General features: G+C 40.2%; 5 protein-coding genes across 5 annotated transcripts; 4 read left to right on the top strand and 1 right to left on the bottom strand.

Moving 5' to 3' along the window:
• Positions 1-7,735: 7,735 nt before the first annotated feature.
• On the top strand, positions 7,736-17,522 carry efhd2 (EF-hand domain family, member D2). The gene is made up of 4 exons (XM_083895171.1): positions 7,736-8,088; positions 14,007-14,154; positions 14,269-14,403; positions 17,207-17,522. The coding sequence occupies exons 1-4, from the start codon at positions 7,796-7,798 to the stop codon at positions 17,336-17,338; spliced, it is 708 nt and encodes a 235-aa protein (XP_083751297.1). The 5' UTR covers positions 7,736-7,795; the 3' UTR covers positions 17,339-17,522.
• Positions 17,523-24,693: 7,171 nt separating this feature from the next.
• LOC310931775 (actin-associated protein FAM107A) lies at positions 24,694-29,002 on the top strand (the record flags this gene model as incomplete). The annotated part of the gene is made up of 4 exons (XM_083895004.1): positions 24,694-24,796; positions 26,218-26,320; positions 28,037-28,175; positions 28,883-29,002. The coding sequence occupies 4 exons, from the start codon at positions 24,694-24,696 to the stop codon at positions 29,000-29,002; spliced, it is 465 nt and encodes a 154-aa protein (XP_083751130.1).
• A 1,471-nt stretch (positions 29,003-30,473) lies between these two features.
• trappc6b (trafficking protein particle complex subunit 6B) lies at positions 30,474-32,880 on the top strand. The gene is made up of 6 exons (XM_083894892.1): positions 30,474-30,603; positions 30,691-30,758; positions 31,216-31,333; positions 31,431-31,514; positions 32,009-32,102; positions 32,784-32,880. Exons 1-6 carry the CDS (start codon positions 30,523-30,525, stop codon positions 32,813-32,815), a joined length of 477 nt encoding a protein of 158 aa, XP_083751018.1. The 5' UTR covers positions 30,474-30,522; the 3' UTR covers positions 32,816-32,880.
• Positions 32,881-37,143: 4,263 nt separating this feature from the next.
• On the bottom strand, positions 37,144-46,170 carry LOC310931774 (putative beta-lactamase-like 1; the record flags this gene model as incomplete). The annotated part of the gene is made up of 6 exons (XM_083895003.1): positions 37,144-38,128; positions 38,813-38,918; positions 42,366-42,574; positions 43,566-43,723; positions 43,807-43,910; positions 46,065-46,170. The coding sequence occupies 6 exons, from the start codon at positions 46,168-46,170 to the stop codon at positions 37,144-37,146; spliced, it is 1,668 nt and encodes a 555-aa protein (XP_083751129.1).
• A 12,152-nt stretch (positions 46,171-58,322) lies between these two features.
• ren (renin) lies at positions 58,323-71,160 on the top strand (the record flags this gene model as incomplete). The annotated part of the gene is made up of 9 exons (XM_083895295.1): positions 58,323-58,399; positions 59,294-59,441; positions 61,428-61,551; positions 64,717-64,835; positions 64,927-65,123; positions 68,839-68,961; positions 69,067-69,208; positions 69,311-69,409; positions 70,999-71,160. 9 exons carry the CDS (start codon positions 58,323-58,325, stop codon positions 71,158-71,160), a joined length of 1,191 nt encoding a protein of 396 aa, XP_083751421.1.
• Positions 71,161-72,089: the final 929 nt, after the last annotated feature.

Raw genomic sequence — 72,089 nt, 5'->3', positions numbered from 1 at the left:
TGAGCCCAAACTTTTGAATGGTAGTGTATGTGTGCTTGTATTTGTTACCTCTTTGGGACGTTTGGAGACCAAAAGCCTGGTTCTAATGAGGCAGAACCTCATTATTGAGGAACTGGTGAAGTTTAGGGCTGAGATTTGAATTGTGGTTGAGTTTAAAGTTAGGGTTTACTCTTTGTTTGGGTCGGTCCAAATGAAAGGATGTTCATGCATCGTACTGAGAAGAACAGCTGTGCAACACTGCGTGTGTGTGTGTGTGTGTGTGTGTGTGTGTGTGTGTGTGTGTGTGTGTGTGTGTGTGTGTGTGTGTGTGTGTGTGTGTGGTGACGTCTCAGAGAGTATTGTGTAATGAGAAAGAAAGTGAACTGAGAGACGATGATGTTTTCTTCCCATCAGCAGCAGGATGATGAGAGTTGAACAGCAGCTGTGCTCTCTCTCTCTCTCTCTCTCTCTCTCTCTCTCTCTCTCTCTCTCTCTCTCTCTCTCTCTCTCTCTCTCTCAGACACACACACACACACACTTCTGAGTTTTCTAAGTCCATTCCAGCATTTTTCCTTGTGGGGACCAGACATAATGTCCCCACAAGGAAAGATGTCCCCACAAAAAAGGTGGTTTGCCAGGGGGTGGTCCTCACAAGCATAGGAAGACAGAAAGACAAGGACACACACACACACACACACACACACACACACACACACACACACACACACACACACACACACACACACACACACAATGGAGGAGTGTTAAGAAACGACCTGTGTGAATGAGGTGTTAAAAAAAGATCCCTGCTCCAGCCAGCAGGGGCACTGCTGAGTATGGGCTTTATCACTCACACACTTTTGCAATTCCCCCCCCCCCCCCAAAAAAAATGTCACCAGAGCGTCTTAGACGTGATTTTAGCTCGATTGAATACATGACAAACACGGGGACTTCAAAAAAAAAATGTCCCCTGTTCAACGCAGAGTCCCCTGTTTGTGGGTGTGTAACGACACCGAGGGCCCCTGTCCTACTGGTTGACAAGTACAAACACACACACACATACATACACACATTTTTCTAAAACCACATCTCTACCTCTGTAAAATCATACGCTTTTATAATTCTAATCTATTAAATGAAAACAACAATTTAAAATATTCTGAGTTATAAACAAAGATTTGATCATTCATGGCAATTTACACCAGTTAATGTGAAACCTTACATTTAAGTTAATATTTGCCTCCACTACATGGAAACCTAATTGAAATGTGAACGTCAAAATCAGTGGGTTTTGATCAAGACATAGACTTTTTTTGTGGTGATTGTGGCGCCCCCTACTGGTCAATGATCAGCCTATTCCTGACTGATGCCTGAAGATTATCGACCAAGACTTATGAAGTTATCAATGACAGGAAGTTTCACAGCTATCTTGGGTAATTAATAATAATTTGACAAACAAACAAACAAACAACAAACAAAATAAAAATAAAAAAAAAAAAACAGGTAGACGTTAAAAGCTGATTTTTTTAAAATAATAATAATTATTATTATTTTTAATCCAGCAATATAATCATGCTGTTAAAACCAGTGTGAAGTACTTCTGACCTGTGTGAGTCACTGAAGCCTTCAGCCTGTGTGTTGTAGTAATGAACAAACGCCACAAGATGGCAGTAGATACATTTTGTTTCTCTGCATTGAATCAAAACAGGATTTTTACTTTGACACAAAAACGATCAAAGGCACATTAAACTTTATTGATGAAACGCCTTCTTTCAAAAATAACAACAACAAATGAAAAATAAAAGTAATTTGGAGATTGTAATGTTTGTAGAATGTTGAGCAAGACCAGGTTACAACCAGGAACATAGAGAGTCAGAAGATGGAAGACATTGTGTAAGATGTAAACAAGCCTTCATGTAAACAACAACATCTTAAAATCAATTATTTTAAACTCTTTTAGTATCTGTAGACGTTTACTTTGATCTCTTTAGTATTTTCATGGACTTATAGATCTGTTGACTTTCTGTTTTGTATTTTGAATTTCCAGTTATTTTGATTTGGCTTTGGACTTAAATTTTGTCTTGTGGTGTTTTAGAGTTTGGGTGAATTTTTATTTTAAAGACAACAATTCTAATATATCACTATGTTTCATCAACGATGACCACACATGATGAAAATAATAATAAAGATGATAGATTTGTGGATAGAAAATGTCTGCTTGTTATTTTCAATGATGTCATATTCTGGTAAGTGCGAAACACATTTTAAAAATGCTGAAACAAATGTACAAACACTTTTACAATTGTTGTAAATTTGTTAACTTACTTAACCCTCAATCTCAAAAATACTCCCTCTAGTGCAAGTGCTGTCCCGATTCTCAGAAAAATTAAGTTATGGGGCAAGTTTAAGGGCTGTATCGCCCTCAATATTGAGATTTTTTCCGAGACCACCCTTGGGAGCAAGGGCTACCCAGAATGCATTGCGTGTTTTGCCATAACAAAGATGGCGGATCGTAATAAATAATCGTGACGTAAATGTGTTCTTCTTCTTCTTCTTTTTTGGAGTTGACAGACTGGACGCAGCTTTTCGCGTTATTCTGCCCCCTACAGTCTGAAGACGTATCTGCATTTAAGGGGTGTCCCATTTCTAAGTGACAAAATAACCCTCAACACTTGGTTTTGAGGGTCAGTTAAGATTAAGGGTTGAGCTTGAGGGTTAAGATAGGAATTGGAATTGGCCCTTTATGTCCCTGTGTAGATTTTCTGGAATTACTTCCTCTTTTCTTTAGTTTGTCGTTGACTTCCTTGCGCGTCACATCTGAATTGACTTTATCTCTCTTTGTCTAGTTATACCGGTGCCTTCATGCATATATTACTATTGTTATTCACCATCATCATCATCATTATTATTATTATTATTATTGATTATATTTATATAGCACTTTTCTATATACCCATATCACAACTAATACATTTGTCATTGCAGCACCTTTTTAAGCCCTAAGAGGCTAAATATTATTTGTATATGGGCGATACAAATAATATTTGATTAAAACAGTTGTGACTGTTATCCAAAATTGTCATTGACCATTAATCAGATTAAAAATATTTTCTTGTACCCTTAAACTGATGAAAATATAGCCACCATCAGCAGCTACTCTAAACTCTATAGAAACCAAAGAACAACAAACCAATTTCCTGGGGGAACAAGTAGCCCTGTCTCTGACCGACAAACACATTCCCACAGTTACCCTCTATCAAACCCCCCCCCCCTGTGGGACTGATCCACTGGCTTTTTCCACGTCCACACAAAGCTCATGCAGATGTGCTGAAGAGTTGAGCCAGTGTTTCAGAGCATTGTTCGCTCACAATCGCCCACAGATAGACTCCAGTTCACTGATGACGATTCAAACGCAACGTCAGGTCTGATCGGCTCAGGAAGTCAAATTATGACGTGAACATTTTACAATCTTAGAATCGTGAACCTACTTTGCACTTTAGCACCGATCGACTTCCTATCTACCTTTGTGACCTTTGTCAGGGAGGGATTTTATCACATTTCTCTTCCCTTTCTGTATGCACTACCGTTCAAAAGTTTTTACTAGATTAGAAATGTCTTTATTTTTGAAGGAAAAGCACTTTTTTCTCAATGAATATAACATTAAATGAATCATAAACACACTCTATACATTGTTAATGTGGTAAACGACTATTCTAGCTGCAAACGTCTGGTTTTTAATGGAATATGTACATAGGTGTATAGAGGCCCATTTCCACTGTTCTAATGGTACATTGTGTTTGCTAATGGCGTTAGAAGACTATTGGATGATTAGAAAACCCTTGTGCAATGATGTTAGCACAGCTGAAAACAGTTTTATTTTAATAAAAATCATTATTTCTAATCTTGTCAATGTCTTGACTATATTTTCTATTCATTTTGCAACTGTTTTGATGAATAAAAGTTTGACTTTTAATGGAAAACACAACAACAATTGAGCCCTACTGTTTGAACTGTAGCGTACAATATATAGATAAACAAATAGTCATCATACCCACAGTGTATGTAACAAAGTACAAATACTATGTTACTGTACTCAAGTACAACATTCATGTATCTGTACTTTACGTTGTAATTTATATTTCTAGCAACTTTTACGTTTCCTCCACTACATTTACTCTAACTACTTAACTATCTGTTACTCGTTACAGCCAAATAAAATCACAAGAAGAAGAGCTGATATTATGGTCTGTATTTATATAGACCATAATATACCCAATGTTTTCACCCATTCACACTCTGCAACATGGGGTTAAGTATCTTGCTCAAGGACACATACAGTATAGTATAGTATAGTATATATAGTACTTCTAAAACTTTTAATATTAAACATTTACTTTTGATACTTAAAGGTGCATTATGTAATAAATCTAAAGCAACTGGCCATAAAATCCTCCTAATATGTCACAGAGACTCAGGAATAATCTTCATATAACAAACTGAACTCACCAACAACAACAGTACAGACAAAATATTTGCATTGAAAAAAACTATTTTGCAGACTGCAAATCATGTTTTGGCATGTGGCGCCACCTACCGCCGTCTACCAATCATTGCAGTCAGTAGAGGCTCAGCTGTCGAGCAACCACGGTTTGCCAGTTACGTCAGAAAACCAAACCTAAAAGAAAGACATCTGTATTTTGAATTTGAGTGTAGTAACTGCTTTTCGCCACATTCTTACATATGGCACCTTTAAGTACAATAAATGTCATATACTTTAAGAATATTACTTAAGTAACATTATAAAAAGTGAGTTCAACTTCTACCAAAGTCATTTTCTGGTGAGATCTGTTAATCTGACAGTCAATCCAGCAGAGATTGACAGCTGTGGTTGTAGCTCGTTGTTGCTGCTCCTGCAGTTGTCTGTTCTTGTCTGTGTGAGCGAGTCGTGGAATGTCTGATCCGCGTGGAGCTGAATGGCCGCCTGTTCCCTCCTGCTCTGAAGAGGTCAGAGATGTGGACCAAGGCTTTGCTCCTCTGAGACTCTGGTTCCTCAACCAAAACGACAACCGACAACAGCACTTCTCCCCAAAACTGACAACCGCTGCATGGTTTTCAAGAATCATCCTCGTCCCTGTGACCTCCCTCAGACATCTCTGACACCACGATGTTGATGTTGCTGACTGACATCTGACATCAGTAAACCACAGGGCCAACCAGGACTTTTTAAAAAAAGCAGTGTTTGAAAAGAGTCAGCAGAACTCAAGTGAATCAGTTCACACTGCTGTGACGGTGTGAAACCACAGCAGGTCAGAGGACATCAGCTGATCATTCTGTCCACACACGCTAAAGAATGTGGCCACAACACAGTCGGTCCCCAAACCACCGCTGATGAATGTGCTCTTTGTGACGCATGTGAAGTCCATTCAGCTCAGAACTTAGAGCTCAACATTAATGTGATGCCAGTGAGTGAGACGTGAAATGCAAACTCAAAATCTGCTGAATAACCATGACTTTAAAGGGACACTGCGTAGTATTTATGGGTTTATATGACCCAAAATCCACTTTTTTATACATATTATGTGCTCCTGCATTGTCTAGTCGCTGTATAATATTTTTTGTTTCATTTTCGTAGTGTTTCAAAAAGTCATGTAAAATAACATGGTCGCAGGCCGCGGTTGCATAGCCACTGTTAGCAGCGAGACGCCATGTTTCTACCGGAGCCTGTAAGGACAAACGCGAGAGAACAAATCAAGCGTCTCTTTACTTGTAGCAGGAAGTCCCGCCTCCACTCTCTCCGCTTCGTCTGCTACGGCCGCGGTAGCTCCGCCCCCTCTCCCTCGCCTCACGAACCTCATCTGCTGACACGGAGAAAGACGACGAGGACGACATTTGACCAGCTGAGGATACCGTAGCGCTCAGGGAAGGGAGGGGGTGAGCAGAGCAGCAGTTCTTTGTTGTAAATTTCAGCCTCTCCTCTAGATGGCACTATAAACTACTTACTTCACCTTTAAGTCCGCTAAGATCAGTCTTGGTACGCTCTTAGAAATAAAAGTGCTAAGTAGAACCAAGGTTCCTCGGCTTGTCCTCATAGGAGAACCCTTTTTGGCTCCTGGTAGAACCCGGAACCCTTGTGGAGGGTTCCACCAAGAACCCTTTTAAAACCCTTTATTCAGGAAAGGGGTTTTAAAGGGTTCTCTGGATCAAAATGGTTCTTACCCGAACCATTAGTGTTACCAAGAACCCTTGAAGCAAGTGGTTCCAGGTAGAACCTCAGCCCTAGTAGAAGGACCTTTTTGGAACCCTTATTTCTAAGCGTGTTGAGCGAGAGAGTGTTTCAACTGAAAGGTTGCGGGTTTGATTCCCAGACCATAACCAACTCTTCTACTGTTTTTATTTGGTAGTAATGAGTAAGAAAGATAGTTAGAGGCAATGTGTTGGAGTAAAACCACATCTTTTACTCAAGAAATGTAGAGTAAAAGTAAGAGTTGCTATAAATGTAAACAACAAAGTAAAGTACACATACATGAATGTTGTACTTAAGTACAGTAGGAAAGTATTTGTACTTCGTTACAGTACAACACTGGTTATCAGCTTTTCTCGTCTTGAGAATTCACATTCACACTCGGCAACATGGGGTTAAGTGACTTGCTCAAGGACACACACATAGTAGCAGGGTCAGAAATTAAACCCACAACCTTCCAGTTGAAAGACAACCCTACCTGCCACTCCTCACTTTTTAATACTTTCACTTTAAAGGTGCCATATGTAAGAATGTGGCCAAAAACGGTTACTACACTCAAATTCAAAATAAACGAGGTCTTTTAGGTTTCGTTTGCTGACGTAACTGGCAACCCGTGGTTGCTCGGCAGCTGAGACTCTACTGACTGCAATGACTGGTAGACGGCGGTAGGTGGCGCCACATGCCAAAACATGATTTCAAAACATAAACATGATTTGCAGTCTGCAAAATATTTTTTTTAATGCAAATATTTTGTCTGTACTGTTGTTGTTGGTGAGTTCAGTTTGTTATATGAACATTATTCCTGAGTCTCTGTGACATATTAAGAGGATTTCATGGCCAGTTGCTTTAGATTTATTACATAATGCACCTTTAATTATCAAAAGTAAATATCTGATATTAAAGGTTTTAGAAGGTTGTGGGTTCACTTCCTGGCTCTGTGAGTCTATACTGTATGTGTCCTTGAGTAAGGCACTTAACCCCATGTTGCAGAGTGTGAATGGGTGAAAAGAATCGGGTAAAAAATATATATTATGGTCTTTATAAATACAGACCATAATATCAACTCTTCTTTGGTTTTAAGGAGTAACAGATAGTTAAATAGTTAGAGGAAATGTATGTATATTTTATATCATTAAAATATCACTTTTGATACTTAAATACAGTAATAGTCATATACTTTAACACTTTTACTTCAGTAATATTATCAAAAAGAACTTTGATGCACCTGTAAACAAAGCTCCGCCACTTGTGACGGAGAGCAGTGAACAGGCTAGGGGGCGGGGCTTATCATGTGCCTGTCTCTTTAAAGGGGCGGGGCGCAGCAGGCGCGAGAGACACGGCTGTTGAGTGCAACGTCGCTAATGAGCCGACACACAACATCCGGTGTGGAGACGCCTATCAGAGCACACGTCTGAGCAAGTAGGTCTAACTAACATTAACAACTCTCCGTGTTTGTGTCGGCTTCTTTTTCACGGCTTCCGTGGAGAGGCAGGCAAGGAAAACTCGCTGCTGCCCGGAACACTAAACTAAAGTTTAGCCCCACACACCGCTGTCTCCAGACCGGGGGTAAAGATAATGGCCTCAGACGAGCTGTCTCAGAAACTCGGCCGCCGGCTCCTGATCGAAGAAGGAGCGGAGGCGCCCGTGGCCGTGGACGTGGACGAGCCCGGAGAACAGGGCGACGGCGAGGGGAAGGAGAGCACGGCCAACGCGGACTCGGAGCTGGGGGCGAAGCTGGCGCGGAGGGGGGCGCTGAACGAGGGTCAGGGCGAGCCGTGCCAGCCCAGCATGAAGGTGTGCAACCCGTACACCGAGTTTAAGGAGTTCTCCCGGAAACAGATCAAAGACATGGAGAAGATGTTCAAAATGTGAGTAAGTTCACGCTGACACTGATGTATATACACTCATACTCATGCTGCTGCTGCTTCAGCTGCCATGTGATCCCAGGAGAGTGGGGAGAAGCATGATTGCTCATATAAGGAAGTAGAGTGTGCATGTTGCTTCTTAATGTAGGTCACTGCTTTAATTTAACATGCATTGTGTTAGAAATGGAGCACAGACATAGAAAAACAATGTCTGCATGTAAACAGGAAGATGCCATTTCTTAGAAGCATTAAAAAAAAACAAAAAAAACTCAAAGATAGCACCAGGAACATCAAAGACATCACAGTGTGTGTGTGTGTGTAAATCAGTGAAAATAATGTTGAATGTGATTTCATGCATGGTAAAGAAAAGAACACGTATTTATAGTCCAAACAGGGCAGCTTGACAGGCTGCAGGGTGGGGACATTGTGCGAGAGACACAATGACAAGGAAGTGAGTGAGATACAGCTTTCGTTTACTGGTGCAGGACCTGGTCGATTTGTGCATAAAAACAAACACTGTAGACTGCACGTGTGTCAAACTCGAGGCCCGGGGGCCAGATGTGGCCCGCCACGTCATTTTATGTGGCCCCGCGAGTGATTAATTGGTCTTAAAAATCTGTGTCTATGCTGCTTTAAGGCATGCGTTGATCATAAACTACATTTCCCACAATGCATGGCGATTGGCAATGCACGTGTTACCCGCAAAGTGACGACGCCGCTACTAGATCGCAGTCTATCGTTGCATACGCGTCATGCGACGAGTGAAATTGAATAAGTAATAAATACAGAAAGTTATTTAGCAATATTTTACGGCCTAGTTACCTTTATTTTACACTATATTTGGTTACATTTATTCTGTATGACAGTTGCATCTGGCCCTTTGAGGGTAACCGTTATGCTGATATTACAGTGTTATTCTCCCCTTTTAATCCAAAAGTGAATTTTGACTAAATGCCGTTGTTTCATGTTTCATTTTCATGTGAAATGTATGCATGCACTGCAAATACCTCCCATTTGAGAGATGCACACATGTTGTGTATCATTAGTCGCTATCAGATGGAAGAAAGGAAATGACTGGCTTCCATACATCTCATATGATCTGCCTTGGCTACACAAAAACCTGTATTGTGAAAGTATTCTGCAGAACTTAGTACTTTTATACTCGATATAATTTAAAATAAACTTTACTTTTACTGAGGAGTTTGCGGTCTCAATCCGTCTCTCCTTCAGTAGCTCCACACAGTGAGTGAGTGCGTTTACATGCACACTAAAAAACTGATTACTGGCAATAATCGGGTAACTGGAATAAACCATTTAAGGTGTAAACATGCCACTAAGAAATCTGATTATTGACAGAAAACAGGTTTTTCAAAAACCAAAAATGGCAATAAAACGATAATGAAATCAGTTTATTGCCGTTTACACGAGCACTTGAATAACCAGATAACTACAAAAACCTGATAATGATAATTTTTTTCATGTGCATGTAAACACACTCACTGTGAAATCTCCTGATCATTTATTATAGATTATGTGCTCATTAAGGGGAAAGTTATAATAAGTAATAAATCACAGCATGTACAATATGAGAGTGGACAACAGTGGGACTGACAGCAGACATTGTCCAACAGCTACAGCTCATGTCTGAACTTCCTGTTTCAAAAGGTTGACATGGTGCCAGTTAAATTACAATTCTTGACAGGGTTTGTTTTTCAAACCGGAAGACGACAGTTGACCTTTCAGTTTTCTTAGAAATCTAAAAAACACTCACTTCCTGGAGTTGGGTGTGAATTTTTAATCTTTCTGATCATTTCTCAGTATAATTTACACCACGTGCACATTCGTTTTTTGACACTTCTGATCATTTTGTCTCCCACGAGATGAGACATTTCGCTCAGTTTAGAGCCGCAACTGACCATTATTTGTGTAATCGATGAATCGTTTGGTCCATAAAATGTCAGAAAACGTTAAAAAGTGTTGATCTGTGTTTGTCAAACCTGGAAATGACGATGTTCTGGAATGTCTCGTGTTGACCAAAGAATATATTCACGTTTAAGAAGCTAAAACAACCAGAAATCTTTTTTTAATCATGAAAAAAGCTTCAAACGGCTCTATTGCAGTTATTAGAAATTAGGCTTGAGTTGATTAAAACTCACGTGAGGGTCAGTTCAGACCTCGACTGTTATGTTTAAGCTACGTTAAGTTTAATTTTGGTTTTAAATTTTGTCTTTTTAATGGAAAACAATGTTCCTCACAGCTGTTGATGTGGTCTATAATCTCAGGGTTATAATCCATCATTTTAAGAGAATTCAACTGCTTTTATTTTCTTTTTAGTCGTAAAAAACCTTTGGAAACGATTGGACCAATGACATTTATAGAATATATAGAACACACAGAACTGGGCCTGACTTAAAGGTGAAGTAAGTAGTTTATAGTGACATCTAGAGGAGAGGCTGACATTTACAACAAAGAACTGCTCCTCTGCTCACCCCCTCCCTTCCCTGAGCGCTACGGTCGTCCTTGTGGTCTTCCTCCGTGGTGCGGGCGTACGGTCAGGTACTGGTGTTCCTTTATCCGCTGTAAAGTACGCGTGGTCCTCCATTCTAAACGCGTAATAAGATCCGCTCTCAGCCTCGTCTCGGCGCTCGATTTGTTCTCTCGGGTTTGTCTATACAGGCTCCCGTAGAAACATGGCGTCGTGGCGATGCAACAGCGGCCCGCGGCCGTGTTATTTTACATGACTGTTTTGAAACAGTACGAAAATGAAACAAAAAATATTATACAGCGACTAATGCAGGAGCACATACTATGTATACAAAAGTGAATTTTGGGTCATATAAACCCATAAATACTACGCAGTGTCCCTTTAAACTGAAGTAATAATTTGGTGATTTCAATGTGTAATAGTGGGTTTTTGTTGCATTAGTAAGTCAGTGCTGCCGATGTGATAAAGGTCTCGCTGTCTTTTCAAGGAGCAATGTGTCAACTTCCTCAGCTCACTGTGGTATTTTAATGTTGGAGTGATGATTCAGAGCGAGAGTGAGCATCGTTACAGGATGTTGCCGGTTAGTCATCATCACCTTGGTGCATGTGGTGTGAGTGTGTTAAATGCAGTGCTTCTGTTTTGTGAAGCTGACCGTGTCGAATTAAAGACTTGGGGAAGTTGAAGCTGCACAACATGTTTTTAGAAACAAACTAGTGATACACACACACGGATATTTAAAGTACAAATGTCAGACAATCACTCAACAAGTAAAACTCACCAAATGTGTTTTTTCACACAAGTATTTAAAGTCATTATGTGTTTTATCTTATTATTATTATTATGTTTTATGTTATATTATTTCACTTTACATTGCACCAATTGTGATTTAATCTGTTCATTCCAACTCTTCCTCGGCTTTCAGCGCCGACACGTTTTCCTCCCCGAGGAGGGGAACGTCGACTCGTAGGGTTTTGTTTTTGCACGTCTGTGAATTCTGCCTCTTTTCTTGGCCGATTCTCTGCACACTCGGATTCTTCAGCTTCCTGTCGTGTTCAGGCCTGTTGAGGCATTTTTTGTAAATGACGCTCCATACTTTTACTGACGCTCGTTTTCTCTACGGCCCTCTACTTTGAAAGGTTCGACCTGAATTGAAACCCTTGCAGTGTTACAGTGTAGTGTGTCCCACAGTAAACCGTGTCATCGAGTGGCAACTCGTCATGACGACGCCCAAAGGAAGAAGAATCTGAACTTCCGTTTTTGAAGCTTCCAGAATTGCGATTTTTGGTTTTGCAACTGGAAAATCAGAGATGTGGCTCATGTTGGGCAATAGAAGCTGTCAATCACTCATATCTGCCTTACATTATTGTCTAATAGAGCTGCAACTAAGGATTATTCTGTGTATTATTTTTCTCGATTAATCGTTTGGTCCATATAATGTCAATGTAAAAAAAGACATTGATCAGTGTTTGTCAAACCTGGAAATGACGATGTTCTCGTCAAGAATCTAAAACAATCAGAAATTGTGTTTTAATCGTGAAACAATCCTCAAACGGATTAATCAAAATAGTTGACGATTAATTTAGTCATTAGTGCTGGGCACTAGGTTAACGCACGACGCGTTTCCATGACGACTGACCGCAAAAACGTGCCGCTACACCAGAGTCCAGGCACCATTTACCAGTTAGCTGCATTAGCTTGTTTAGCACCATTAGCGCACCTACATTCAAACTGGAGCGGTCTGTTTATTAAAGGAAAAGAGCAGCGCTACAAATAACCAGCGTACCTGTGTACTACGTATGTGTGCGTCTGTTTTTAAAATTTAGCGCTACTTTAGAGACTCATTTTAACAATGGGGAGTCGCGTAAACATGACGTCACGTGCGTCTTTTTTTCCGGTCAGTCGTCATGGCAACGTGCACTACGCTGACGTGCGCTAACGTTGACACTGTTAACTGCCGATATCGCGCTATTAGTAACTGATTAATAATCCATTAATTGTTGTCTATTTTCCCCTCATGGGGACACAGTTTACAAAATTGGTGTCATGTTCTATCAAAGATGATCTGGAACTAGGGATTGAGACCGTTGACCTTTTTAGGAAACTGATCACAGACTCTATTGATCAAAGTGAGAAGTCGAGGCTGAGTCACTGAGAACAACAGTGTGTGTTTAATCAAATAAGTGAAGTTTGAAAGTGAGAAACCACATATTCAGTTGCTGCACTCGGGCTAATTCCAGACTTGTTCTGCATTCTGGATTTGACTTTTATTCCGGGTTTGGAGAAGTGAAGGTACACACTTACCTCTGTGGTGACGTGAACGCACGCACACACACACACACACACACACACACACACACACACACACACACACACACACACACACACACACACACACACACACACACACACACACACACACACACACACGTGTGTGTCAGTGTTATCCTCAACCTTTATCGCAACCAGTTAGTGCACAACCCTTACTTAAAGGCGCCATATGTAAGAATGTGGTCAAAAACAGTTACCACATTCAAATTCAAAATACCGAGGTGTTTAAAGGTTTCGTTTTCTGACGTAACTGGCAGCTTGGCAGCTGAGACTCTACTGACTGCAATGATTGGTAGACGGCGGTAGGTGGCGCCACATGCCAAAACATGATTTCAAAACATAAACATGATTTGCAGTTTGCAAAAAAAATGTTAATGCGAATATTTTGGCTGTACTGTTGTTGTTGGTGAGTTCAGTTTGTTATATGAACATTATTCCTGAGTATCTGTGACATATTAGGAGGATTTTATGGCCAGTTGCTTTAGATTTATTACATAACGCAGCTTTAAGTTTAAGCATTAAACTGAACCAGTTCCTTCACAAATGAGGTTCTTAAATGAGTTCTTTTTCTGTCCTGTGAACCTCGTATCTGTCTATTTTCTGCATAAATCTTTTACAAAAATAAATTTTCTCTAAATCAAGTCAAACAGTGAGCAGCAGCTAAGATAACAATCACAAGTTACTACTATTCAACTATTTTTTATCATTTATCAATCGCCTTGAAGCTTTTTTTCATGATTGAAACAAGATTTCTGATTGTTTTAGCTTCTTAAATGTGAATATTTTCTTTGTTTCTCTGCTTCACGTAAACAAAGGAATCATTACAAAACAAGACATTAGAGAACATCGTCATTTCCAGGTTTGACAAACACTGATCAACGTTTTTTTTAACATTTTCTGTTAAAAATCATAGTGGGAGATGACTCCTGGTGCTCCTGGTGTGAGCATGAGCAGATAATGGTCATAATTGTGTGATTATCATCTCAAGCTCCTTCACAGGAAGTTTGACCCTTTCACGACCATCTCTTAAAGGAACAGTTGGATGAAGTCTGTAGCCCCGCTGTAACAAAGCTCTTTGTTATTTTTTCCCCCCTTCTCTCCTGTGAAGGTACGACACCGGGAAAGACAACTTCATCGACCTGATGGAGCTGAAGCTGATGATGGAGAAGCTCAACGCTCCGCAGACGCACCTCGGTTTGAAGAACATGATCAAGGAAGTGGACGAGGACCTGGACAACAAACTCAACTTCAGAGAGGTGAGAAGAAGAATTGTTCAGGAGAGGATTGGATTATTCCTCTCGTTTCTTACACCCGTGTTCCTGTTTTCTTCTTCTTCTTCTTCTTCTTCTTCTTCCTGTGCCCTTTTCCAGTTCCTGCTGATTTTCCGAAAAGCGGCAGCAGGAGAGCTGGCAGAGGACAGCGGCCTCTCTGTCCTCGCTCGCCTCTCTGAGATCGACGTCTCCACAGAGGGAGTAAAGGGAGCCAAGACCTTCTTTGAAGCCAAAGTATGTTCAGTCCACACACACACACAAAACTTTTTAGATTTTTTATTTTATTTTATTTTTTTGGTCCAAAATTTGACAAAAACGTCATACTATACTATGTCATCCAAAATTTGAAGAATTTTTGACAAACAAAAATTTGACAAAAATGTCATACTATTGTATTTTTTTTTTTTTTGACAAATTGAGTATAGCATGTTATAGCAACCTCAGGAAGTGATTTCAATGAATACAAAGTGAGGACCGGCCAAAATGTCCTCACTCTGTAAAAATGACCTTACTTTGTTGCTTAACTGGTCCTTAGTATGCTGCAAGTACAAGAACACACACGCACTGTGTTTCTTATCACAAAGTCACACAGATTAAGCCACACCCACTCTATTATGTGGGCACTGGACTCTAAGGTTATAAAGGTTAAAAAATATCTAGAACCGGATATAGTGAGTTAAACCTCAGAGTGAGAATTGGAGCTTCGATCAGATCGGGCCCAAAAAATCAAAGCCCGAGCACGTCCACGCCCGACACATTATCTGTAATTACAAGCCCGATTTAAAGGTGCATTATGTAATAAATCTAAAGCAACTGGCCATAAAATCCTCCTAATATGTCACAGAGAATAATGTTCATATAACAAACTGAACTCACCAACAACAACAGTACAGCATTAAAAAAATTTTTTTGCAGACTGCAAATCATGTTTATGTTTTGAAATCATGTTTTGGCATGTGGCGCCACCTACCGCCATCTACCGATCATTGCAGTCAGTAGAGTCTCAGCTGCCGAGCAACCACGGGTTGCCAGTTACGTCAGAAAACGAAACCTGAAAGACCTCAGTATTTTGAATTTGAGTGTAGTAACCGTTTTTGGCCACATTCTTACATACGGCACCTTTAAACCCGAAATTTTTTTAATACGTGAGCTGTAAATGTACACGTCCTCCCCACAGCGGGAGCTTGTTGCACCTGCTGCCACAGTCTAATTTACAACAACAACAACAGAGCCACTGAGATCCGCTTCCATGAACGCATACGGTGCTTCCTGGTTTTTAAATGATGCGTTCAAAGCCGCAGGTTTTTACACCTTCCCACATACGACATGCTATAACATACCACGCGAAATGCCCGCGGGTCAGGCTCGGGCTCGGGCGGAGAATCTAAACTCTAGTGAGAATAGCTTTCACGTCTGCACCTGTGATATCACTGAGTCGGTGATGTCCTCATCTCTATCTCAAGCACTGGATTGGAGGTAATCTGGGCAAACACCCTGCTCACCTCTCTCTGAACTTTCACTCCTGCTGCAGAGTTTTCCCACATGCAGAACGGCTGTCGGCGTCTTTAGTGAGCAGGTTCCACTTTAATCAGCTGTGATTGATATAATTGGTTATATTTGATTGTAGAGCTGAAACTACTGATTATTTTCGCAATCGATTGATCTGTCGATTATTTTCTCGATGAATCGTTTGGTTAAAAAACGTTAATCAAACCTGGAAATGACGATGTTCTCGTCCACAAACCAAAATGATTCAGTTTGAATGATTTCTTTGTTCATGTGGAGCAAACACAGAAAATATTCACATTTAAGAAGCTAAAACAATCAGAAAATGTGTTTTGATCATTAAAAAAACCTTCCAAAGGTCATGGCTCTGACTGGACCTCCTTCACTGAGTGTGTTTGTGAAAGTCTGTGTGTTTGAGTTGGTGTTTTGAACAGGAAAAAAGAGCTGAAACTTGAATTGCTTCGCCCTGGACAACGTGAGCTTATGTGCAAATTCCCGGAAATTTCCATGGAAACTTTAGTTTGGGAATTTTGAAAATATTCCAAATAGGAAACTTTTCATGGGAATTAACTGGGAATTTTGGACATATTTTTGGAAATTGAGTCATATACCTAAGCATAAATATGAAATTTTTGGTTGTTTTCATAAGTAAAATTTGCAAAAGCATACATTTAAATCAAAACTAAACATGACAAACAGAATTACACTACCGTTCAAAAGCCTTTTTTATGTGTTTTCCATTAAAAGTCACACTTGTATTCATCAAAAGTGTTGCAAAATGAATAGAAAATATAGTCGAGACATTGACAAGATTAGAAATAATGTTTTTTATTCAAAATAATCATTTTACCCTTTGTCAAACAACCAGCAAAACTGTTTTCAGCTGTGCTAACATCATTGCACAAGGGTTTTCAAGGGTTTTCTAATCATCCAATAGTCTTCTAACGCCATTAGCAAACACAATGTACCATGAGAACAGTGGAAATGGGCCTCTATACACCTATGTACATATTCCATTAAAAACCAGACGTTTGCAGCTAGAATAGTCGTTTACCACATTAACAATGTATAGAGTGTGTTTATGATTCATTTAATGTTAGATTAATTGGGGAAAAAAAGCACTTTTCCTTCAAAAATAACGACATTTCTAAGTGAGCACAAACTTTTGAATTGATTTCCAGTTTATTCTCATTAATTCCCATGGAAATTTGAAAATGCCCTTCCTTTTGCAACTCTTCTCTTAGCTAATCTGAGCCTGAAGCTCAGTCATTTCATAACGACTGAGGTAATGTTCATTAAAACCATGGGAACATTATTGACACATGGCTGCACAAACAGAGCCTGGTCCTCAGGGCAGTCACCTGATCACCTGGGCGTGGTCGGGGGGTTTTGGACGTTTGTTGTGATGTTTGAGTTGACGTTTTCCACTCCTCAGGGTTCCTACGCAGCATGGAAAAGAATGGAAATTTTGAAATTGAAAATGTAGGAACTCTGACTCTCCCTTTCTCTCTGTGTTCTCCTGTCGTCGCAGGTCAAGGCCATCAATGATACCAACAAGTTTGAGGCAGAGATCCGTCAGGAGCAGGAGGAGAAGAAGAAGCAGGCCGAGGAGCAGAAACAGAGACGAGCTGCGTTCAATGACCTCAAGTCGGCTTTTAAATGACCAAACCTTTCTCTCTCTCTCTCATCTCAGGACTTATCCACTCTCTGTGCTGCACTAACGACAGAGACGGTGTCCACGCAAAGTCCCGTACATTTTGACCAATAATCTATGATAAAATCAGCACAGTCTATGCTTCTGCAGGAAAAGAGAAAAAAACCAGCAGTGATTCATTTGTATATTTGTATCTGTAACGCCTTCAAACATCAGTGTGCATCTGAAGCTGCTGAGCTAAGCGCTATCAAAGAGCTAATTTTTTTATACCCAAATATCCACTCTGTGGCTGCTGTGCTGGCACAGTGGGAGGAGCCTAACTGATCTGATCACGTAGAGTTAAAACAAAAACACTTTATATTAAGGAACACATCGTCACCATTAACTAGGTGCTTACTAACACGAGTTGCATGCTAGCCCTTTAATAGTAATCATTAAGCACGTATTAACACCTTATGTAGGAAAAATCTTAATTCATGTCATAATAGAGGTAGAATAAAGTGTTAATATGTGCTTAATGATTGCTAATAAAGGGCTAGTATGCGACTTATATATCGTTAGCCTAATAGCATTGTTGCCGAAGTCATATTTTTTCGGAAAAAAAGAAAAAACAAATTTTTTAGCAAGCACATTGGTAAAGTTGGGCAGATATCACAATGACCAAAAGAAAAATATTATTAGCAATTATGCTATCAGTAGTGCTGTGCAATAGGTTAACGCGCGTCAACGCATGACGCGTTTCCATGACGACTGACCGGAAAAAAGACGCGCGCCATGTCATGTTTACGTGCCGTGGCACCATTTACCAGTTAGCTCTGTTAGCTGCATTGGCTCCTTTTAGCGATGTTAGCGCGCCTACAGTGGAACTGGAGCGGTCTGTTTATTAAACGAAAAGAGCAGCGCTACAAATAACCAACGTACCTGTGTACTGCGTATGTTTTTAAAGTTTAGCGTTACTTTAGAGGGTTGTTTTAACAAACGGGCGTCGCGTAAACTTGACGTCGCGCGCGTCTTTTTCCGGTCAATCGTCATGGAAACGTGTTGTGCGTTAACGTTGACGCCGTAAGCTATTAGGCTAACGATACGTCAGCGAGCACGTAGTTGATGGTGAATATGTGTTACCAACAAAAACAATAGTGTTTTCTCATCTTTCCTTCGCTCTTCACCCTCTTTAAACTGCAAGGTTTATGGAGAGGATTAAGTCCATTCTGCCTTCCTCAATCCTGTTATACCTGAAGGGATAAACACACACACACACACCATCTGTACCTGCAGTGTAGCTATAGTGACTCACCATCTCCTTCTCAGTAACTGCTGATAAATGCACTCGTGTGTCGGATTTCCGTAACTTGTTTTCTATCCACTTAGTCAGTTAAATTTCTTTTTTAATTCTTATTTTTCTACGCTGGGTACGGAGTAGAGTTTTGGTCGTGGTTTTGGGGGATGGTACTGTGGTGGTGGAGGTGGTGGTCGTCCATTTTGTTTTCATTCACAAGCATCGTTGCCGAGATGTTGAGATGTCTGCTCAGCACAAACCACCGGAAAGCTTTTTTAAATCACTTATCCCAAATCACTTTAGCCACTTTCAGACGTGCACTTAACTCCACAGATTGTCCGACTGGGCTTCATTCATTCATTCATTCATTCATTCATTCATTCATTCATTCATTCATTCATGTGTGTTTGTGAGTGCAAATGTTCTCAGGAGAATCTCTGGAGGTTGCCTGGGTGAGATGTTCGCATGCTTGTCCATCACCCTCACTCATTCACTCTAGAGTATCACTTAAGCGCAGCTCACTAAGGGCACTTTCGCACCGATAGTTCGATTGCTTTGGTCTGCACCAGTCAGAAAAATGTTACAATGTAGCAAACGTACGTGGGTACGGTTTGCGTTCACAAAAGCGGAGCTCTAAACCAACCAAAAATAGACCGCCAAGACCATCGGCACCGGGGAAACCGGACTAACCCCAGATTTCCACCGGACGGGTCAGCGCACGTTCCGCGGTCACCGGAGCCGATCGCTGCAAACTATAATCGATGTGAGCATTCCCACCGGGCGCGCCGCGGCTTCTTGTGTGAATACCTTGTTTATACTTGTGTGCGATGTGATCTGGTGGAAATTCGGGGTAATCCCGTATCTCTTCTCATACCCATAATGCACTAAACTAGACCGTTTCGTCCCATTTGGTTTGGTTGCGTTCACACCAGAGGAACCATACCAAAGTAGAGTGGATGAAGTGGTCCGAGAATGTTTACGTGCCGTGCGCCTATAGTCGAACTGGAGCGGTCTGTTTATTAAAGGAAAAGTAGAGTGGATCAAGTGGTCTGAGACCACCCCTTCAGGTTCATTTGGTGCGCACCAAAATACCGAGATCACATTCACAACTACGCAAACGAACCGAACCAAGGGACCAAACACGTTTGGTGCGCACCAAATGCTGTAGGTGTGAAAGAACCCTTAGACACAAACTGGACATTCCAGTAGAAGTAGAAAAATCATGTTTGAAAACTGCTTCAGGTGTCGTTGGTCGAGCGGTGGTTTAATGGTCTGCAAACCAACCACCAGACTCTGCAATGACGTGACAATGCAGATTTTAAAGCCTGCTCTCACTGTACGATCGCTTCTCATGTGCCGTAACAGCAGTTCAGACTCTTGTGTTTAGAAGCTTCCACAGTTCAATCACTGTTCTGTCACCAATGTGAAACCCTTTTCTTTCTCGTTGACCCTCGCTCTCCTTGACTTTTCTGGAATGAGGTGATTTGCACTTTTTTTGCACCTCCAGTGTTAACTCAAGAGCTCGTGTTTCAAACGCTGATGTCACTGTTCACTTTCATTTGACATCATCGTCGCAGTCGTCGTCCTGTTAATCCCGAAGATTGTGCGACGAATCGTTCCCGTGACCATAATTACTTTTAGATTCAAGATTATGCAGATGATGCACTGTCAAATAATGAGATGGAAGATAATCAGAGAGCATGTGGTGTTTTTATAAACTTGTATTGGAGATGTTCATGTTCAATTAAAGAAAAAACGCTTAAAATAACAGATGACAATCGCACAATAACCCACATACGATGACGTCGGTCACACACACGGATGGTTTAACAGTGCATGGTTCACAATTTTTAATAAAGTGATGAACAAATGGCCCTAAGTTTACTGACTGAGAGGCCGTTCAGACCTGATGTTCTATATGTCCACAAAGAGCCTGAAGATGATGTTCTATCGTCTCACTGTGCAGTTGTGAGTCTGTGTTTAAGGCAGAGTGTGTCGGGTCAAGAGAGGCTCGCTCGACTAACGATTCTTTTCCTGATTGATAGAGTTGTTAGAAGAACTTGTTTGGTCCATAAAATGTTGATCAAACCTGGAAAAGATGTTCTCAAATGTTTTTGTTCCACAAACCAAAATGATTTTTTTTGTTATGTGGAGCAAAAAAACCACACAGAAAATATTCACATTTAAGAAGCTGAAAAATCATTTTCTTTTTTCAAAAAATACTGTTTTGAAAAAACTTTTTTTGGAGAAAAAATTTTTTTTGAAAAAAAAAAAGGTATTAGGGATAAACATTTTGGGGGAAAAAAACCCAAAAAATGAAAAAAAAGTAATTTTTTAAAGAAAATACTTTTTGGGGAAAAAAATTATTAAAAAAATGAAAAAAAAAAGTAATTTTTTAAAGAAAATACTTTTTGGGGGAAAAAAATTATTTAAAAAATGCTCTTTTGAAAGAAAAAATGCTTTTCAAAATTTTTTGGGGAAAAAAACCCAAAAAATTAAAAGTAATTTTTGAAGAAAATACTTTTTACATTTTTTGGGGAATTTTTTTTTTCTTCTTAAATGCTGGATACAATCACAATGACCTGTGTGTGCATGGTGATGTACACGGGGTGTTTCTAAATTCAGATGATTCGTTTTTATAGGATCTCTATATATAATCTCAATCAAAGATTCTCTTTTCATGTTTGTAGGACTTTGTAGGGAACATATTTGTTAACATATGAGGGACAAAAGTTTGCTTTTTACTACGTTAAATAATGTATAAGAGCGTAGTTGTTGTTAGTCTGTGTGATGATGTGATGATGCATGTTCTTAATCAATAATCACACAAATGACACGTCATCACAGTTTTGACTGTATTTCAGATTTAGTCTGGACTTAAATGAGTTATTTTTGGTAGGAAGGGTCTCCTTTTTATATATGCAAATGTTCTTTTTTTTGTATTTCCTGGATGGTTCTTTATGAAGCTTGTGCAGGATTGTGTCAACACTGTGTTCAAAAACCAAATAAACAACACAAGGGCAGTTCATTTTAAATCACCATTCCATTAAAAATGACCTCATCACTGATGACAAATAGTGATTTGGAGCGGAGTGCAAACACTGTGGGTTCCATGATTTACTTCTTTCCTTAAAGTCACGACTGTGCCAAATGTTAAAACTACTGTCACAGCATTTCCACTCTACTGCAACACAAATGTAAACGGGAACAATTATATATACAATGATGATGAAATATAGTTATTTACAAAGATGATGTCTGATGTCAGTGTTTTTTTCTGCTGCAGTTCTTATTGTATCCACTTGAGGTCACTAATGTGCTTCCTGGTTATGAAGCTCATAAAAGCCACCGTACACACGGTGACGACTGGCGTTATCACACATGCAATATACACTACTGTTCAAAGGTTTGGGCTCATCTATACATGTTTTGTTGTGTTTTCCATTAAAAGTCACACTTTTAGTCATCAAAAGAGTTGCAACATTTATAGAAAATATAGTCAAGACATTGACAAGATTAGAAATAATGATTTTTATTCCAAATTTTGCCCTTTCGTCAAAGAACCAGCAAAACTGTTTTCAGCTGTGCTAACATCAGGGTTTGCTAATCATCCAATAGCCTTCCTACTGGCGACAAATACTAAGCAATTTTTAGCTAGTTATACAGTTACAATACCGTTAAAAAGTGTGGGCTCACTTAGAAATGTCCTTATTTTTCAAGGAAAAGCACTTTTTTTCAATGAATATAAAATGTTATCATCATATTACATCATATTAAATGAATCAGAAATACACTCTATACATTGTTAATGTGGTAAACGACTATTTTAAAATACTAATAATTATTTCTAATCTTGTCAATGTTTATATATATTTTCTATTCATTTTGCAACTCTTGATGAATAAAAGTGTGACTTTTAATGGAAAACACAAACAAATTGTATAGGTGAGCCCAAACATTATTTTTTAGAAAATATTCTGAGTAAATGGCAGAAAAGAGATAGGAAAAAGAATTTTCACCTCTCATTTGACACTAAAATTGGCCCAGGAAATGAGATTCTGATGGAACAGATGGTTGGAAATGGCGGCATTTTGAAATGTACATATATTTACGAAAAAGTGTGACTTTTAATGGAAAACACACAAAAAAAATGTATACGTGACCCCAAACTTTTGACCGGTACTGTATGTTTTTTTTTATTATCATTTGTTCACTACAAAATCCCTATCTGACGCAAAAGTAAAGTGATTTAATTGTGTTTTAGAGCCATTTAAAGGCGCCATATGTAAGAATGTGGCCAAAAACGGTTACTACATTCAAATTTCAAAATACCAAGGTCTTTTAGGTTTCGTTTTCTGACGTAACTGGCAACCCGTGCTTGCTCGGCAGCTGAGACTCTACTGACTGCAATGATTGGTAGATGGCAGTAGGTGGCGCCACATGAAGCCAAAACATGATTTGCAGTCTGCAAAATATTTTTTTTTAATGCAAATATTTTGTCTGTACTGTTGTTGTTGGTGAGTTCAGTTTGTTATATGAACATTATTCCTGAGTCTCTGTGACATATTAGGAGGATTTTATGGCCAGTTGCTTTAGATTTATTACATAATGCACCTTTAAATTACTTATATTAATATAAGTATTATTTATCTGCTGTGTACAATGTGTGCTTTGACATGTCAGTGGTCAGCGTTGACCAGTGTGATAGAACAGGTCTTTGTCCTACTTATCACACAGACTGAGAGTGAGTGAGACAGCCACAGCTCTCAGGTAACACTACTCTCCATAGTATCAGTGTGTGTGTGTGTGTGTGTGTGTGTGTGAGAGCTCCACACGATGGCTAAAGTTCTCTTGACAACATGAAGGACCAGTACGACTCAGGTAGGACTCGAACCCTGCTCTGGTTTTCCCTTAACATTGTGCTGTGTTGGTCTGAGGCTTCACAGGTTTTACAGCTTGACCTTTTTTGTTGACTTTGTTGTTATATCCACTCTCTCCGTGTCAGGCGGTCGCTTTTGTGTCTGTAATCATCGTACAACGGAGAAACTGGACGTGATGGCTCAAGGTTTCTGAAGCGCGATTGCATACGATAACGTCGTCGACGTCGTCGTGCGCTCACCTGACGGCAGGTTTTATGTACGACGCGTACCCTAAAACCTTCAAGACGCAGACGGGCTCAGTGAAAACGTCACTAAATAGCCACTCTAGCCACAGAAGGAATCTGTCAGCGCACATGTGATCTATCTTAAAAAATATGTTTGGATCTTAAACACTTAAAGGTGCATTATGTAAATAAATCTAAAGCAACTGGCCATAAAATCCTCCTAATATGTCACTCAGGAATAATGTTCATATGACAAACTGAACTCACCAACAGCAACAGTACAGCCTTAAAAAGAATATTTTGCAGACTGCAAATCATGTTTATGTTTTGAAATCATGTTTTGGCATGTGGCGCCACCTACCGCCATATACCAATCGTTGCACAGTCAGTAGAGTCTCAGCTGCTGAGCAACCACGGGTTGCCAGTTACGTTTGAGCTACAATGGCGGAGAAAAAACGAAACCTAAAAGTCCTCTGTGTTTTGAATTTGGGTGTAGTAACCGTTTTTGGCCACATTCTTACATATGGCGCCTTTAAACATCACATTGGCGTCTGCTACGACACGTGAAAAGCTCGGACGTTCAGTTGGACCGCACCGTCGTATCGTCGTCATCGTGATTTTGGATTCATCCGATATTGAAAATGTGTGATTCGCCGACAGCATACGTAAGTAAAACAAGTACTACGTGGCTGCTGCTGTTCCCTTCACCATGCAGCTCAAAGTTTCCCGGACACGTTAATACTATACGTCGATAGACAGATTTGACTGCACTATTTTGGTAATTACTTAGAAGTCCACTAGGGGCAATATAGATCAATATAGATATCTCTTGTGTGTCTTCCTGCAGCAGCAGTGACCCAGCATGACGGAGAACCTGGAGCTCCACATTAGCTCCTCTGGTCCCTCAAGACTCTTCATGCACCGAGAACCAGCTCTGCTGCTCCCGTCCGTCCATCTCCTTCCACGCCGCGCTCTCGGGCGACCATGTCCCTCAACGGTTCACTTCCTAACAGCGGCGCTAATCACGCACAGCCGGCCCCGTCGTACAGGATGATAAACGCAACGCAGAGCAACAGTCACAGAAAAGGTCAGTTCAGTGAAGTCTGAAAGTCAAAATGAAGACGATAAGCATATATTTAGCTAGCTTGTGTTTATCGTGTATGAAATCTTTCACAAGTGCACCAATATTTGACTGAATGTACCTCTTGGTTCATTCTTTTGAAAACATCCCATTAGCCACGTACATTTCAAAATGGCCGCCATTTCCAACCGTCTTTTACATCAGAATTTCATTTCGTGGCCCGATTTCAGTGATGTTGGTGTCAAATGATAGGTTAAATTTCTCATTTGTAAATCAGAAGTCCTTTTGATATGTCGTTCTGTCATTTACTCAGAAAAAATATGCACAAAACGCAACATTATTCCAGCAAATTCTTGCCATTCGATGGGTTTTCTCCAGGTTCTCCGGTTTCCTCCCACAGCACAAAAACATGCAGATTTTGGGGATTAGGACAAATTGGTCACTCTGGATTGACCAGAGGTGTGAGTTAGAGAGCGGATGGTTGTTTGTCTCTATGTCGCCCTGTGACGTACCTGATGATGTAACCCGCCTTTTGCTACCATGTCAGCTGGGATTGGCACCAGCACCCCCACGACACTCTACACTCTTAGAAATAAGGGTTCCATAAGGGTTCTGGGGGGGTCAGTGATGACATGTTTATAGAACTACAGTCATTTATATAAGCAGCAGCAGAGATTGTTGATATAAATTATACTGATATCGACTTCTTATTATAGCATAATAATAATCGTGATGACATGTAAACTCTTAGAAATAAAAGTGCTAAGTAGAACCATATAAGGTTCTTCCGCTTGTTCTCATAGTAGAACCCTTTTGGGCTCCAGGTAGAACCATTTTATAAAGGTTCCGGCTGGAACCCTTTTGGAGGGTTCCACCAAGAACCCCTTTTAAAACCCTTTATTCAGGAAAGGGGTTTTAAAGGATTTTTAAAGGACTCTGGGTCAAAATGGTTCTTACTGGAAACATTAGAGTTACCAAGAACCCATGAAAAACCTTTTCTTTGGGAAAGGCCCTTTTGGAACCCTTATTTAAGAGTGTATGATAATAATAATAATAATAGTAGTAGTAGTAGTAGCCCCGAAAGTGTATCTGGATAGCTAATGGTTCCAGTATGATCCAGAGAACCCTTTAAAACCCCTTTCCCGAATAAAGGGTTTTTAAAGAGTTCTTGGTACAGTACGACTAAGGGTTCTCCTGCGAGGACAAGCCGACGAACCTTATATGGTTCCACTTAGCACTTTTATTTAAGAGTGTGCAGTTTTACTGCAGCTGTAACTGGTCTGTACTGTTAGAAAACCATCGTTCCAACAGTGACGTTTACTCTTGAATTCTAAGGACTATTCTAAGGATTCTAATTTAAAAACGCAGATTTGAAGCAGGATTGTGGACGTGTTTGTAAAATGCTGTTGATGTGATTTCTTTATCAGGCAATGAAGTCCGAGCCGAAGCCCGCTCGGGTCACTCGACCCCCGTCAAGGCTCTGAGAACTCACAACGAGCTTCACAAGGAACTGCTGCTGACGCACAAGAAGTACAACAGTCACGCCCTCTTTCAAAAATATGATTCTTTTATTCCACGTTTGTAGGAAAACAAATGTGTTGATGTGTTGTAAGAACCTCTGGTGCTCTCTCTCTCTCTCTCTCTGTGCCTCTCCAGTAGCTCTCATTAAGAATAGATGAGAGCCTCACAAATGCAATCATACACCCTCTCTGCATGCCGCTGTAGTGCTTTAGTGAACCTGGGAACCTGAGGCAGAGTAAAGTGATATGTTCATAGATAGAGACGGACCTGCTTTGGCCCGAGAGAAAACACCGCACCAGTGAAAGCACTGGATCTTTTGTGCTGCGTCGGTTAATCTGACCTCAAAGTTTACCGACGCCAATCCAGAGACACTTTATCACATCACTCAGTGCTTGAAGTAGGCGAAAAAAAACAACAAGTGCCGGTACTGCTTACTTATGACTAATAATAATAATAATTCTGAGGTTATTGATGGAAAACTCTTAGTTAATGGCGTACTGGTGATATAATCAGTCATTAATAAGTATTTAAAGGTGCATTATGTAATAAATCTAAAGCAACTGGCCATAAAATCCTCCTAATATGTCACAGAGACTCAGGAATAATGTTCATATAACAAACTGAACTCACCAACAACAACAGTACAGACAAAATATTTGCATTAATTTTTTTTTTTGCAGACTGCAAATCATGTTTTGGCATGTGGCGCCACCTACCATTCATTGCAGTCAGTAGAGTCTCAGCTGCCGAGCAACCATGGGTTGCCAGTTACATCAGAAAATGAAACCTAAAATTGAATTGAATTTGAATGTAGTAACCATTTTTGGCCACATTCTTAAATATGGCGTCTTTAATTATAGCATAATAATAATAATCGTGATGACATGTACACTCTTAGAAATAAAAGTGCTAAGTAGAACCATATAAGGTTCTTTGGCTTGTCCTCATAGGAGATCCCTTTTTGGCTCCAGGTAGAACCATTTTATAAAGGTTCCACCTGGAACCCTTTTGGAGGGTTCCACCAAGAACCCTTTTTAAAACCCTTTATTCGGGAACAGGTTTTTAAAGGGTTCTCTGGATCAAAATGGTTCTTACTGGAACCATTAGTGTTACCAAGAACCCTTGAAAAACCCTTTCTTCAGGAAAGGGTTTTTTCAGAAGCAAATGGTTCCAGGTAGAACCTCAGCCCTTGTAGAAGGAATCTTTTGGAACCCTTATTTCTAAGAGTGTATGATAATAATAATAATAATAATAATAATAGTAGTAGCAGTACACGCTTGGAAATAAAAGTGCTAAGTAGAACCATATAAGGTCCTTCGGCTTGTCCTTATAGGAGAACCCTTTTTTAAAAGGTTCCACCTGGAACCCTAAGCGTTCCCAAGAACCCTTATTAAACCCTTTATTCAGGAAAGGGGTTTTAAAGGGTTCTGTGGATCAAAATGGTTCTTACTGGAACCATTAGTGTTACCAAGAACCCTTGAAAAACAAATTGTTCCAGGTAGAACCTCGGCCCTTGTAGAAGGACGCTTTTGGAACCCTTATTTCTAAGTGTATGATAATAATAATAAACAGTAGTAGTCCCGAAACTGGATCTGGATCCTGCAACCTTTAGTATTCACATTTCTCATGGATTATACCAATAATAGCTGTTCCATCGTCCATCAAAACAGCTTGGACATGGTGTAGCCATTAATCTAAGCTGTTTCATACTGTGTTGTGACTCAGGGGTCTGGCGCTGAGCAGCAGATCAGAACTTCAGCAGGTTCTGGAGCGGAGGAAGAGGGTGCAGAGCGACCAGGTGGACGAGGGACAGAGCAGGACGCCTCTGGAGGACGTTCTGCTGAGACGACAGCAAAAACAAGAGGTGAGAGACATTTTTACCTGTTTGTCTGTCGGTTAGTGAGCAACATACCTCGAAAAGTCACGGACGGATTTGGATGACATTTTCAGGAAATATCCGCAATGGGAGCAGGAACAAGTGATTACATTTTGGGCGTGATCCGTCCACGCTATCACTGGTTACAACACTCGCTGTCTGACCCCATGGTGCTATTTTATGAATATTTACACTAGCATTCAAACGTTTGAGGTCACCTATACAATTTCCTCTGTGTTTTCCATTAAAAGTCAGACTTTTATTCATCAAAAGAGTAGCAAAATGAATAGAAAACATAGTCAAGACATTGACAAGATTAGAAATAATGATTTTTATTCCAAATAATCCTTTTGCCCTTTGGTCAAAGAACCAGCAAAACTGTTTTCAGCTGTGCTAACATCATTGCACAAGGGTTTTCAAGGGTTTTCTAATCATCCAATAGTCTTCTCACACCATTAGCAAACACAATGTACCATTAGAACAGTGGAAATGAGCCTCTATACACCTATGTACATATTCCATTAAAAACCAGACATTTGCAGCTAGAATAGTCGTTTACCACATTAACAATGTATAGAGTGTATTTATGATTCATTTACTGTTAGATTCATTGAAAGAAAAGTGCTTTTCCTTCCAAAATAAGGACATTTCTAAGTGAGCTAATGTCGTACCCCGATGCGTCTCATTTCTTTCAGAAGGAGAAGAAACGCGGTGATAAAGAACCAGACGAAGCTCAGCTGATGGAGTTTGTCAGAGTGAGACAGAACCTGAGAAAGATCCACTCGGTGATCCAGAACAAGACTGGCAGCTTCTAGAATGCGACAGAGGAACGCAGTGCAGCGTAACTGCATCATGAACTCTGGTTGAGTTTGACATGCTCTGTTTAAGTAACCATGTATGTATGAATGTATGTACGTATGATTAATGACTGCACGATAACGTAAAGACACACACACACAACACTTTGCTTTTATATCGGTTCAAAGAAGCTGCCGCTCTGGACGTCACAAGGTTGTCTTTGTTTACGCCGCCATGTCGGCAGGAAAAGGTCGAGCAAAAACACGATCGGTGCTAGTGACTGTTTCAGGTTCACCGTGTTCTTTACGACTCTGGAGGTGATTTTCATGGAATATTCTGGACATGTCGTACGTCTTGGACTTTCTGGTAAACTTTCCCTCAACCTTTTCCAGAGAACAGTTAGAAATGACAATAAAAGCATGTGAAATAAACAAGATATTAAAGCTAGTAAGTGTTGAGGTCTGTATGGGAGAGTTTTTTTGCCATCTCTCCTCTCTCGGGATCTTTGGGGATCCAGCGCCTTTGCGTTTTCCCCCAACTGTTTTGGTATCACACGGTACAAAGGCTGACACGTTGCCTGACATACACTCTTAGAAATAAGGGTTCCAAAAGGAATCTTCTGCAAGGGCTGAGGTTCTACCTGGAACCATTTGCTTCTGAAAAACCCTTTCCAGAAAAACAGGTTTTTCAAGGTTTCTTGGTAACACTAATGGTTCCAGTAAGAACCCAGAGAACCCTTTAAAACGCCTTTCCTGAATAAAGGGTTATAAAAGGGTTCTTGGTGGAACCCTCCAAAAGGGTTCCAGGTGGAACCTTTATAAAAAAGGTTCTACCTGGAGTCAAAAAGGGTTCTCCTATGAGGACAAGCCAGAGAACCTTATATGGTTCTACTTAGCACTTTTATTTCTAAGAGTGTAGAACAACATGGCTTCCTGCCAAAATGGCGTTGTTTTGAAGCAGACTGCTGCAGGATCAGCAGCAGGTCTAGGACTTGGTCATTTATATCAATCGTTCATTGTGTTTTCTATTAAAATTAGATATTATTTAAATAACACTGTAGTCTTCTTTAGCTCAGAGGTTTCTAGTTGTGTCTGCGTCTAAGGGGAGTTTGTTGTCATCACCATGTGGCCATTACTGCACAGAGAAAACGGTAAATATACACTACCGTTCAAAAGTTTGGGCCACTTAGAAATGTCCTTAATCTTTAAGGAAAAGCCCCTTTTTTTCAATGAATATAACATTAAATGAATCATAAATACACTCTATACATTGTTTAATGTGTCAATAGAGTGTTAAAACTGTTCAAGTGGCTGCAAATGTGGTAAAAGAATAATATGGAAGAAAAGAATGATATTTTTACAGTTATACCTCCTGGCCAGGTGATGGCGGTCGTGAGTCAGCACTGACGCCGGTCGTGTCCCGTCCCGTGTCTGTGTTTATGTTTCGCTCTGTGCTGCTGTGATGTAGTGATGTCAGCTGGGGATTAAGTGAGTGCAGTTTTCACAAACTTCAGAGGCGGATTAAGATTAAGAAGAACATGGCAGACGAAGCTCCTTTCCAGCTGTTACACAGCGAACTAATCCAGTACATCACAAAATCCGCGGAGAGCGGAGACACGGTGAGAGTTCATTTGACTGACCGGACATCAGCTTTATTGACTCATAAACTTCTGTCATTCACCCATTCATTCGTTATTCTTTGCTAGGAGAATGCCAGGAACATCACCAAACTGGAAATCATGGGCTTTAGAGTCGGTCAAGGACTAATAGAGAGGTAACTGTGAAGCTAACAGCTGCTAATGTTTGTTCCTGCTGTGTCCACTTCACTGTGACCGGAAGTAAAAATGGCTTCCGGTTTCTGTATGTGTCACAATAGCATGACATGATCTCAATAATGAAGATTTAAGATGATTTCAGAGAGAAAACAGACCCATTATGCCTTCAAAAGTGAAGTAATAAGGATTAAATGTGATTAATTGGTTAATAAATATAAAGCAGTATGACATAGTGTTTAATTTGCCATGAGTTTTGGCAGATTTCTATTGAGAATATTAATTCAGTGTCATAGCCCTTCTTAGATTTGGATTAGATTTTAAATATTATGTAAATTCAGTGTTGGGGTTCAACTTCCTCTTATTATTCCATTATTATTATAATTGAAGTACAGTTTCAGCTCCTGGCATTTATTTGAGCAGCATTGTTGTTGTTGTTGTTGTTTCTTCCTTCCGCAGACTAACAAAAGACACAGTGCGGTTCAAAGACGAGCTGGACATCATGAAGTTTATCTGCAAAGACTTCTGGACGTGTGTGTTCAAGAAGCAAATCGACAACCTTCGCACGAATCACCAGGTGACGCGCGCCCAGCTTCTGTTCTGTCGTACGTCGTCGGGCCGCGCTGCTTGTTTTGTTCGCCGCTCTGACGCTGGTGTGGTGTGGTGTGTTTCAGGGCATCTACGTTCTTCAGGACAACAAGTTCCGACTGCTGAGTCAGCTGTCGGCCGGTAAACAGTATCTGGAACAAGCTCCAAAGGTATTCGGAGGACTAGATAGCATTTTATCAAACAAAGAATCCTTTTTTTCTTTGCTGCACCAAGTCCTGTGTATTGTATATAGTATATTGTGTAATTAGGATGTCTAGACTGAACTGGCACCTTCCTACAACATCCACAGTGAGTCGGCTCCCCGATACCTACAGTAGACAAAGAGGTGTGAAAACACAGCCTGGAAAGGCAGACTCCTTGTCTATTGGAGGCATGTGAAATGGGAGTTGCTCAGGTATAAATGGGTCTTTCTCCAGCTCGGATCACTCCTGTGAAGAGTGACCTTTTGCAAAGAAAATAAAAACTTCTCTATTTCATTCTTCACCACCAGCAGAGAATTTCCACAACAATAATCATTGTTTGTCTTTTAAACCCATGGAAAAGTAAAATGATCGACTTGCAATGGGAAATAATATTTTTGCCTTTTTATAACAGTTTAAAACAAATACTCAAATGACCGTTTGTGTTGTTTGTTTTTCCGCAGTATTTGGCCTTCAGCTGTGGTTTGGTGAGAGGAGCTCTGTCCAACCTGGGAGTGAAGAGTATAGTGACTGCTGAGGTGTCCGTCATGCCCGCCTGTAAGACATCACATAATCTATATATAATCTATAATCCGTACTCTACGCTTCGCATATTCATCCCTCTAAAAACTTGGGATTTTGATGAGCTAATGTATTTTTTGGGATCACTGGAAGGATTCTGGCGCCCTCTTGTGGCACCTCAAAATAACTTTCCCCATTCATGATTATCCCGATAATGGAGATTTCAACAATCAACGTAATGTTGTGATGTGTGATGATATTGTGACATGATCCGTATCAGGTCCTATTCAACTTTATTTATAAAGCAGCTGAAACAAAGTGTTGTCCATCAGAGATAAATAAATAAAACATACAAACGTGTGACCTGATAGACCCAAGAACAAACAATAAAATACTGCAGAAAATATAATAACAACACAAATAAACAGGGCATAAAATGAAAACTATCAAAAAGATCAAAAGCCAAAGAGTAAAATTGGGTTTTAAGATGCGTTTACAATTTAATTTAATTTTCTGTGGTGACTTAACGAAATATGTGTCTACACATCCCAAAATAGTCCCACCTCCACAGGTGGAGGACCATCGCCCTGTCTTAATTGGTTTATCTTCTCCGGCCACTAGATGGGGCTGTTGATCAGAAGAAGAGTGTGAGTTCCACTGACTCTGTGTTGTACACTAACACATGTTTATTATTATTATTCCTCTGTTTGTCTGCAGGTAAATTCCAGGTCATGATCCAGAAGATGTAGGAGGAAAGAGCGCTCCCTGCTGGCGGAAGATTCTTTCTGACTGAGATTTTTTTTTTTTTTTTTTTATTATCATTGTTATTATTTTTTAAATATATTATATATGTATATAAAGTACACGCATTTCTCACTAAGCAAATGTGCTGAGTCACTTAGTGTCACAGTCGACTGATGGACAATAGGACTGAACTGTTTGCAGAAACCGACTCATTGCTGCTTTGTTTTTAAATGAATAAATACAATTCTAATCAGTCTTCACTGAGTAGAAAGATTTAAAACCATGATAATAATCTCTGCACAACATTAAAGAACGTGAACTGCTTCCAACAGATGTGTAAAGCTTTTTTTGTTTTAACGTACTTTTGTGCCGTATGGCTTCTCTCTTAGACAAGTGTAAGTATTTTTTTTCCTGTTGGATAACCTAAAAATAATTTAATTTAATGATTTAACAGATACATTTCTGAGCCACTAAGTCTTCTTAACTCAGAAGTGCAAACTCTGTGTTTACTGAGCCGCTGTGAGAGCAGACAGCTGTGCTAACAGAGCCAAAGACAGAAGCTGAACTTCGTGTGAAAAGTTGTTGGCTGTCAAAGCTGCAGTTGTGTCACTTTAAAAAAAAAATATATACAAATATATGCTACCGTTAAACCACTATCAAATGAGGTCACACAATGCTGATTAAGCTCATCAGTTCCTCACAACTCTGGTGTTTTTGTGTCTTTTAGCGATGTATTTTAGTCACAACTGCGCAAGATGGCTCCACCCACAGCTGGACGACTGGAAAACCTTCAGAAGCAGATTCTTCTGCTAATAAGAAGAAGTCGGGACTCCTATTTTAATCAGAATCGCAAATGTGGCTGTCTGCGGAACGCGATTGTCCGTGTGCCAAGCGCGATGTGGCTGCTGCTGTTCCTGCACCACGCAGCTCCAAGTTTTCCTGGATGAATTCTGGACAAAAGATCCTGAGTGATGTATCACAGCTTTGGCGGAAGGTAGGAACTCTCTTGTGTTTTTGGTCAGTTCGTCACAACTCTTGTGTTTTTGTGTATTTTAGTCACGACTGGGCAAGATGGCTCCACCCACCGCTGGACAATGTCTGAAAACAACCAAGAACTGTCCATGAAAACTTTCAGAAGCAGATTCTTCTGCTAATAAGAAGAAGTCGGGACTCCTTTTTTTAAAATAAGAATCATGAATTTGGCTGCCTGCGAACATGATTGTCCGTGTGGCTGCTGCTGTTCCTGCACCACGCAGCTCCAAATTTTCCTGGATGAAGTCTGGACAAGTGACACCGCATTCACAACAGGTCCTCAGTGATGTATCACAGCTTTGGCAGAAGGTAGGAACTCAGTCTCTGTGTGTGTTGTTCGGAGAGAGAAGTTTGTTTGTTTTGGTAATAGAAGTTACGTACTGTAGCTTTAAACATTTTGCCTCACTTGTCGTTGCTTTGTTTTGCTCAGTGCGTGGATGAAACCGGATGAACAGATGGCATTGAATTGTTTAATTGCATTTTTTCCTATTAATTACCACTTAAATGGACATAAAACTATAGTTTTTTTTTCGTGTCATTTCTTCACAGTTTATGGCATCATAAACAGTTTATCATTAACCAACCCTACGAGCAACACTCCTCCATAAATACCCTGCAGCTGAGAGGAACACGACATATTCACAACACAATCGCACACACAGATAGAGAGCAGCAGCATGAAAACCGCCGTATGCGTGTCGCTCTTCTTCGTAGCGTGGTGGCAGCTGTCTACGGCTGTGACCGTCAAGGTGAGAATTATGCAGAAGATGCCTGATACTCGAGTGCAAACTGGCCTTAAAGGATATGTGTTCATCATCTCTTGCAGGAGGGAGACTTTCTCTTCTCTCTGGAGTCGGTGAAGGCTCTCGGGGCTTTGGTGAGCGCCGATGACGCGTCAGTAAAACTGGAGGAGGCCAAAGCCGCGGCGGCAGTGTGTTCTCATCCTGATTTACCTGACGACTTTAAACCTCTGTGTGTGAGGAAAGATGCCGGAGCATCTCTGCTCAGGCTGGGTAAGACAAGAGTTTGTGAAAACGCTCAGGTCAGAGGAAAACCTTCAGTCCTTCAGTCTAATTTTGACTCTATCGTAGGAATTTAGGAATTAATTTGGTAATTACAAACCATGCTCCTCTAAGAGATTGTCTTAGTTTCTACATAAGCATGGGAAAAGCTGCTAAAGGAACTTTTTTCAACCACATTTATATCTACTGATGTACAGTATTTAATTTTTGTGTCAGTTACACTACCGTTCAAAAGTTTGGGATCCTTAATTTTGAAGGAAAATCACTTTTTTTCCAATGAATATAACATTAAATGAATCAGAAATACACTCCCTACATTGTTAATGTGGTAAATGAATATTCTAGCTGCAAAGTTTGAAGGGCAAAATGATTATTTTGACAAAAAAAATCATTATTTCTAATCTTGTCAATGTCTTGACTACATTTTCTATTCGTTTTGCAACTCTTTTTATGAATGAAAGTGTGACTTTTAATGGAAAACACACAAAAACTATTCTATAAGGGACCCCAAACTATTGAACGTTAGTGTATATCTGATATTAAAGCGATTGTAGTGATCTGTGCACATGCTCATATCACTACAAAGTGTAAAGTTCCCTCCTCTTGATCTTCATAGTCTCCAGAGAATGAATTCTAACATTTACCTCTGTGTTTTTCAGTGTTGTTGGCCGCTCACTCTGACGCCTGTGAGATCTGTGAGTCTGTCGCCTGCACTGGCTGCTGAACACAAACACTTCACCTGACGTGAATGATACCTAATTTTGCCTCTAATCCAAATGATTATTTATACTGAAGGGAAATACACTGATATGTACTTGGTCGTGTGCTTATAGGTTGTTTTATACTGGTATATCATTTGATCAGAAAGTGTGAAGTTTAGCTCCCTAGTTTTAGCAAGTGCAGAATATATATGATCATGTGAAGGTTCATGAAGAAGAAAGTCAGCTCACTGCATCAGGGCAAATAGATAATTTCCCGAAATTCAAAAATTCATTTAAATTATTCATTAAGAGGTTTGCAAATATTTTCAAGGGATCCTTGTTCAGGGCGATGCCGACTATTATGATGGTAAATTTCAAGTTATTCCAACATACTTTTTGTTTTTAATCATACAAATCTTGAATAATGATAAAAAAAAAATACAAAAAGCACGTTTGACCACATTGACTTTGTTGGCTTCTGTAGAGGAAAAACCTGCTCCTTATGTAAATATAAAAAGTTTTAGCAAGTGCAGAATACATATGATCATGTGAAGGTTCATTAAGAAGAAAGTCAGCTCACTGTCAAAGTGCATCAGGGCAAGTGGATAATTTCCCGAATTTCAAAAATTCACTAAAATTATTCCTTAAGAGGTTTGCGAATATTTTCAACAGATCCTTGTTCAGGGTCATGCCGACTATTATTGTGGAAAATTTCAAGTCATTCCAAGATACTTTTTGTTTTTTTGAAGAAATTCAGCTCACTGTCAAAGTGCATCAGGGTTAATGGATCATTTCCCGAATTTCAAAAATTAATTAAAATTATTCCTTAAGAGGTTTGCGAATATTTTTGTGGAACATTTCAAGTCATTCCAAGATACTTTTTGTTTACAAAATCTTGAATTAAAAAAAAATAATACAAAAGGCACCTTTGACCTCATTGGCTTCTGTAGAGGACAAACCTGCTCCTTATGTAAATAATAAAAGTTAATTCTGTGGTAATGAAAACAACAATTCATACAATCAGGTCATTGTACACACACAACTTTATTTTCCTTTCTTCTTTTTTTTTACAAATTCAGATGCATAAATTGCTTTTTTTTGTATGCGTACACAAAAGGTGATATACAGCTGCAGGTTGTGGATTTATACGTGAACTAATTTTACAAAATCAAACTTGTTGTCTTCATGTCACACTGTAGGCACTTAGAGAGAAATACAGCCAGACTGGCCATCAGCCAAACACATTTTTAGCAAAGAATCATACAATAGTGTGTCCGTTTTACACTGTTGGTGCTTCTTTTAATAAATATAGACAAGAATAAATTGGAAAGATTGTATTAGAAGTAAATATTCAGCAATGACAAGGGAGCATCACGTGACGACATGGCCAAAAAGGTCATCTTGATTGATAATTGTTTCAAATCAGTTAAAACTGATAATTGTGATGTCAGATAATTCAAGAAAAATCATTAAATTGTGGTTTTTATGGACAAAATTGAGATATTTTATACACCTGAGGTAAACCACAAAGAGTAATTGCATGTCTTACGCCCGGTTTATTGTGAAGCTGAATTCCCTTCACTGTGAAATAAAGAAGGGTCTCCCGGCGATCCTTGTCACGGTGTAAGTGTTGAGTCCTGGGGAATCGAACGCCGGCGACACGCCCTTCTTGGTGAACACGTGGAAGTTAAAGAGCTGACCGTCCTGCGCGTCCAGGGACACGGAGGCGCTGTTGAACTTGAGCTTGCAGGGATACGGGCTCTCAAACACCAGCCTGAACACGCGCTCCTGCAGGAAATCCAGACGAATCGTCCGGTACTTGGCCGGCACCGTTGTGTCCAACTGAGGTCCGAACTGCTGCATGACGAGAACTCCGTCGGAGTCCACTTTAATCTCATAGAAAGTAATGTTCCTGTAAGTGAAAAAGCCAACATATGGAGTCGGGTCAGGCGGCGGTGTCACAGATTTACGAGCGTCCCTGAAAGCATTCTGCAGCGCAGGGATGAGATAACTGTAGGCCTGGCTCACGAGGTCCTGGGACCTGGGTCGAACCCCGGCCATCAGGACGACCAGTCCCAGTTTGAGTCGTGGTACTAAAGAGAGCGTGGCGGCGTAACCGTCCAGGTCACCGTCCTTCCTCACCACGTCGTAGCCAAACTGCTGGTTGATTTCCCACGGCGTGCCGGTGGAGTTGGCAAAGTAGCCGTCGTGGCAGCGTAGGACTGGGGTCAACATGGTGTTCAGGGTGTCCTTACGTAGCATTTCCTGTCCCCCGGACACGCCCAGGAGAGCCATCATGAGCTTGGCCATGTCCGCCGACGTGGAATACATCTGTCCCGCGGGCCGGTACCAGCCCAGGTCGTAGAGCGGAGCCGGCTGGCCGTTGCTGTACACGCCCACCGCCATCTTCCGCTGAGTGCGCGGGGTCAAGTCGAATCCAGTGTCCTCCATGTTGAGCTTCCCTAGAACGTTGTCCGACACCCAGCTCTCAAAGTCTGTCCCCGCCACCTTCTGGGCCAGGACGTTGGCCAGTAAGGAGAAAGCAACGTTGCTGTAGTGGCATCTGAGGGGGAAGAGACAGTGATGTCATTCCAAGATACTTTTCAAATGGATCATTTCCTGATATTCAAAAAATCATTAAAATTATTCCTTAAGAGGTTTGCAAATAATTTCAATGGATCCTTGTTCGGGGCGATGCCGACTATTATGATGGTAAATTTCAAGTCATTCCGAGATACTTTTGTTTTTGAGCCTAAAGTCAGCTCACTGTCAAAGTGCATCAGGGCAAATGGATCATTTCCTGAATTTCAAATATTCATTAAAATTATTCCTTAAGAGGTTTGCAAATAATTTCAATGGATACTTGTTTGGGGCGATGCTGACTATTATGATGGTAAATTTCAAGTCATTCTGAGATACTTTTTGTTTTTTTGAAGAAATTCAGCTCACTGTCAAAGTGCATCAGGGCAAATGGATCATTTCCCGAAATTTCAAAAATTTCTTAAAATTATTCGTTGCTGTAGTGGCATCTGAGGGGGAAGAGACATTGATGTCACTGTTTCAGCAATTTTAGAATTCAGTTTAAGATTTTAGCTTTAACATTTTTATTATACACGACCGTTCAAAAAAAATTTTTTTTCCGAAATGTCCTTATTTTTGAGGGAAAATGTTTAAATCTCACAAGTATAATGGTAGTAACAGAAGCACATCAGAGTTGAGGATATATTCACGACACAGGAAGTCTTACCTGGTGCCTGGATCTGCCACAAGAACCTCATCCTTTAACAAATTAACAGCTGACTCTGTGTCTCCACTCCAAAGGAGATTAGTTGACCTTAATCTTCTGGGTAAACCTGTAAAAATATTAAAGAAACTTAAGTGGCCCTTTCTGTCTGAAACTCATTAGTTACCTTTTTCTACAGGGTCTCTGCAGGTTTCAACAAGTCAAATTTAAGACTTTTTAAGACTTTTTTAAAGACCATAATGAATACAATTTAAGACCCATTTCAAATCCGTACTGGCAAAAAAGTACAAAAGACACGAAGGAAAATTGGAGACACAAATCATTGAAGTTGCAATTCAGCTTAGCTGTGTGTTTTCATTAAGTTTTCTCCGCTGCTATGCTAAGCTGTAACACACCGCGGCGCGCGCACAGCACACTAGCTAGTGGTGCGCGCCTCGATAAATTGTCACCGGGCAGCACAGGTGACCTACTTTAGTTCCCTGTTGTAGTTATGTTTTCGAATACTCAAAAACAGAAATATTTCAAAGCGAGACTGAAGTTTATGCAATGTTTTGAATAAAAGTAACTTTATTGATTTTCATCACCTTTTGAAATTGTATTTAAGACCTTTTAGGAGATTTTAGGAGAATTTAAGACACTTTAAGGCCTTAAATTCAAATTATTGGATTTAAGACTTTTTAAGACCCTGCGGACACCCTGCTTTCTAAGACATATAGTTGTGACTGATGTTGATCTAATTATTTTTTATTTCATTATCAAGTATTTGGTTATTATCACCCTGAGAGGAGGAGGAGGAAGAGGAGGTGAAGGACCTTGAGTGTCTTGAAAGGAGCCTTAAATATAATGCCTTATTATTATTATTATTATTATTATTATTAAGATGAGAATTAAATCAAAACCCTCATGTCCTCATCAATTATGCTACCGTACAATTTTTGTTGTGTTTTCCATTAAAAGTCAGACTTTTATTCTTCAAAAGAGTTGCAAAAAGAATAGAAAATATAGTCAAGACATTGACAAGATTAGAAATAATGATTTCTCTTCCAAATAATCATGTTGCCCTTTCGTGAAAGAACCAGCAAAAGTGTTTTCAGCTGTGCTAACATCATTGCACAAGGGTTTTCAAGGGTTTTCTAATCATCCAATAGTCTTCTAACGCCATTAGCAAACACAATGTACCATTAGAACAGTGGAAATGGGCCTCTATACACCTATGTACATATTCCATTAAAAACCAGACGTTTGCAGCTAGAATAGTCGTTTACCACATTAACAATGTATAGAGTGTGTTTATGATTAATTTAATGTTATATTCATTGAAAAAAAGGGATTTTCCTTCAAAAATAAGCACATGGAAACCAGGTGAAAGTGTGTGTTTACATAAATCAAGAGCTTCAGGCGACTATTTCAGTTCCGTCCACAGTCACAGTCGCCTAAAGTGTTAATAAATCAGGCTTTAGCGTCACCTGACTTCCACCTGAATGTGGCAGCTTGTGTTTGAGTCTTTGTGGTGAAAACAGATCCCCCGCTCATCAGGGGCTTCCCCCTCTGCGTTAATCCTCCACAGCTGATTATCTCTATGTGTGGACGCGGCTCAGTGTGAGCTCAGGGTTTGCTTCAGGTGCTGCAGAGATGGAGTATTTTAGAGCACAGAGCTTCCTTCACACACACTCTGTCTCTGACTTACATCTAAATATAACCAGCGTGAGCGCTTTTCATGAAGAGAATAGTCAAGTTTTTGTTGCCGTTTCCTTTATGTCAGACTTGACCGTCACCAGGAAGCAGCCTGACACAAGTGAAAGTTGTTTTTTGCCTCTAAATAAAAAAGGTCACCGCTTCATCTCGTTGTTAGGCAGCGTTTTCCTGACCGGAAACTCAAATGTGTGTCGCGTTTTTTGCTTCCACAACAAGGTTAAATGGAGAAAAACACAGTTTTACAACCTGTGGAGAACAGCGTTAAAGTAGACGGACGGGAAATATTAGAAGAATAAGAAGATAAGGCCATAAAATAAAAATATCTGACACTTAATATAGTATCATATAGAACCATACTCTGTTTTGGTAAAGAAAGATTATTAAAATAAAAAAAAGTCTGTGAATATCTAATTAAATTGGATTAAACAGAGCTCTTGAAATATATATATATATATATATTCATATATATATATATATATATGAATATATATATTATATATTTGAAATGTACACAAAACGCTTACATTTATGCTGACAACATTTAAAGCTCAACGCTTTCCTCTTTGATTTTGTGATTCGATACAAATATAATAATAATATTATAAATGAAATCAAAAAGTATTCTAAAGTAAATTACTTTATTAATTAATAACATATTTGAGCAATCTATACTTTTATAGAGATTAGGCTTCACAGAATCCATATTTTAAAGAATTCAAAAATAACCTAGCTAGCTTGCAGTTTGTATGGTAATTAAACAATAGAAAACCATCTAACTCAGAGCTAGCTAGTTTGCTAACGCACGCTCGCGATTACGCCCGCAGTCATGGGCTTTGTTTATAAAGTTTCACGAGTTCAAAAGCTAACTAGCTAGCGAGCGTGTGAACAGTCAGCATAGGCGTTTGGTCAATGTTTTGTTTTCAGGTTCATCATTTAATGATACCTTCCATCATACAGCTATTTCCTCACCAGCAGAATAATGGAGTTCCTCTTCTTCGCTTGTGGGTAAATGAAATTCTCCATTTATACTTAATAACACTTCTTCTGCAGTATATATATTCGTCTTTACCTCTGCATTAAAGTGTGCCAGTGCCATTTTCGTATTGAATTGTTTATTGCACTGAAGGCGTAAATGCACCTACACTCTTAGAAACAATGGTTCCAAAAGGGTTCTTCTACAAGGGCTGAGGTTCTACCTGGAACCAAGTTACAGCTGCAGTAAAACTGCACACGCTTAGAAATAAAAGTGCTAAGTAGAACCATATAAGGTTCTTCGGCTTGTCCTCATAGGAGAACCCTTAGTCTTGCTGTACCAAGAACCTTTTTAAAACCCTTTATTCAGGAAAGGGGTTCTAAAGGGTTCTCTGGATCAAAATGGTTCTTACTGGAACCATTGGTTATCCAGATCCACTTTCGGGGCTACTACTACTACTACTATTGTTATTATTATTATCATACACTCTTAGAAATAAGGGTTCCAAAAGGGTCCTTCTGAAAAACCCTTTCCCCAAAGAAAGGGTTTTTCAAGAGTTCTTGGTAACACTAATGGTTCCGGTAAGAGCCATTTTGATCCAGAGAACCCTTTAAAACCCTCCAAAAGGGTGGAACCTTTCCACCTGGAGCCAAAAGTGGTAGCCGAAGAATCTTATACGGTTCTACTTAGCACTTCGCTCCAAACTCAACAAGTTTTCACTTACGCTTTTTTGTTTTCAGCCTTCATTTTAAAAAGTAACTATTATTGGGACCATTTTTTTTCAACCGTTTTGATAGAGCGAATCAAGACCTTCAATCCCTCGATAATGTGGATTGTGATGATGGAGCGAGCAGACGCAAAGACTAAAGTATGGTGTGGCCACCTGACCTGAGAGCTGACTGGCCATCCTGCGCAGACTGAGTCCAGGAGAGCGGACCCCGGGGTTCCTGAGCGATGGCCCGCTCTCGCCCAGTGGGTTCTTGACGGTGAAATTGTGGGCGTACTTCTCCACAGGGTCGTCCAGAGAGTCCACCAGGCCGTCCTCCCACAGCTTGTACAGCATCAGCGCGGGGAAGATTTTAGAGAGGCTCGCGATTCTGGAAAATGATTAAAGCGCTTTCATTTAGTCGATGGTTTTCAATCACAGCTCCTGTATTTATCTTCATATACGATATCGGTCCATAATCCCACGCATTTCACCTCTAATTCTAATTCTATGTAAGCCTCCAATCAAATACAACATCCAACAGAGGATTTAAATCATGTTTATTATTCAGATAATGTTATGGATAAGCTTTCAGATCTGGATAATACTTCCTTTTTTTATCATTTATTTATCTGTCTGTATTCAAAGTTTGGGTAAAGTTAACATTAAAGGTGCCATATGTAAGAATGTGGCCAAAAACAGTTACTACATTCAAATTCAAAATACCGAGATCTTTTAGGTTTCGTTTTCTGACGTAACTGGCAACCCGTGGTTGCTCGGCAGCTGAGACTCTACTGACTGCAATGATTGGTAGACGGCGGTAGGTGGCGCCACATGCCAAAATGTTATTTCAAAACATAAACATGATCTGCAAAATGTTTTTTTTTAATGCAAATATTTTGTCTGTACTGTTGTTGTTGGTGAGTTCAGTTTGTTATATGAACATTATTCCTGAGTCTCTGTGACATATTAGGAGGATTTTATGGCCAGTTGCTTTAGATTTATTACATAATGCACCTTTAAATGAATCATAACTACGACTATTCTAGCTGCAAATGTCTGGTTTTTAATGGAATATGTACATAGGTGTATAGAGGCCCATTTCCAGTGTTCTAATGCTACATTGTGTTTGCTAATCGCGTTAGAAGGCTATTGGATGATTAGAAAACCCTTGAAAACCCTTGTGCAATGATGTTAGCACAGCTGAAAACTGTTTTGCTTGAAGGGTTAATAGGATTATTTGGAATAAAAATCATTATTTCTAATCTTGTCAATGTCTTGACTATATTTTCTATTCATTTTGCAACTCTTTCGATGAATAAAAGTCTGACTTTTAATGGAAAACACAACAAATAAAATTTGAACGGTAGTATAAATCCCACCTGTACACCGTGTACTCGTTGGGTGCAGACGAGGAGGAGTCGCTCGCGTTGGTCTTGCCAAAGTTTCCGTTCCACAGAACGGAGTCGTTGACCACGATGAGCGCTGATATGGCAGGCAGCTTGGTGCTGTGGACGCTCGTCTTCAGGAGTAAATCTATCTGTGAGAGGCAGAGAAAACCTCAGTTTACACTGTGTCCAGAGAGAATGACGTTTAACCGGAGAAACTAAGAGAGATATTCACCCTCTCTAAGGCCACCCTCAGTGATGTGATGGGATGTTTGAGCCGCACGGGCTCAGGGAAGCGAGGGCACAGCTCCTCCACGGTGGCCTGTTTCTCAACCACCACTGTGGAGCATAGGGAGGAAAAAAGTGATATACATTTATGTATATATATACATATATATATATATATATATTAGTGCTAGGCACTAGGTTAACGCACAACTGACCAGAAAAAGACGCGTGTGACGTTGTGTTTACGTGCCGCGACACCGGAGTCCAGGCACCGTTTACCAGTTAGCTCCGTTAGCTGCATTAGCGCCTTTAGCGCCGTTAGCTCCTTTAGCACCGTTAGCGCGACTACAGTCGAACTGGAGCAGTCTGTTTATTAAAAGGAAAAGAGCAGCGCTAACTAATAACCAGCGTACCCGTGTACTGCGTATGTGTGCCTCTGTTTTTAAAGTTTAGCGTTACTTTAGAGACTCATGTTAACAATCGGGAGTCACGGAAACATGACGTCACGGAAACGCGACGCGAACCGCCGTGATCGCATTAACGCGCCCAGCACTTATATAGTGGATGTAGTATATAAGTTTTAAAAAAATATATATATATATATATACTTGTATATATAAATCTGTGTGTATATTTGCTACTGTACTTCACTACAAAACTCGCACATCTGTACTTTACTTTATAATTTATATTTTATAGAGCCAGGAATTTAACCCACTTTTACTTATAAAATTGAAGTACATTTTATTTCAGAAAATGACTTTGATACTGAAGTACAGTAAATGACACAAACTTCAAGTTAAGTCTGTGACGGTGGAGAACTTTGCTAAAAATGTGTCTGAACTCAAAAATACAAAAGATGTAAAAGTTTCAGGAAATCATTTTGTTGTCAATCCTACAATCACATTAGAAAAGTCGATATATATTTTTTGGGTTGCCAAATACGTTTTTTCCAGCCTTATACTGAATATTTATTTAATAACACAAATACACACAATTATAATAATGCATTTTTCCACGATTAATCTCTCTAAATTCACCCTTTCAAAATAAGACAAAAATGGTCAAATAGAGTCAGAAATGTTAGTTATTTTCTATTTTGCTCTGATAGTTGGACATTAAATTAAAATAAAAGTATAAAAGGTTTGAATTACCATCTGATAAATGTTATCATTATTAAGTCCCAACGTACAAAGTTTGTTCAGCACAAATATTTATTTCTTTTCTTTGACAGGTTGTTGGATTATAGCAGCAGTGGTCATAAATAAATAAATAAAGTGAAAATAAAGATACAGCACCAACCATAAAATAATAACTACTGTACAGTTCAGTGCTGTAAATGATAAAGTCATAAAAATGAGTTTACTGCTGCTGCTCAGGAGGAAGCCTCTTGTCTGTCCACAGGATTTAAACTCTGCTAATCCCAACGCTACTATTTCCAGTTTCGTGTAATCCCAGCCGCAGCTTCTACACATGAACGGTTAACACCAAAGTGGCTAAGAAAGGCTCACACACACACATGAGGGGCCGTGTAGGTCATAATTCCTTTTTTTTACCTATCACGTACCCAATTTTACCTCTCACATACACAATTTACCTCTCACATTCACAATTTTACCTCTCACATACACAATTTTACCTCACACATACACAATTTTACCTCTCACATACATAATTTTACCTCATACTTACACAATTTTACCTCACACATACACAATTTTACCTCTCACATACACAATTTTACCTCACACATTCACGATTTTACCTCTCACATACACAATTTTACCTCTCACATACACAATTTTACCTCACACATTCACAATTTTACCTCTCACATACACAATTTTACCTCTCACATATACAATTTTACCTCACACATAAACAATTTTACCTCTCACATACACAATTTTACCTCATACTTACACAATTTTACCTCACACATTCACAATTTTACCTCTCACATACACAACAATTTTACCTCTCACATACACAAATTTACCTCACATACACAATTTTACCTCTCACATACACAACAATTTTACCTGTCACATACACAATTTTACCTCTCACATACACAATTTTACCTCACACATACACAATTTTACCTCTCACACATTCACAATTTTTCCTCTCACATACAATTGTTTTACCTCTCACATACAATTGTTTTACCTCTCACATGTAATGTTTTTACCTCTCACATGTAATGTTTTCTCACATTACATGTGAGAGGTATATATGGTGTATAATAAGTCATTTATTTACCTGTCTTCAGCTTTGGCATCCTGTACTGCCATATGAAACAGCAGGTCATGACCACGGAGAGCAGGAAGAAGACCACCATGCCGAGCATGGTCCACTTCACCTTCATCTTCAACCTGGAAAAACACACACAGTGAACCTAAATACAGTCATACACATTTTGAACAACATCAACACAAACAAACCTCTTATATTTGTCTCATTCTTCGTTCGCCAGACACATAATATTCCTTTCTCCTCCAGGGAAACAGCAGCATGACAGCATGTCCACTGCTGCTGAGCAGTCACTGACCACCACCACCTACATGCACTTAATCCCTGACTGTGATCCCTGACTCTATTCCCACTCCGCCCGTGACATCATAATCTGCAGCCACATGAGCCAAATGTATAAGGAGGACAGTGGAATGTGAAAAACCTGCTTGCTGTTACTCATCCTCAGCAATCAAATCATCTCACATCCTCTGAGGTTAATTCTCCGGCATCATCACTCATCCGCATGAATAATCTTCATCACCGCATCAGAGCGACAGCGCAGGGTTAAAGTGTCACAGGGGCCTCATGGTGGTGGTGGTGGTGGCAGTCTGCAGGGATGAACGTTTTCAAATCAGACGCTACACGCAGTGTTTCTGATCACATGAATTTAACCCTTAGTGCTCACGTGGCACAGATCTGGGCTGCAGGCGCAACCATACGGTGGCCCAGAGGTGTCAGGCCAAATACAAACGCCACAACACAAATACAAACGCCGCAACACAAATACAAACGCTGCAACACAAATACAAACGCCGCAACACAAATACAAACACCACAACACAAATACAAACGCCACAACATAAATACAAACGCCACAACACAAATACAAAAGCCACAACACAAATACAAAAGCTGCAACATAAATACAAAAGCCGCAACACAAACACAAAAGCCACAACACAAACACAAAAGCCACAACACAAACACAAAAGCCACAACTCAAATACAAAAGCCACAACACAAATACAAACGCCACAACACAAACACAAATGCCACAACCTAAGTACAAAAGCCACAACACAAATACAAAACCCACAACACAAATACAAAAGCCACAACACAAAAGTCACAACACAAACACAAAAGCCGCAACACAAATACAAACGCCACAACACGAATACAAAAGCCACAACACAAACACAAAAGCCACAACACAAATACAAACGCCACAAGTCAAACACAAAAGCCACAACACAAATACAAAAGCCACAACACGAATACAAAAGCCACAATACAAACACAAAAGCCGCAACACAAATACAAACGCCACAAGTCAAACACAAAAGTCACAACACAAACACAAAAGCCGCAACACAAATACAAACGCCACAACACAAAAACAAAAGCCACAACACAAATACAAACGCCACAACACGAATACAAAAGCCACAACACAAACACAAAAGCCGCAACACAAATACAAACGCCACAAGTCAAACACAAAAGCCACAACACAAATACAAAAGCCACAACACAAATACAAATGCCACAACACAAACACAAAAGCCACAACAAAAACACAAAAGCCACAACACAAATGCCACAACACAAATACAAAAGCCACAACACAAACACAAAAGCCACAACACAAATACAAAGCCACAACACAAACACAAAAGCCACAACACAAATACAAAAGCCACAACACAAATACAAATGCCACAACACAAACACAAAAGCCACAACACAAACACAAAAGCCACAACACAAATACAAATGCCACAACACAAATACAAAAGCCACAACACAAACACAAAAGCCACAACACAAATACAAAGCCACAACACAAATACAAAAGCCACAACACAAACACAAAAGCCACAACACAAATACAAAAGCCACAACGGAAGTGAACGGTAACAGATGTTGACAATGTGGCGGAGTGTTGCCATGGATGTATAATATGAATTGGACAGAGCTCCGCCCCCTCTGCCTTGAAGACAATTTTTACATGGTGGCCATTGTGGGTACTGCAACAAAAAATCCCATGGGACCCAAAAAGCAATTTTCCCATTGACTGTAAAAGTGTCCAAAGGACACCACGAGACATTGGCGTTTGTATTTGGCCTGACACCTCTGGGCCACCATACAACCAGGGCTGGATTGGGAAAAAATCCAGCCCTGGATTTTTTGGCAGAGCCCTATATCGTATTATTTATACGATATGCGGAGGCACATGACATACCAGAGCATATATGTGCACATTGTGTTTCAAAAATTAAAATAAATAATAACTGCAATGTAGTCACTGTGGATTGAAATGATTTGGATATGTGGTATTTTGAAGGAGGCTTCACTCTCAAAAGGTCAGTACAGTAAATCATCTCCTGGTTCCACAGGTTAAGTCACGGTCTGTGACGAACACTTATTACGACCCACTGAACGGCGTTTGTGGAAGTAGCGACTTAGCTTCAAATGCTACTACACACACACACACACACACACACACACACACACACACACACACACACACACACACACACACACACACACACACACACACACACACACACACACACAAGATTTAAACGACATTTTTTGTTTTAAATTGAATTCGCTGTTATCAAAGCAGCTACAGGTGCAGCCAAAGATTAAGGATAATCTGCTCTTTTCTCTGTGTCCTCATTGTTATTGTATGACCTGTGTATGTGTGTTGTGCTTATATTTGCTACAGTATTTTATTGTTTTATTGTATGTTCTCTATGAGGTCACACGTTTGTATGTTTTATTTTTATTTCTCGCTGACGTACAGCACTTTGTTTCAGCTGTTGTTGTTTTTAAAGAGCTTTATAAATAAAGTTAGATAGGATTGAATTGAATTGTCCTCATTGTTCAGGTTCTCACCAACAGTGTGGCCCTGCACTCTTATATACACTCTGAAATAAATGAACTATATAAGGTTCTTCGGCTTGTCCTCATACACTCTTAGAAATAAGGGTTCCAAAAGTGTTCTTCTACAAGGGCTGAGGTTCTACCTGGAACCATTTGTTTTTCTTGGTAACATTAATGGTTCCAGTAAGAACCATTTTGATCCAAAGAACCCTTTAAAACCCCTTTCCCGAATAAAGGATTTTAAAAAGGTTCTTGGTAACACGAAGGGTTCCACCTGGAACCTAAAAAGGGTTCGAAGAGCCTTATATGGTTCTACTTAGCACTTTTATTTCTAAGAGTGTGGGAGAACCCTTTTTGGCTCCAGGTAGAACTTTTTATAAAGGTTCTACCTGGAACCCTTTTGGATGGTTCCACCAAGAACCCTTTTTTTTTAATTCAGGAAAGTGGTTTTAAAGGGTTCTCTGGATCAAAATGGTTCTTACTGGAAGCATTAGTGTTACCAAGAACCCATGAAAAACAAATTCACACAGTTCCAGGTAGAACCTCTTGTAGCCCTTGTAGAAGAACACTTTTGGAACCCTTATTTCTAAGAGTGTATGAGGACAAGCCAAAGAACCTTATATAGTTCTACTTTTATTTCAGAGTGTATATAAGAGTGCAGGGCCACACTGTTGGTGACAACCTGAACAATGAGGACAATTCAATCCAGGTTCCAGGTAGAACCTCAGCCCTTGTAGAAGAACCCTTTTGGAAGAGTGTATGTTAACAATCATCTCCTAATCAAATCCATGTTTGGTCTATGTTCACCATTTTCCCCCCATATGTTTTTATTTATCCTACTGAGACTTAATTTAATCATATAAATGATCTCAAATCAAACAATCGTGACCTTGAATGATCATGTCGTGTCTTGAGAAGGACTAAGTACAGACTTTGATCTGGATTTCCTCACAAATCACACGCTTTGTGTTACAAACACAGACTCACTCGGTATAGTGTGACAAAGTGATTTATTGGTCTGGCAGCGGTTTATAAATATACTTTTCTTTCAAGCTTTTGTGACCAAATAATAATAAATTACATTAAATCAATTAATAAAGTATAGTAGGAAAAATGAAGGGGGGAAAAAGCATTGACTTCCATTCATTTGTTATCAACCTAATTCAAATCTTAGCTGAAATGAGGGTTCTGCCTTATTAGGACCACATATACACTGTTTGCCAGACACAGTGAAGAACACAGTAAACATCATTGTGAAGCCTTTTTGTGCCTCTTGTGGCTGAAATGGTTATTACAACACACTTTATGGACCGTGTGCAGTTCATAAACTTGATTTTTTTTTTAGATAGAGCAGCAAATGTTCCTCAGATATCGTGAAATGAGGTTCTATCAGACGAGCCATTTGTTATAGTGGCATAAATCTGCTTTTATGGGTTAAAAGGCACTTTGACGGTGAGCGTTTTCATTCATCACCTTCATAGAAATAACCCAACAATCAGTAGTTGTTTGTTTTTTTTAAATTAAGGCCAGTTATTATTAAATATAAATAAACCTGTGTGAGTGTGAGGTTGCTGTCTGTTAAGTATTCATGTGTCCAAAGTGCAGTTGCCATGGTTTCTCCAGTGTTTTACCAGATGTTTTCAGTCTGAAATTACAGAAACTCACAGACACTCAAAGTGTACGGTCACATGACACGTTGTTATCAGGCTCAGATAAAGCACAGACCACACACATGTACGACTGTAACTGAGTCTGAGGATTTATTTCGAATGCGCTCTTTAAACTACGATTACTGCTGCTCATAAAACATTTTATATGTGTGTTTTCCTTCTTCATATCAGTCAATCTCAATGTGGAGGAGGATTGTAACTACATATTTTTTTCACACTAGATTGTAGAGGCTCATAAATAAAATAAAAAAAACCCTCATGGTAAGAAAAAAAAAAACTGGACCTCCTACCTTTCCTGAGTGGGTCAGTGAACTACGGTGGCCTTCACCTACCAAAAACTATGTTTTAAAGTTGGTTAATGCATCATGTTTACACGGACAGAGATGTTAATTACAGTTTAATCCAGCTAAAACCATAGTCTGACTAAGACAAGCTTTGGACAACTTGCCCAGTCCAAGTACACAAGTCCCACTCCACCTCTGTAGGTGGCGCTGTATCTCTCTGTAAGCTGGTGCGGATTGAATCAGTTTCCTGTTGACAGTCCAACTCCAGTCCGACTCAGCGTCTACTTTGATTATGAATCGCGTTATTCAGGTATGTTAGTCCGACTAAGACGAGCTCTATTTTAGTCGGACTAATAAAAAAAATATATAAAAGCACTCGGAGAGCGCAGACTTCTGCCAAGGTAGGTCAGTGCCTACAAAATACACCCCGCCTGTGTGCGAGTGTTGTAGCCAGTGATAACCAAAATGTAATCACTTGTTCCTGGTCCCATTGCGGACATTTCCTGAAAATACACACACACACACGTTTGTTCTTCATTCATAGTGAGGACCTGCATAGACATAATGCATTCCCTCGCATCTTAACCTTAAAGGCGCCATATGTAAGAATGTGGCCAAAAACAGTTACTACATTCAAATTCTAAATACCGAGGTCTTTTAGGTTTCGTTTTCTGACGTAACTGGCAACCCGTGGTTGCTCGGCAGCTGAGACTCTACTGACTGCAATGATTGGTAGACGGCGGTAGGTGGCGCCACATGCCAAAACGTGATTTCAAAACATAAACATGATTTGCAGTCTGCAAAATACATTTTTTTAATGCAAATATTTTGTCTGTACTGTTTTTGTTGGTGAGTTCAGTTTGTTATATGAACATTATTCCTGAGTCTCTGTGACATATTAGGAGGATTTTATGGCCAGTTGCTTTAGATTTATTACATAATGCTTAATAACTTTTAAACAGATGTTTAAACACCTTTAAACAGATGTTTAAACATCTGTTTAAAAGTGTTCCTAACCCTAAAAACCCCCGTTTTAATCCCCTAAAAGCCCTTTAAAGATGTGAGGTCCAGCTAAAATGTCCACACTTATATGGTTCATACGATTTCTGGTCCTCACAAAGAACGAACACACACACACACACACACACACAGAAAGAGAGTGTCCAATGCTGCCCTCTGCTGGCCATCGGTTATACCGCATGTGTCTGCCCCCCTGTGAAGAACATTTAAAAAAAATCATTTTTTATTTTTGATAAATCAAGTGTCATGAAGAGGGAAAACCGGCGTAAACACCACATCCTTCAGTGCACACTTCGAGCTGTTGCTTCTACAGCTTTTCTTGGTCTCTGACTCTACATTTTATCTCGTCTGAAGCCTGTCCCATAAACGCATATTTCCGTACATATTGACTCCAGATGAAATCGCACAGACGGAGCGATTTCTCAGCTTCAACAACACGACCGAGCATCAGAACATACACGTTATCCCTCCGTGTGCGTTCAGTTGCGTGGGGGGGGGGGGTTGTGTAGCCGCAGACAGGGGCGCAGCTTGTGAACAGGCAAGGCAGGCGACTGCTTGGGGCCCCCGAGCTGATAGGGGGCCCCCCCGACACTCGGAGTCTGAGGGCTGTTTTTACTGAAATGTGCAGTGAGCAGCCGCCTCCCCGTCCCCCTTAAACAACAATGGGCGATTTGCAATGACATCTCAGTAGGAAACCTCCCTAAAGGGGCCCCACCTCACTTTAACCTGTGTGAAGTTATCGTTCTGCAAGTTGGAAAATTAAGAGGATTATTTACAATGTAATGCATAATTTTTTTACTCAGTTTATATAGTTTTTTAAAAGCTATTTACAGTATTTTATTGTTCTTTACATTTATATTTTCACATACTTTTTAAAGGCGCCATATGTAAGAATGTGGCCGAAAACGGTTACTACATTCAAATTCAAAACACCGAGGTCTTTTAGGTTTCGTTTTCTGACCTAACTGGCAACACGTGGTTGCTCGGCAGCTGAGACTCTAATGATTGCAATGATTGGTAGACGGCGGTAGGTGGGAACGTCCCTAAACATGATTTGCAGTCTGCAAAATATATTTTTTAATGCAAATATTTTGTCTGTACTGTTGTTGTTGGTGAGTTCAGTTTGTTATATGAACATTATTCCTGAGTCTCTGTGACATATTAGGAGGATTTTACGACCAGTTGCTTTAGATTTATCACATAATGCACCTTTAACTACAAGGTTTTTCCATGTTATTTCGAAAAAAAAATAATAATTACATTTTTCGTTGGTGTCAGATTATTTATAACATAATGGTGATGAACACTGGTTGGAAGGGCCCCCTGGGAATCTTTGCTAAGGGCCCCTACAGACTCTAGAATCACCTCTGGCCTCAGAGGAGACACAGGTGAGCATGGGAGCCGAAACACATCGAACCATATCATGTGCTGTAAGTCGAGCGTTTGTGTCTCTTGGAGTCAAACTTGTTTTTCTTGAGTGAAAACTTCCCTGGACTCAAGTTTCACCCGCTGCTCTGCTCCGTATCTCACTTATCACGACGGATAAGCGCTGCAGAGGAGCCTCTGATGAGCGTCTGTCAGCGCTAACGTCGCTCCGGCTCCTCCGACAGCCTCGTCTTTATTCGTCGTTGATTAAACTCTCGTTGAAGAATAATGATGTTTTGATGAGTGCGGGCTCGCGCTGTACCGCACAGGTCGCTGTGAACACGGAGTTCAGACCAAATCATCATCCGTTTTTACGTTTCCCAGGAAGGCCAGAGTCAGGAGTGACGCATGACTGTGGGAAACAGACTTCCATGCATTTAGTCACTGGTGACAGAGGTCTGTGAGGTTGCCCCCCCCCCCAAAAATCAAAAATCAGCTTGGTTGAGGTAATTGTAAAACGGATAAGACAAATGTATTGGTCTTGATGCTCTATGTGGTTCATTAACGATCCATCGAAAGGTTTATTTGAGGTGAAAGGAGTGGACCGGACGCTGATATCCAACAGCTGAGAACTCGAGACCATCGAGAGCGCTCTTTGGTTTCCGTGTTATTCCAAACAGCTGCGTTTACTGCACTGCGTCCACGTTTCCCTCGTGAGTCGATGACAGAAAAGACAGAAAAAAAAACCCAAAGTCATTTTTGATTTACGGCACTGACCTGACGAGGTTATACCAGGTTTACATTTACAGAGCGCTCATTTAAAGCTCTTGAGTTCACTTCAGGTTCTGTTTCCCCAACAACTCCCGAGGGGGAATAAGATTTTTTTTTCGACTACGATAAATGCTCCACTTTATTGCTTGGCTCGATGTTCGCCGCGTCTGTCGTCACACTCACTTACACTAACGTTCAAACGTTCGGGGCTCACCTACACAACTGTGTTGTGTTTGCTATTAAAAGTCACACTTTTATTCATCATTTCGTCAAAGAACCAGCAAAACTGTTTTCAAGGGTTTTCTAATCATCCAATAGCCTTCTAACGCCATTAGCAAACACAATGTACCATTAGAACACTGGAAATGAGCCTCTATACACCTATGTACATATCCCATTAAAAACCAGCTAGTATTTATGATTCCTTTAATGTTATATTCATTGAAAAAAAAGAGCTTTTCCTTAAAAAATAAGGACATTTTAAGTGCAATCGCCTATGCATCATTACATGCTCGCCGTCTGATACTGCTGAATTGGAAGGGCAAAAAAGTTCACAACTTGTGTAATAAATGCTTGTATAAATATATTTGATATGGAAAAATTATAAATAAAGTTGTTAAAAATAATTAAAAAAGGACACTTCTAAGTGACCTCAAACTTTTGAACAGTAGTGTACCTACAATGCTAACGTCGCACGACGTCCGACGCGAGAATCAAACCCGAAAAAGACTTAAAAATCTTGCGTAAGACAGAGGAAATGTCTAAAATGTCTTCAATATTTGGTGTATTTTTAGCGTTAGCAAAGATCGTGATCTTTCGGCCGTATTTCAGTTCGGTAACTGTGTCGTACAGAGTCCGTGTGCGAAGTACTGAATGATTCGGTGAACAAATACTTTTATTTAACTGATTCTAATGATTCAGTTAGATCCAAAACAACTGCTTTGCCCGTCACCAGTTTGTGTGTTTTTGTCATGTCATGCTATGCTTTTGCTAGTATTATCAAGCCTCTTCTTGTTGACCTACAGTATACATTCTCGTTAGTAACTAAATGCATACATTATGCTCGCTAGATTAGCTAGCATAGATTAGCTAGCATAATACTGGCGGTAGCTGTCACAATCACGTTAGTTTCGGTGCGACGTGTGTGCACTACTGGTGCTTAAGTATTACATATTTGACCATTAAAGGCTTATTGGGGATCCATATACACTAGCGTTCAAACGTTTGGGCTCACCTATAGAATTTTTGTTGTGTTTTCCATTAAATGTCAGACTTTTATTCATCAAAAGAATTGCAAAATTAATAGAAAATGTAGTCAAGACATTGATAAGATTGGAAATAATGATTTTTATTCAAAATAATATTTTTGCCCTTTTGTCAAAGAACCAGCAAACCTGTTTTCAGCTGTGCTAACATCATTGCACAAGGGTTTTCAAGGGTTTTCTAATCATCCAATAGTCTTCTAACACCATTAGCAAACACAATGTACCATTAGAACACTGGAAATGGGCCTCTATACACCTATGTACATATTCCATTAAAAACCAGACGTTTGTTGCTAGAATAGTCGTTTACCACATTAACAATGTATAGAGTGTATTTATGATTCATTTAATGTTATATTAAAAATGAAAAAAATGGCTTTTCCTTCAAAAATAAGGACCCTAATTGACCCCAAACTTTTCAACGGTAGTGTTATTGCATTACAGACCAAAACAACTTTAGCTGGTGGCTAGTTGGTAGCATATCCAGTCCGTGTCTGTGTCTTGAGTCATTCCTGGAAGAGTCAAACAAGTCGAGTCGAGTCCCTGCTTTAAATCAAGCGAGTTATACAAGTCAAGTTGTATGAACGTAGAAAGATGAAGATGTCATTTTGAAGTGCTGGAGTTTTATCTGAGTTGCTGGGTTGCCAGGTTTGAGATAGAATCAAGAATATGATGTTCTTGCTGTTCTTGCAACATGAATACAAATCCCAATAGCTCCCAATTCCATGCTGAATGTTGTACCTAAATAAAAAGAATAAAAATATTTTGTAAAAATAGCCGGCTTTATGAATCACCACCTAAGTAATGTGTTATTCCTGAAACCTACAGTTTACTACTTAATGTTGTATAAAAAATGAGAGAAGACGCTGGCGTTCTGTGAAACAGCTGGACAGAGGAATTTAAATGAAGTATTTTTATTATATAAGGGTAAATGTACTTAGGGGTCGTAAAAAATAAGCTTCAGACAACACCGAGTCAGTTTATTTTGTTTAATCAACACGAATGCAGCTGCATTTATTTATGTATACACTACCGTTCAAAAGTTTGGGGTCACTTAGAAATGTCCTTATTTTTTAAGGAAAAGTAGAAGTATAAACTATAAAGACATCAAATGAGCCCTTGTTGTTGTTCAGTCACCGCTGCTTTCATGAGCCGTGTGCAGCCGCGTTATCATCGTCTTGAAGCTCTGCTCACAGGGAGTATCTCCACCTCTGCCGACCTCTGACCTTTGCCACGGCTGTCTGAGGTTGTGCCTGACGTAGACCCCCCCACACACTCCCCCCCCACTCCCCCCCTCTGGCTCGACTGGGTGGTCAGTACAGTAGGATCCAGTCCTGACCGGAGCAGATACGACGCGGTCGCGGTCGCTCTGTGCCAGGTAGCGTGTGAAAATACAACAAACAGCCCTGCGTCTGCTGCCAAAGATCACCGCACAAACCCCCCCCCCCCCCACCACCACCTTAACACGGTTATGTGAAAGTGAAAACAAATACGCGCAAGCGTGAAGCGCCAGTGTAATTCGAAGGATAAAAAAAACAGGAGAATACACATGGAGAATAACAGAAAAAGTCGTGAAAATGCGTCTGATTCGTACAGATTTGTGTCTGTGGGAAACAGAGAGAGAGACAAGATAAGCTGTGAGTGTTATCAGCGACAGCCACGACGACAGTCAACAATCCAGCTGGAAGCCGCGGTGGCAAACTTTATTATTGTGGTGTAGAATAGAGCGAGGGAGCGTTTGTGTGGATACACCAGCAGAGTTTCCAGATTTCCAGTTTTTTCGTGGTTGCTTCCTTTGTGTTTTCACAAGACTGGAATTTTTGAAATTCAGGAAATGATCAACAAGGAACAAGGAAGCGTTGAGAATATTTGCAAACCTCTTAAAGAATCATTTTAATGAATTTTTGAAATTCAGGAAATGATCCATTTGCCCTGATGCACTTTGACAGTGAGGTGACTTTAGTCTCAAAAACAAAAAGTATCTCGGAATCACTTGAAATTTACCGCCATAATAGTCAATGTCGCCCTGAACAAGGATCTGTTGAAAATATTTGCAAACCTCTTAAGGAATATTTTTTATGAATTTTTGAAATTCAGGACATGATCCATTTGCCCTGATGCACTTTGACAGTGAGGTGACTTTAGTCTCAAAAACAAAAAGTATCTCGGAATCACTTGAAATTTACCGCCATAATAGTCAATATCGCCCTGAACAAGGATCTGTTGAAAATATTTGCAAACCTCTTAAGGAATATTTTTTATGAATTTTTGAAATTCAGGACATGATCCATTTGCCCTGAAGCACTTTGACAGTGAGCTGACTTTCTTCAAAAAAACAAAAAGTATCTCGGAATGACTTGAAATTTACCATCATATTAGTCGGCATCGCCCTGAACAAGGATCCGTTGAAAATATTTGCAAACCTCTTAAGGAACAATTTTAATTAATTTTTGAAGTTGATAGCATTGTGTGAACTCATTTGACAGATTTATATTATATAAGTGAACACGTATATAATATAACCCCCATATTACACTACAGTGACAGCATCTTTTCTGTCCCTCCAAACTTTCTCACAGCCCTGCAGACGAGGCGTCCGGGGCCACCGACGTCAGCAATCTCGGGAGCTCTGCACCCCCCCCCCCCCCTCAGAAAGGGGGTCAGAGTTCAGACCTCTCGCTGGGTCCCGTTTATCACTGGAGAGGTTGTGTGAACGAGGCAGAGAGGGCGGAGGGGTGGAGGGGTGGGGTGGCCCCGGGGACCACGGTTTGTTTTCAAGTGATCACCTCCGGGGGAAAAAAAAAAGCTCCCAGCCAGTGTCAACGGCCCATGGGGAGAGAGCCTGGTGAAGAGGACATGGTATAAAGAAGACTCGAGGGAACCAGAGAGCAACGCAGAGAGACAAAGTGGCAGCGTTTTGCCAAATTTGATCCAATATAACGTGGAATATTCACACAATCGGGAATAAAAAAACTACCTGTTTTTTTTTTTCAAGCCTCAGTCATCAGAGAAGTCGTCATGGCTGTTATCACCAGCTACTGGATGTGTTTGCTTGCTCTTTCATTGACGGAGACCATGGGCCACAGTCTGAGACGGTAAGACAACGCATCCTATACATACTCTACCATTTAAACGTTTGGGGTCACTTAGAAATGTAATGCTTTTTGAAGGAAAAACACTTTTTTTCAATGAAAATCCAGGGTTAGGGTTAGGGTTAGAGTTAGAGTTAGGGTTAGGGTTAGATTTATCCAGTGTTCTAATGGTACATTGTGTTTGCTAATGGCGTTAGAAGGCTATTGGATGATGAGAAAACCCTTGTGCAATGATGTTAGCACAGCTGAAAACAGTTTTGCTGGTTCTTTGACGAAAGGGCAAAATTATTATTTGGAATAAAATCATTATTTCTAATCTTGTCAATGTCTTGACTATATTTTCTATTCATTTTCCAACTCTTTGGATGAATAAAAGTGTGACTTTTAATTGAAAACACAACAAAATTTTATAGGTGACCCCAAACTTTTGAATGGTTGTGTCGTTTTGTAATAATCAGCATTGGAAGCTGATTTTTTAATTGGGTTTGATACCTTTTCTCAGAAACTCACTCACTGAAACTCATTGAAACGTTGACTTCTTCACATGTAGTCACGTTTAAAACTGTAATAACAAAGGAGAAAAACGTGCAACAAAGCAATAAAAAAAAAAAAAAACCCCAAACAACACAAAGATAAAGACTGGAACACAAGTGTGTTTTATTGGTTCTTTGAAAGTAAGAAATGACCATGTGTTTTTTGTTAATTTATCTGGCCTGGCATGAAAGGAATAAAAGCAATGTGTGCTTTATTAAAGGCTTGTTGTTTGATTGAGATGATGACCAGGACATACTGTACATATCTCCAGTCATCGCATGCAAGTTTAGCCTCTTCTTTTTGTGTTTGGTTTGGTTTGTTTAAATGTGTGTTTGCGCTGCTTCACGATGTCTTGTGTTTCAGAATCACTCTGAAGAAGATGCCGTCCATCAGAGAGACTCTGCAGGAGCTGGGTGTTTCTGTGGAGCAGGTGTTGAGTGAGCTGAACCAGAAGAGCCCGCGAGACAGCAACAACGGCACTGTTCCCACACCGCTCACCAATTACTTGGATGTAAGGCACTTTTTCGGGGGGGGGGGGGGGGGTTATTTCAAAAATACGCAACAACTTTTGTTGTGTTTTCCATTAAAAGTCAGAACTTTTATTCATCAAAAGAGTTGCAAAATGAATAGAAAATATAGTCAAGACATTGACAAGATTAGAAGTAAGGATTTTTATTCCAAATAATCATTTAGCCCTTTCTTCACCCAATAGCCGTCTAGCGCCATTAGCAAACAAAGGGCCAATTCCAATTCCTATCTTAACCTTCAAGCTCAACCCTTTTTCTTACTGAAACATAGCTATACAAAAATGCACATTTGTGGGATGCATGCCCTGATTATGTTTTGGTTTTGGGGTTTTGGCCATCGTTGCACCCAAAACCACTCATTTTGATATTTGTCAGCGTTCCACACACGGGGTCATCGGCAGGTTTTCTTCAAAACACCGCGATTTTCAGCGACGGGATGGAAATCCGGAACATTATCAAACCTAAAACTCTATGGGCCAATTCCAATTCCTATCTTAACCCTTAATCTTAACTGGCCCTCAAAACCAAGTGTTGAGGGTTATTTTGTCACTTAGAAATGGGACACCCCTTAAATGGAGATACGTCTTCAGACTGTAGGGGGCAGAATAACTCGAAAGCTGTGTCCAGTCTGTCAACAAAAAAGAAGAAGAAGAAGAACACATTTACGTCAGGATTATTTATTACGATCCGTTTGTCAGTCAAGTTATTAGGTTGTCAGTTAGTTATAAGATGATACTCATACAAATACCACAACCACGGACATATTCAGCTGACAGTTACCACACACCACGGCTTATTGAAAAGTAAACCATAGCAAACGATCACTTGTCCGCACCGGCCGGCTATTGACAAAAGATCGCAAAATAAAATTAATGTTACGCAACAATGATGTCAGTAATCCATAATATGGGCCTAAACTAAGATAATACAATGGTTTTCAAAGAAAATACTTAATTTGTAGCGTACTCGTTTCGCTGCTTTCGGCGCCATCTTTGTTATGTCAAAAAATTTGCGAACAATGCATTCTGGGTAGCTCTTGCTCCCAAGGGTGGTCTCGGGAAAATCTCAATATTGAGGGCGATACAGCCCTTAAAGTTGCCCCTCAACTTAATTTTTCTGAGAATCGGGACAGCACTTGCACTAGAGGGAGCAATTTTGAGATTGAGGGTTAAGCAAGGAATTGGAATTCACCCACAATGCACCATTAGAACACTGGAAATGGGCCTCTGTACACCTATGTACACATTACATTAAAAACTAGACGTTTGCAGCTACACTAGAACCATATAAGGTCCTTCGACTTGTCCTCATAGGAGAACCCTTTTTGGTTCCAGGTGGAACCTTAGTGTTACCAAGAACCCTTTTAAAAACCCTTTGTTCAGAAAGAGTTTTTTCAGAACCAATGGTTCCAGGTGGAACCTCAGCCCGTGTAGAAGAACACTTTTGGAACCCTTATTTCTAAGAGTGTAGAATAGTCGTTTACCACACTAACAATGTATTTCTGATTCATTTAATGTTATATTAATTGAAAAAAAGTGTATTTCCTTCAAAAATAAGGACATTTCTTACTTTTGAACAGTAGGCTATGTCTCAAAATTGGATCATTTCTTAATTCTAGACAGGAATCAAATGACAGGAAAACGTAGTTGTGCTTAGTCAAAAAAAGAAACAGCTGGATTTATGGTTTTCACTCTTGAGGACAAAAACAGACTTTGTTCTTGAATGTTACAGCGATCACTCATCTTAGAAGTTTTTTCTTGGATTAGACTCAGACTGTGACAGCAGATTCTGTTCCCCGATGGACTAGCACCTCATAAATATTCATCAGGAGTCACGCTTGTCGGTGTCATGTGGCATTTGTTAATTTTTTTTTTTTTCATCGTAAATTAGAAAAGGAAATGTGATCGAGGAATGCTGGAATATTTTACGACACTTTTTTTTCAGTCCGTTTTGCTGTTCGTTCTCAACAGACTCAGTACTTTGGTGAAATCAGCATCGGTTCTCCCGCCCAGCTCTTCAACGTGGTGTTCGACACCGGCTCGGCCAACCTGTGGGTGCCCTCGCATCGCTGCTCGCCCTTCTCCACCGCCTGCTGTAAGTGTCAACTCATATATCCGACCTCCTTTTTTCCCACTTCCACTTTTTCAGCGCTCTCACAGTATCATTGTCAGGACGCACAGACCGGGGGGCTGGTTTTAGCGGAACGTTCTCTCTCAGACCGCTGCACCGTCTCGTTTCCCCGCAGGAGATCTTTAGAAGCCAAACAGAGGCTGGCCCCGAGAAAATAAAGAAAAACCTGTTTCAAAAATGCTGTTTCGTAACATGAGCGAGCACATGACATACATCACGTACGTCTGTCTGGGTGATCGTGAATCACTCCCACCATTTCTCTTCTGGATCTTTGCTGTCTTCTTTAACGAGCGCCATCAGTCATGTAGTAAAAAATGCATCCAGTCCTGTTGAAGGCAGGCGACAGGAGATCTAAAAACACTGAGAAACACATGGAGCCACGTGGAGCCGATTGAACCTCGTTTGGTTGATTTGAATGTAATGGCCTTTTTTATTAGCAATAATAGTTAAAAGTGACACACAGCAGCTTTAAAGCTCACATAGAGTGGTCCTGTTGCACATTATATGTGAGTTATGGAGGTCTACTTATGTAAGTGCCCACCAGGTGTCCTCGTACCTGCGTTATTTCCATGCATGTTCCGGGGTATCTTCATGCACCTCGGAAACAGTATAGGGGTTATTGGTGTCGTCACACAAAACACACGCCCAAGCTTTGCCATGGGTAAGCACCAGTTTTTGGAATAATCGAACGGAATGAAGGAATATGAAGAGATACGAGTCGGAGCCTGTACGAGTCAGAGTGCAAAAGTTTACGCAATTTTTGTGCAATTTTTTAATGAAACCTTTCGTGTGGTTTAAGTTTCACGGTGCCAGAAGATAAATAAAAGGGTTGCACCAGTCGAGCTCCAGCCTATTCGTTATTGAATGCCAAGGGACCGTAACAACTTACATACATTAACTTGTTTTTTATGGTCAAAAACCTCCTAGTTGCTGTAAACGAGCCGATAGAAATCCCTCTTTTCTGACGCTGTTCCTCAGCCGCGATATTTCAGACATAAATCTCGCCCCCAAAAGACAGAGTGTTGTGATTGGCCAGCCAGCGTAGAGCCTTCCCAACTGTCTTGTGATTGGCCAGTACCCCGGAAGTGACTCAATCGGCACACCCGCTCTCAGAAGCGCAGCAGCTCCCCCCTCTGGAACGGTGGATGCACTGCTACTCATTATCAAAACATTGTTTTAACAGTGTGTAAAAATAGCTTTGTCACGACTCCCCCCCGCAGTCCCTTTTATGACTTTGACCCGGAGTCAGAAGACACTGTCGCTCGTGAAAAACCTCCACAACGGACGTTATTCTTCTTCTGCGGTTCAATGTACGCAACCGGATGTGCCCGGACTAGTGCCCGGGGGAGCAGGAGGATCTGCTGTTCAGGAGAACCGGTGTTTACGTAACCGGACCGGGTTTTTTCAGAGATCTCGATGAGCACCGAGATTAGAATAAAACACATCGTTCTCAGCAACGCCTGAACTGTTAGTTTAGAACCTTCAGGGCTTCGTAAACAAGGTAATGACGCATATACACACCAAAAAAACAGCGTTAATTCCAGTTTGCAGGGTCTTGTTTGGGCTTTTGTAATCGTTGAGCTCTGACACCAGTGGACTTCCTCACATAAAATCAAGCATATTTCCATGGTTCTTTGAACCAAAAGAGTGCACCACCAACTGGACTGGAAAGGTTTGCGCTACAGAGAGCAAACACACTCAACGTGGAGGTTTGCTGACATAAGAGTGTGCAGCGACAACGGGAGAAACGGGATCCTCGTGGATCCTAGTTGACCTCTGCAGACACGTGGATGTGGAAAGTCGGCTTCAAACAGAGATAAGAGGAGGCGCTCGAGTGTCAGATCATCTTGATTTACATCATTTACATGATGTACCTTTAAAATGTCAGGATTCTCCAAGTGCTGTGCTGTTCGCAATCTGTTTCTCAGTTCATGTTAAAGGAACATTGTTTCTACAGCTGCAACCAACCATTATTATCGTATCCGTTTAATCGGTCGTTTATTTTCTCGATGAATAGTTTCGTCCAGAAAATGATTCTGTTTTCAATGATTTCTTTGTGATATGGAGCAAAGAAACATTTAAAGGGACACTGTGTAGTATTTATGGGTTTATATAACCCACAATCCACTTTTTTATACATATTATGTGCTCCTGCATTGTCTAGTCGCTGTATAATAGTTTTTGTTTCATTTTCGTAGTGTTATAAAAAGTCATGTAAAATAACATGGTCGCGGGCCGCGGTCGCATAGCCACTGTTAGCAGCGAGACGCCATGTTTCTACGGGAGCCTGTAAGGACAAACGCGAGAGAACAAATCAAGCGTCGCTTTACTTGTAGCGGAAGTCCCGCCTCCTCTCTCTCCGCTTCGTCTGCTACGGCCGTTCGCCCTCTCCCTCGCCGGCTTCTGACAGCTCTACCGCGGCCACAAAGGGGACCGTATCTATGTTCCCCGGGTCCTATGTTCCCCGGGTCCTGTGTTCCCGGAGTCCTATGTTCCCCGCTTTGTATGAGACTGGGGAACATAGGACCCTTTACCTGCTGTTCACCCAAAAGGACCCGGGGAACATAGGACCCTACCCCTTACCCTAACCCTAACCCTACCCTACCCTACCCTAACCTAACCCTATCCCTTTACCCTGGTGCTCCACACCCAGGCTTCCACAAAGTGGGGAACATAGGACCCTTTTTTTTTTTTTAAAAAGGTCCGATGCGCCCCGATCGGGGAACATAGGACCCGGGGAACATAGGACCCGGGGAACATAGGTACGACCCCGCCACGAAGAGCTGTCCCTCGTCCTCGTCCTCGCCCTCTCGTTGTCTGAATAAATACTAGAACCTCATCTGCTGACACGGAGAAAGAAGACGAGGACGACATTTGACCAGCTGAGGATACCGTAGCGCGCGCTGTTCGTTGTTGTAAATTTCAGCCTCTCCTCTAGATGTCACTATAAACTACTTACTTCACCTTTAAGAAGCTAAAACGACCAGAAATCTTGTTTTAATCATGGAAAAAAAGCTTCAAACCCATTAATCCATTATCGAAAGGGTTGACTAATTAATTTAGTCGTCGATTCATTGTTTCACAAAGATCCCACGCACACGACGACTCAAATCCATTTTGAACTGTCAGTTACTCACAACAGGTACGACGCCTCCGTATCCTGGACTTACGTGGAGAACGGGACGGGATTTTCCATCCAGTACGCCTCTGGAAATGTCCGGGGATTCCTGAGCGAGGATGTGGTCGTGGTGAGCGTCAAATCGAAATTTCAGTTGCCTCTGAAATTTCCCGTCCTCCTCCTCCTCCTCCTCCTCTCACGTGCTTGTTGTATTCCCGCAGGTGGGCGGTATTCCTGTGGTGCAGGTGTTTGCGGAAGCCACCTCTCTCTCCGCCATGCCCTTCATCTTTGCCAAGTTTGATGGAGTCATGGGGATGGGTTACCCCAACGCAGCCATCGACGGCATCACCCCGGTGTTTGACGGCATCATGTCCCAGCATGTCCTCAAGGAAGAGGTGTTCTCTGTCTACTACAGCAGGTGAGTCCAAACAAATTCAATAGAATAGATAGAATAATAGACAGTGTCTTTACCTGGGTCTCAAATAGAAATTCACAAATATACACTACCATTCAAAAGTGTGGGGTCACAGATACAATTTTGTTTTGTGTGTTTTCCATTAAAAGTCAGACTTTTATTCATCAGAAGCGTTGCAAAATTAATAGAAAATATAGTCCCAGAGTCCACGCCCCGCCCACTGCTCCGTTGACTCCCAGAGAAGCTGAGCTTCCATGGAAGTGATCATAATAATTTTGCCCTTTCGTCAAAGAACCAGCTGAACAGTTTTCAGCTGTGCTAACATCATTGCACAAGTGTTTTCAAGGGTTTTCTAATCATCCAATAGTCTTCTAACGCCATTAGCAAACACAATGTACCATTAGAACAGTGGAAATGGGCCTCTATACACCTATGTACATATTCCATTAAAAACCAGACGTTTGCAGCTAGAATAGTCATTTACCACATTAACAATATATAGAGTTAATTAATGTTAGTTATTAATGTTATATTCATTGAAAAAAAGTGCCTTTCCTTCAAAAATAACTACATTTCTAAGTGAGCCCAAATTTTTGAACGGTAGTGTGTAACTAAAGCTATTAATTAACAATGTATTTTACTCGCTTACACATTGGTTTATTTAAATCCACCATACACTTCTTTTAAATAGGCAAGCATATTTTTATAATAGTCAAGGTAAATACATGATATATGATATAAGTGCCAGGTCATATTTACCCGTTTACATGATTTGCACCAGCACTGGCGCGTGAACATAGAGGATGCTCGACAAAAGTGACGTAATATCCTGTTTTGCGCCGGGCGCGTGAACCCCAAAATAGATTTGGATTTCTGAGCCCTTGTCATATTTCTACTACCCTCACACCCCACGCAAAGTAACTAAGTCACTTTTACTTAAAGTACATTTCAAATGAACTACTTTTACTTTTACTTGAGTACAATATTTTAGTACTTTTTCCACCTCTGGAGGTTATATGAGGACGTTAGTATAGTCCATGTACGCACACACACAGAAATATGAAGCAGCTCCCCCAGCCACGCAGAACGTTGACTTGCCGACTAATATTCAGCTAAAATAGTTTCATGTCTGACCACTTAGTATAGTTTAAACATAAGGACCTCTAATAAGAGATTACACTTAAAGTTTTAAATCTAAGCTTGCAAAGCCCAGGAATGTTTTCCCAGATCGTGACTCGGCTCTGGACTGAACATTTTCTCATAATCCTTCAGTGAGCAGCTTCCTGGAGCTGCTCCCTTTCATTTTCCTTGTCATGGCATGCTACAGTCTCCAAAATGACATTAAATCAATGTTACGCAAGATAAATAGATATGAATTACTTCACTGCAAGTTTCTGAGGGTTTATTACCTTGTACCGTGACATTTAATGCTTTTATTCTAAGGATGGAATCAACCTCTATGCAGATGACAAAACCGTTTTTAGCTAGATTCATATGGGGAAAATTTAATTTTGTCTTATCAGATTTAGTGCCATTAGTGAGGAATAACTAAATAAAAAGTTAAGAACATCTTCAAATGTCTATTTCCTGATATCTCTCATAATGAACTTGACGGATGACGTATTTCATGTTTTCAGAGATCCAAAACTCTCTCCTGGTGGAGAACTTCATTTCCTTTTCCTTTTCATGGCATGCTACAGTTCCTTAATGACATTAAATCAATGTTACGCAAGATAAATAGATATGAATTACTTAATTGCAAGCTTCTGAGGGTTTATTAAGTTTGTTGCCTTGTACCGTGACATTAAAGGCTTCTATTCTAAGGATGGAATCAACCTCTATGCAGATGACAAAACCGTTTTAATTTATAAAACAATGGCCATAAAATGTTTTTAGCTAGATTCATATGGGGGAAATCTAATTTTGTCGTATCTAAACATGTCAGCTTTAGTGCCATTAGTGAGGAATAACTAAATAAAAAGTTAAGAACATCTTCAAATGTCTATTTCCTGATATCGCTCATAATGGACTTGACGGATGATGTATTGCATGTTTTCAGAGATCCAAAACTCTCTCCTGGTGGAGAACTTAATTTCCTTTTCCTTTTCATGGCATGCTACAGTTCCTTAATGACATTAAATCAATGTTACGCAAGATAAATAGATATGAATTACTTAATTGCAAGCTTCTGAGGGTTTATTAAGTTTGTTGCCTTGTACCGTGACATTAAAGGCTTTTATTCTAAGGATGGAATCAACCTCTATGCAGATGACAAAACCGTTTTAATTTATAAAACAATGGCCATAAAATGTTTTTAGCTAGATACATATGGGGGAAATCTAATTTTGTCGTATCTCAATATGTCAGATTTAGTGCCATTAGTGAGGAATAACTAAATAAAAAGTTAAGAACATCTTCAAATGTCTATTTCCTGATATCTCTCACAATGGACTTGACGGATGATGTATTGCATGTTTTCAGAGATCCAAAACTCTCTCCTGGTTGAGAACTCCATTTCCTTTTCCTTTTCATGGCATGCTACAGTTCCTAAATGACATTAAATCAATGTTACGCAAGATAAATAGATATGAATTACTTAATTGCAAGCTTCCGAGGGTTTATTAAGTTTGTTGCCTTGTACCGTGACATTAAAGGCTTCTATTCTAAGGATGGAATCAACCTCTATGCAGATGACAAAACCGTTTTAATTTATAAAACAATGGCCATAAAATGTTTTTAGCTAGATACATATGGGGGAAATCTAATTTTGTCGTATCTCAATATGTCAGCTTTAGTGGCTTTAGTGAGGAATAACTAAATAAAAAGTTAAGAACATCTTCAAATGTCTATTTCCTGATATCTCTCACAATGGACTTGACGGATGATGTATTGCATGTTTTCAGAGATCCAAAACTCTCTCCTGGTTGAGAACTCCATTTCCTTTTCCTTTTCATGGCATGCTACAGTTCCTAAATGACATTAAATCAATGTTACGCAAGATAAATAGATATGAATTACTTAATTGCAAGCTTCCGAGGGTTTATTAAGTTTGTTGCCTTGTACCGTGACATTAAAGGCTTCTATTCTAAGGATGGAATCAACCTCTATGCAGATGACAAAACCGTTTTAATTTATAAAACAATGGCCATAAAATGTTTTTAGCTAGATACATATGGGGGAAATCTAATTTTGTCGTATCTCAATATGTCAGCTTTAGTGGCTTTAGTGAGGAATAACTAAATAAAAAGTTAAGAACATCTTCAAATGTCTATTTCCTGATATCTCTCACAATGGACTTGACGGATGATGTATTGCATGTTTTCAGAGATCCAAAACTCTCTCCTGGTTGAGAACTCCATTTCCTTTTCCTTTTCATGGCATGCTACAGTTCCTAAATGACATTAAATCAATGTTACGCAAGATAAATAGATATGAATTACTTAATTGCAAGCTTCCGAGGGTTTATTAAGTTTGTTGCCTTGTACCGTGACATTAAAGGCTTCTATTCTAAGGATGGAATCAACCTCTATGCAGATGACAAAACCGTTTTAATTTATAAAACAATGGCCATAAAATGTTTTTAGCTAGATTCAATGGCTAATTTTATCGTATCTAAATATGTCAGCTTTAGTGCCTTTAGTGAGGAATATCTTCAAATGTCTATTTCCTGATATCTCTCATTATGGACTTGACGGCCTGATGTATTTCATGTTTTCAGAGATCCAAAACACTCTCCCGGTGGAGAACTTGTGCTTGGCGGCACCGACCCAAACTACTACACTGGAAACTTTAACTATATGAACACGCGAGAGATGGGCAAATGGGAAGTTACCATGAAAGGGTACGGCCTTCGCTTCACGCCTCACACAGAGCGCGTCCGTGTTTGTGCGAGAGTCAAGAAAAGTATTTTTTATTTTTTTTCTCCTCGCCTCTCATTCTCTCTCAGAGTCACCGTCGGACCCGAGGTGAAGTTTTGTGCAGAGGGCTGCACGGCTGTCATCGACACAGGCTCCTCCTACATCACAGGCCCCGCCTCCTCTGTCGCTGTGCTGATGAAAACCATCGGTGCACAGCAGGACGAGAGTGGAGTAAGTCATGACACATGGAACATCTGACTTAAAAATACATACATATATATGTGTGTGTGTGTGTGTGTGTGTCATCACTCATTACTCTGTGTTGTTCAACAGTACAAAGTCAACTGTGACACTGTGAAGACTTTGCCCAGCGTGACCTTTCACCTGGGTGGTCAGGAATACTCCCTCACACAGGAGGATTACATCTTATGGGTAAGGATGAACAGACGATTTCAATATGAGAAGATGCACAGGTGCAGTAAATATAAATATCAGTGGCGATTTTAATGTAACTTCTACCCTTTGTGTACTTTTTTATTGAAGGTTTATTGGACTGATGCAGTTAGAGTTGTAAAAAAATGAAAACATAGGAGCCTCTAATGCCCTGCACCCACACACACACACACACACATGTGTTTTCAGTTATGAGGCACATTAGACCTGATGTGTGTCAGAAAACATATGGTTAAAATTTTTTAAAATTTAGCACATTAAAGAACACATTTAAATGATTACGTCATTCAGTTCTCTCACTACAAACTCATTTAAATGTATATACATATATATGTATATTTGTATATATATATGTGTTACAAAACAACTTTCTGGACCTTGAGGGCTCTGGCGAAATAAGTATATTTGGGGTGTTTTAGGCTGCATTTACACCCAAATTGTTCACTTCATTGGTCCACACCTGATGTAAATTTGATATATTTTCCACCTGGTACGTTTCACATTTTCTTAGGCAAATCTCAAACTGTAAACAAAAGTCATGTGATCAGAAATACCAAGACCGGTATATTGCAGGCGGCCCCGGTTCGGGCAGCCCCGGTTCGGGCAGCCCTTTTCCTGCATGTCTGCCTCCCTATTTCCTGTCTCTCTCCACCTGACTATCAATAAAAATCCCAAAAAATATACTAAAAAAAAAAAAAAAAAATACCAAGACCAATCCCTCACAATTTCTACACCATGGAGCAGCTACAGCCTCCGTGGTCGCATTTACACAGTCAGCAGTGAGGAGCGGCGGCGGAGTGAGAACCACACATTGTCGGAACACAGTTAGAGAACTTATGCCGTTAAACGGTTAAACATCCGTCCTCCAGGTCTGGGAGGCAACAAACTTTTCCTCCTCGCGGGGTAAGCTAGCATCGTCGCCCTGGAGCGCCACGAAACCGCCACGAAACCGCCAACTCGCCATTGTCCTGAGTCCTGAGCTACAGGTGACAATGCTGCTCTAACTGTGCTAGTTAACCTGTGGAGGAGGAAGAGTTTCGGACCTTCCAGACACAGAAGATAGAAGCAGCGTTCTCGTGTCCTCCAAGGTTCTCCAAGGTTCTCCTGTCACCTTACTTCCGGTGAAAGTTGCGGAAAGAGTTCACTAACAAACAGTCCGAGACCACGTCTTTAAAGTGGACCAGAGTTCGATTCACCCACACCAAACAAGGCCGGTGTTGGTGATGCTGTAATCCAATAGTCTTCTAACGCCATTAGCAAACACAATGTACCATTAGAACACTGGAAATGGGCCTCTAAACATCTATGTACATATTCCATTAAAAACCAGACGTTTGCAGCTAGAATAGTCGTTTACCACATTAACAATGTATAGAGTGTGTTTATGATTCATTTAATGTTATATTCATTGAAAAAAAGGGTTTTTCCTTAAAAAATAAGGACATTTCTAAGTGAGCCCAAACTTTTGAAAGGCAGTGTACATAATTTTCACAATTACAGCTTTGGTAAAAGAAGTTATCTACGCTAAACCTTTCACTTATCGTAATAAGTCTGGCTTCTTTTCACAGCAATCACAGATGGAAGGCGACGTGTGCACCGTCACCTTCAGAGGCCTGGACGTGCCGCCCCCTACAGGCCCCATCTGGATCCTCGGGGCCAACTTCATTGCCCGCTACTACACGGAGTTCGATCGACGCAATAACCGGATAGGCTTTGCCGCAGCCGTCTGACAGGAAGTGAAGCCAAAGCAACGTCTGTTTTTTCTTCTTCTCCACTATTACTTTTTGCTGCTAACTCCCAAATGTTTTCTCGACACTTGTTTCGTCCAGTTCTGCCTCACGTTGGCAATGTCGCGATCAAGAATACGCGAAAAATGCTAAAGCGCGCAACACAACCGTAAGGAACTCGTCCTCACACGTCTCGCAAACCCCCCGCTCTCTCTGTTAGTATTTTGTACCAGCTGCACTGAACACCTTCTGAACAACTTTCTATTTATAAGCATTTATCATAAATGGGGCCCTTGAAAAAAATGCATATCTGTAATGTACCGACGTACCAAGAATAAAGTTTTCTACCGGGTTTTTTTGCCTCCCTTTAACTTTGTAGCTGGTTTCCAAGTCTGTCGAATGTAATTGTGAGCATGTGAAAGTCCAGGCTGATTTTAAAGCTCACATAGAGTGGTCCTGTTGCGCATATGTTAGTTACGGAGGTCTACTTACATACATTAACTTGTTTTTATGGTCAAAAACCTCCTAGTTGCTGTAAACGAGCCGATAGAAATCTGTCTTTTCTGACGCTGTTCCTCAGCCGCGATATTTCAGACATAAATCTCACCCCCAGAAGACAGAGTGTGTTGTGATTGGCCAGCCAGCGTAGAGCCTTCCCAACTGTCTTGTGATTGGCCAATACCCGGAAGTGACGTAATCGGCACACCCGCTCTCAGAAGCGCAGCAGCTCCCCCCTCTGGAACGGTGGATGCACTGCTCCTCATTATCGAAAACATTGTTTTAACGATGTCTAAAAAATAGCTTCGTCACGACTCCCCGCCGCAGTCCCTTTTATGACTTTGACCCGGAGTCAGAAGACACTGTCGCTCGTGAAACACCTCCACAACGGACGTTATTCTTCTTCTGCGGTTCAATGTACGCAACCGAATGTG

Source organism: Microchirus variegatus, assembly GCF_963457635.1.
Source record: "Microchirus variegatus genome assembly, chromosome: 9".
Lineage (NCBI taxonomy): Eukaryota > Metazoa > Chordata > Actinopteri > Pleuronectiformes > Soleidae > Microchirus > Microchirus variegatus.
The sequence above is the reverse complement of the archived record's forward strand: the minus strand, read 5'-3'. Positions and strand labels throughout refer to the sequence as shown.

What these genes read in the sequence shown, in the direction of transcription:
- efhd2 (XM_083895171.1), top strand. Translation starts at nt 7,796, where the DNA reads ATGGCCTCAGACGAGCTGTCTCAGAAACTCGGCCGCCGGCTCCTGATC. An exon ending in ATGGAGAAGATGTTCAAAAT is followed by an intron (nt 8,089 to 14,006) that starts GTGAGTAAGTTC and finishes TCTCCTGTGAAG; the next exon opens with GTACGACACCGGGAAAGACA. An exon ending in ACAAACTCAACTTCAGAGAG is followed by an intron (nt 14,155 to 14,268) that starts GTGAGAAGAAGA and finishes GCCCTTTTCCAG; the next exon opens with TTCCTGCTGATTTTCCGAAA.
- trappc6b (XM_083894892.1), top strand. Translation starts at nt 30,523, where the DNA reads ATGGCAGACGAAGCTCCTTTCCAGCTGTTACACAGCGAACTAATCCAG. An exon ending in GGTCAAGGACTAATAGAGAG is followed by an intron (nt 30,759 to 31,215) that starts GTAACTGTGAAG and finishes TTCCTTCCGCAG; the next exon opens with ACTAACAAAAGACACAGTGC. An exon ending in ATCTGGAACAAGCTCCAAAG is followed by an intron (nt 31,515 to 32,008) that starts GTATTCGGAGGA and finishes GTTTTTCCGCAG; the next exon opens with TATTTGGCCTTCAGCTGTGG.